At 33.6% G+C, this 63,584-nt stretch overlaps 4 protein-coding genes across 4 annotated transcripts; 3 read left to right on the top strand and 1 right to left on the bottom strand.

The window, feature by feature from the left end:
* Positions 1-4,799: 4,799 nt before the first annotated feature.
* On the bottom strand, positions 4,800-6,322 carry LOC133302390 (probable aspartic proteinase GIP1). The gene has a single exon (XM_061502162.1). It carries the CDS (start codon positions 6,183-6,185, stop codon positions 4,800-4,802), a length of 1,386 nt encoding a protein of 461 aa, XP_061358146.1. The 5' UTR covers positions 6,186-6,322.
* Positions 6,323-8,232: 1,910 nt separating this feature from the next.
* LOC133302387 (probable aspartic proteinase GIP2) lies at positions 8,233-9,546 on the top strand. The gene has a single exon (XM_061502159.1). The coding sequence runs from the start codon at positions 8,233-8,235 to the stop codon at positions 9,544-9,546; it is 1,314 nt and encodes a 437-aa protein (XP_061358143.1).
* Positions 9,547-14,211: 4,665 nt separating this feature from the next.
* Positions 14,212-20,074, top strand: LOC133302381 (small nuclear ribonucleoprotein SmD1a). Its single transcript, XM_061502155.1, has 4 exons — positions 14,212-14,356; positions 14,472-14,548; positions 19,228-19,419; positions 19,532-20,074. The coding sequence occupies exons 1-4, from the start codon at positions 14,343-14,345 to the stop codon at positions 19,591-19,593; spliced, it is 345 nt and encodes a 114-aa protein (XP_061358139.1). The 5' UTR covers positions 14,212-14,342; the 3' UTR covers positions 19,594-20,074.
* A 4,536-nt stretch (positions 20,075-24,610) lies between these two features.
* LOC133302382 (F-box protein At2g27310-like) lies at positions 24,611-30,043 on the top strand. Its single transcript, XM_061502156.1, has 2 exons — positions 24,611-24,953; positions 28,771-30,043. The coding sequence occupies exon 2, from the start codon at positions 28,781-28,783 to the stop codon at positions 29,909-29,911; it is 1,131 nt and encodes a 376-aa protein (XP_061358140.1). The 5' UTR covers positions 24,611-24,953; positions 28,771-28,780; the 3' UTR covers positions 29,912-30,043.
* Positions 30,044-63,584: the final 33,541 nt, after the last annotated feature.

Here is a 63,584-nt window from a genome sequence, read left to right as displayed (position 1 = left end):
TTTATTAAATCAGATTTAAAAAATAATAATAAATAATTATTTTTTGCAAGGATTTGTGTCGTTTGTATTTGAAATTTTATAAATTTTAAATTTTTTCTCACCCAATAGATATAATAATAAATATTATTAATAGGCTTAATAATTTTCTATCTAGAAAGTATAAAGTAGTAGAAAACATGCATAGAAGTCTATGCACATTCTTCAAGTAATAGCTTTTACGTAATCATTTACCACATAGAAAATTTTGTTAATTACACTCTTACATCAAAAGAATGAAAGTTTAATTTCTTTCTAATATATTTAATTTAAAAATTTAAAATTCAACATGATAATAGAATTAATTATACATACTTTTAAAAAATAATTTTTTTCTCTTTTAATTTATATTATATACATACATTTATATATATACATTTAAAATATTTATCTTAAGTATTTTTTTAAAAATTTCTTGTACGAATTTTTTTTCATTTTTGTATCATTATTTTAAGTTAAAATTTTAATTTACTTTATTTTAAATTATATTTTTATAATTTTAAATATTTTTTCCGTTAAATTAATAATTTTTTTTATTAAAATTAAATTTATTTTATACATATCTTTTTTCCTGTTTTATAATTAATTCTAATAGGTATAATAATTAAGCCCAATAGACATAATAATAACTATCATTAATATGCTTAATAATTTTATTTTATTTTGGAAATATTCCAATTGGTTCATTGTTTCACAACTAATCCGATTCGGGGCGGGTCCAGGATTAAAGCATTATGCTTAATAATTTCTCATGCAGAAAGTAGTGTGCAATATTAAATGCTGAATCTTTTCCCACCTCTCAAGTTCAAAATTCAAATTTAGAAAGTTTAAATTTTAAGTATTAAATATTTTCCCTCCCTGTAGACATAATAATGAATTAATAGGCTTTGCAATTTTCTATGCGAAAAATAAAGGGAAACATGCATACAAGTCTAGGCACATTCTTCAAAAATAGCTTCTAGGTAATCATTCACGACATAGAAAATTGTGTTAATTACACTCTTACATCAAAAGAATGAAAGTTTGATTTCTTTCTAATATATTTAATTTTAAAATTTAAAATTCAACATGATAATAGAATTAATTATACATACTTTTTAAAAATAATTTTTTCTCTTTTAATTTATATTATATATATATATATATATATACATTTAAAATATTTATATTAAGTATTTATTAAAAAGTTTCTTGTACGAATTTATTTTCCTTTTTGTATCATTATTTTAAGCTAAGAATTTAATTTACTTTATTTTAAATTATATTTTTACAATTTTAAATATTTTTCGTTTAATTCATAATTTTTTATTAAAATTAAATTTGTTTTATACATATCCTTTTTCCAGTTTTATAATTAATTCTAATATGTATAATAATTAAGCCCAATAGATATAGTAATAACTATCATTAATATGCTTAATAATTTTCCATGCAAAAAGTAGTAGGCAATATTAAATGCTGAATCTTTTCTCATCTCAAGTTCAAAATTCAAATTTAGAAAGATTAAATTTTAAGTATTAAATATTTTCCCTCCCAATAGACATAATAATAAATTAATAGGCTTAACAATTTTCTATGCAAAAAATAAAGGGAAACAAGCATAGAAGTCTAGGCACATTCTCCAAGTAATAGTTTCTAGGTAATCATTCACGACATAGGAAATTGTGTTAATTACACTCTTACATCAAAAGAATAAAAGTTTGATTTCTTTCTAATATATTTAATTTTAAAATTTAAAATTCAACATGATAATATAATTAATTATACATACTTTTAAAAAATATTGTTTTTCTCTTTTAATTTATACTATATATATATATATACATTTAAAATATTTATCTTAAGTATTTCTTAAAAAGTTTCTTGTGCGAATTTGTTTTCCGTTTTGTATCATTATTTTAAGTTAAGATTTTAATTTACTTTATGTAGATGACTGAATGTAGATATAAAGTAGAGTTTTATTTATTATTATTTTTCCTTATACTATAAAAAGGGAATGAGAGGGAATTTTTTTTCTTCATAATTTATATATTTATTGGCTATTGTTTTCTTATATTCCATTTTTACTGTTCTATGTTGAGTATAATAGATTATATTTGCTTGATTGCTTCAATCATAGATTTCCATTGTCAGATCTTTAAACCGTTTAATCTTATGAATCTTTTCCGTAATTATTCTAAGTGTTTCCAGTTTCAAGACTATTGTCATATGGATGTATGTTGGACTTTGTTTTTGTTAAAATTGAAGAGTGTCGTTTTGCATCCATTGGAATTCAAAAAAATTAATGAATAACGTTGGAAAAGTAAACCACATCTGATGTGTATTACTTGCATTTACAAAATGTTAAAATCCCAAAGAAGCTCCACTTATTCATAATGACCATTTACTTCAAGTGAAACAACTATCTTATAATAGGTTTAGCAATTAATGTTATTATAATTCACACACACACGAGGCTTTTCATTTTCCAATGCGTCCATCAACCATTTTTTTTAAAATTCAAAGGCATTCAATAATAGAGACTTTTCAAGTTATCACATGGAATATGAATGGTAACAACTTTTAAACCCATTATTATGAAAGTCATACATAAAATAAAGAAAATTTATTATTTTTTTTTGGATATACAAAGGATATTAGTAATTATGTTCGGTGGAGAAAAAATAAAATAAAATAAATAATAAGAAAAGGAAATAATATATAATAATATATCTTTTTCGCTATTATGAAACCACAATTGTATGATACATATTCAAATAAAAGAAAAAAAGGGAAGCTGCAAAATTTAAAAATCAAAAGAAGGTAACCCATATCTTCTTCAGTCTTGTGCAATGCTCGTCTCTTTGTTGAGTTGCTCAGTTCTGCATTGTTCCTTGTCTTCTTTTTATTGTGCGGTTGTGTTGTCTTCTACAATATGCATCTCTTTCTTTGATGAAGAGAAAAATCATATATTAAATTTCCCCGACTCACTTCCAAGAGAAAGGGACGAAACTCAATCTGTTTCTCGAGAAAGAAATGGATCAAACATTCCTATTTTGTGGATAGGAAGGAATACTGTGGTTGGTGGCGAAGATTTCTCAGTGGATGGAACAAGAAGAACAAAGAGATAAGAATGAATACGTGATGAAGGATTTACCATTGAGGGACTTTTCTTCGAAAGATTGAGTGTCATTGGAAGAGGTGACTTTGGAAGCATAAAGCCCCTCACTGTTCCGTGGAAGAAGAATGAATTAGCACTGTGAAGAAAGATCTATTTTGGTAGTCGTGGATCGAAACAATTGAAGGTGGAAGACGCTGAATATGTGAATAACCACTCACAGTATCATGAATCCTTCCACCCTAAAAAATGAATAAATCAGTGTCAGTAAAAAATTTATGAAAACGAATTCATACGGTTTGTTCATAAAGAAACCGAAAATTATACCAATAGAACAATCCCTACGCACATGAACAGAAAGAAAAAAAAAACGCAGACATGAACAGAAAGAAAGAAAAATGCAGGCAAGACAAAAAAGAAGAGAAGAAACAATTCTCTATTTATACAAAAACTCAATGCATTATTTGAGAAGTACCTTAAGGCACAACTTTAAAAAAAAATTCAACTTTCAAATAAGGCACTACTTTAAAAAAACTTTTCAACTCCCAATAAGGTTCAATAAATTGTTGCAGCTTCCAACTTTCGCAGCTTTCAATAAAGAGATAGTGGGAATTTAATTTAATTGTGTTTTTTAATCGGATTTCAATTGATGTTTTAAAATTTTAAGCTTAAAAAATAATTTAAAAAATTACTATAACAGGAAACATTTCAAATTTCTTTAAGTGTGAACACAAACCTCAGATTCAAGGAGAATGCGACACATCATCAAAGTTTCCAATAAACGGTTTTACTTTAGAATAATATAAATTGTCCAAGTTGACGTTTTATGTTTTCACTCAGCATCTGCTTTTTATCATATGATTGTGTCGCCATGCCAAAAAGAAAATTTAATATTGTGAAATCAAACATTTTTAGTGCATGTGCAAAACATATATAGAGTTGATAAATTAGATTTGGAAAATGATATTTGTATATCATTTTTATGTTTTTTGTTTTTTCATCAACAAAGTAAAAAATATATATTTCAACACCTCTTTTGTCAAAGAACATGGAGTAAAAAGTATAAAAAAAATTATGAATAAATATCATTTTTCCATCAAAATTTATAAGTTGTTATAAGGTTAAATTATAAAATTAGTCCTTTTACCTATAGATATGGATCCTTACAAATATAATTTTGTAAAAATTTGTCGTTATATTTTTAATTTCTTAAATTTTAGTTTCTGCTATTAAAACATTAGTCCTTACAAATATATTTTCTCCTGATAAATTAACATTTAAATAACTGAAATTATAAAAATTAAAATAAAAAAGTAACTATTGTAAACCAAAATTAATATAAGACTAAATGTTTAGTTTAAGCTCGTTTAAAATTTGCTATGTCTCAAATTTTTAAGTCCAGCTGTAATTTTAAGATAATTCAACATGATAGTCTACGAACAAGTGTTTTGAGTTTTGACCATATACTTTTTCTCAAGTTATATGAAATTTCATACCAGCAATCCTATATGATGTTTTTTTCTCAAGTGACCGTCCAGATCCACGCCAACGATTCAATCAAAATGGAAAACACAAACAAAACAATAAGAACAAATTTATTATTAGAAGGAACTGCACTGCCCTCACCCCGTTGTCTTATTGATTTCGTTTTTCTCCTTCATTCTAACTATTTTCCGTTATCTGCGAAATCAGTGACGTTGAAATCAGCACACGAGAGCGAGCGAGACAAGAGCGAAGACGTGAATCCCAATCTGTTAGATTCAAGATCAAACTGAACAAGATTATCTTCCAGCTGCTTCCCTCCGATTACGATTGGAGTTTTCTTATTAACCCCACCGTCCACAAAACCCAAACACCACAAATCCACGCCCTTCCTTTTATTCCTAACCCTCACCATCGAATTGCCTCCCGAGATTCTCCAAAACACATCGTGCGCATGCAGCACGAGATCAACTGTCGGCACCAGGGGACCCACACGCGTTACCGTGAGGTCTCCCGCAGGGTAGCACACATTAAACGGCTTCGCAGGGACAGTTACGGTGAGGTTGAAAGCAGGGGAAGAAGCTTCCTTCACGAATAACTCCGTGAACGCTTTGTGAATGGAAGACTCCAACACAGTGTAAGGAGTAGCGGTGCTGATCTTAGTCCCACCGAAACCATCGTCCTGATTAATGGTCAACAAAGATGCATTGATGGGAACATTATTGCCGTTGATTTTAATAGAAGTCAAACCAATGAAGTGTTGATTAGACGGGGGATTACCGCCGTAGGTGATAACGGTGTCTCCAACGCCAACGGGGTTGAGAATGAGGGGAGTGTAAATAAGCGATTTAGAGAGGTCAATTTTGGAAGAAGGAGAAGAAAAAACATAGTAGGGCCCAGTGGAGCCGAAGAAAGCGACACCTGGAGTTTTTGAAGACGCGGGAAAGCAAAGCGCAAAGCAACGCGGAGAGGAAAGAGCAGCGCTGATCTGACCCTGGAAAGAGAGATTGGACCGGCCCAACGCGGCTAGGCCCATTACATTTTTGGGTAGACCCTTGAGTAGTGTGGAGTGAGCGCAAGAGAAGGTGTAGTTGGGGAGGAGAACGAATGGGCCTGGGCCCGGGCCCGGAGTGGTTGGTAATGCGAGCGTGTCGATGAGGACGACGTCTGAAGTAGCGCGTATGGTGACTGGGTTTTCAGGGAAAGAACCGCAAACCAAATTGGCGGGTACGCAATTAGGGTTTGGAGGATTGAAGTCGGTGCAATTGTTGCAGGAGAGTCCTCCGAATCCGAGTGTGGCGCAGAAAGCGGGGTCGCAGGTGATTTCGCGGAAAGAGGAAGAGTTATAGTTGGCGTCGCAGACCGTCCAGGGGAATAAGAAGCCGAGATCGAGGTACAGTTTGGTGGGGCGAAGAGGAGTTTTTAGGAAGACGGAGAGGGTGAAGAGATTGGTGGATTTGTCTTTGGAAATGGGTGTTACCAGAGCTGTCTGCAGTGTTGGATTGGGAAAGAACAGAGCGGAGAGGACATTCAACAAGAAGAAAGTGCGGAATGGAAGTGGAAGTGACATTTCAGAACTTGGAGATGAAAGTCAACTTAAGTGGAAAATGGATTACTCAAGTGAGATTATACATAATTGCTAGTTGTGCTGCATATTTATGGAACCAGAAAAGTAAAATTACATATAAAATCTGTGTACCCCATAGATTCAAAGGCAATGAAGATCCAGGGTAGCCTTTATCAACGGAACTATCAATACTCTTGTATGGAAAACATCGTGTCAGAAAGCAATATTTTATATTTTATAAGAAGTAAAGCCTCTCCGGTATAATTTCTATTAAATTATATCATATCCGCCGAATATTGTTGACCAAATCGACTTCTTTTCTCGGATCTTGTCGGTGTTGAGGCAAAATGGGTTTTTAACAATGTGATGGCCACCTACGGGGAGACTTATGGTGGTGGTGACTTCTCAAATGCCGCTGTGGTTGTCTTCGGAAGATCGCCGGCTCGTCTCCTGATGCTCCTTGAAGCAGCTGCGGCAATGTTCATTGCCCTGCCATAGTTTAGCTTTGTTGTGTTTGGTGTGAGTGCGACGTGTACTTAATTATCCGATTCTTGTGATTGCGTTGTTATTTTAAAATATCACTGCATTATTGTATTCAATAATTTATTCGTAGGTCATCTATATAACTAACTTACGCTGTGGCTTGAAGCATATATTATAATGGGTTTTATAATTCTTATTCAACATGAGAATTCAAATTTTCCTACACACTCTTTGATTTTCGTGCTGACATGGGTCCTATATATAATTTTTTCTAACACATGGGTCTCACGTGCTTTTTATCTTTACAACATAAGAATTGAATTCTCATTTCAACATGAGAAAATCAAACCCCTATTATAATTTGGATAATCCAAAACGAAAAGTATACTGTCGAAATAAAGTACATAATTGATAACCATATATTGATTAGAAAATTTAAATATATCTCGCGTGATGACATTAAAAAAAAAAAAAAACTACTTCCTTTCATTTTAAAATCTTATCCGAAAAAAATAAGATTATCATGACCGACAATCTTTGTAGTTTACATATTATTTTTATGTAACGTATCCTTAATAAGTTTTCAATTAATGTTTCAAATCCATTCAATATAACTAGTAACTCAAAAATGAGTTGTCATGTATCAACATCTTCAGTAGTACTCCTCCAAAATCTTTAGCCAAATCCACCACTGCTTAGAATTTTGGTGTGGTTTGATTTTATTTTTTCCAGAAAAAAATATTTCTCATTTTGAAGGACATAGAATTATATCATTTTAAGATAAAGAAATACATAAATTAATATTTTTTATTTAAAATTTAAATTAAAAAAAAAGTATTTTTTCTCTTATAATTTTCATTGCTCATATCTTTCTCTCTTTTAAAATAATATAATTCTATATCCTTTAAAAGGATAAACATCAAATCCTTTTTTTAATTAATTAATACATAAAGGGATGTTTGGTTTCCTTTTTTATCAAATGAATAATATTTACCTCAACCTTCTTAAAAAAAAAAAAAACGCCTGTATAAACTTTCTTGCGATATCTTTGGTAAGAGAACTAGTCCATTTGCAATACGTGGAGTTCTGTTTTGTACAAAACCGCAATCAATATCTACGTGAGAGTCCGAATAATGCAGAGAAAAATTATACGTAAACAATATTATTGAACACGTTAACTAATATATTATGATTTACGAAAGGATAAGATTAAGACTCAGATATGTCTCAAAGTCAATATTAGAAATCAAAACTGGAGTACGCTACTCTTTTCTAGATAAATCTAATTAGATACAATGCCGAAACCGCGACCTTTATATCCAGGTGGATTTTACATATTGTGCAAGAATTCCAAATTTAGTGAAAAAACAATTCATGGCTGAACAAGAAATTTAGCTCACGTCATTGCAGTCTTATTTGACGATGTTAACATATGAGTTGTCTTTGACGACGTGCCGCACCACTCTTTTTACCACTCCTGCATCTATATAATATATGTGACTCTCCCTTAGTCCCTTCAAGTTTCTTTCTGTCTAGTTTCGAGCCATACACAACACTTCTCATAGCAATGGATAATTCCATCTTTCAACATCTCTTCATTATCCTCCTCCTATTCTTTATTGCACCAACTTTTGCTCAACAATCTTTCAGGCCCAAAGCCCTCGTTGTCCCAGTTACAAAAGATGCCACCACGCTTCAATACGTCACTCAAATTAACCAAAGAACCCCACTTGTCCCAGTGAAACTCGTCGTAGATCTCGGTGGCCGGTTTCTCTGGGTCGATTGTGAACACAACTACACCTCCTCCACATACCGCCCCGCAAGGTGCCGCTCCGCCCAGTGCTCACTCGCCGGAGCTAACGGCTGCGGCGATTGCTTCTCAGCACCCAGGCCGGGCTGCAACAACAACACCTGCGGTCTCACGCCGGACAACACCGTCACACACACCGCCACCGGCGGCGAACTCGCAGAAGACGTCGTGTCCGTCCAATCCACCAACGGCTTCAACCCGGGACGAAACGTCACCGTTTCACGCTTCCTATTTTCGTGCGCACCAACTTCGTTATTAAAAGGGCTTGCTAATGGAGTCTCAGGCATGGCTGGCCTCGGCAGAACGAGAATCGCTTTTCCATCTCAGTTTGCTTCTGCTTTTAGCTTCCAAAGAAAATTCGCTATTTGTCTCTCATCTTCCACCACTTCAAACGGCGTCGTTTTCTTCGGAGACAGCCCTTACTTTTTCCTTCCTAACGTTAACGCTTCCCAGTTACTCACCTTCACACCACTCTTCATCAACCCAGTAAGCACATCCTCTGCTTTCAATCAGGGAGAGCCTTCAGCTGAGTATTTCATTGGTGTGAAATCCATCATGATCGATGAAAAGACGGTTCCAATTAACACGAGTTTGTTATCCATAGACAGTAACGGCGTTGGTGGAACCAAGATTAGTACAGTGAACCCTTACACGGTTTTGGAGGCCTCAATCTTCAAAGCAGTGACGGAGGCTTTTATCAATGCCTCTGCTTCTAGAAACATCACAAGGGTGGGTCCCGTGGCGCCTTTCGAAGTGTGCTTCAGCAGTGAGAGTGTCGGAGTAACTCGGCTTGGCGCGGCGGTGCCAGCCATTGAGCTTGTTCTGCAGAACAAGAACGTAATTTGGAGGATTTTTGGAGCGAACTCGATGGTGGAGGTGAACGATAAAACGCTGTGTCTTGGGTTTGTGAAAGGTGGTGAGAAACCAAGAACCTCAATAGTGATTGGTGGGTATCAGCTGGAGGACAATCTTGTGCAATTCGATTTGGCGAAATCTAGATTGGGGTTCAGCTCTTTGCTCTTTGGAAGCCGAACTACGTGTGGAAACTTCAACTTCACCTCCACCGCATAGAAACTTGGCCTTTGCCAGCTTAGCATTGTTGGCCATGGGTCCGGTGAACTTTGAATAATTAATATTATATGATTTTCGTTGACAATAAATGTGATATTCATGTCCTGCTGACATGACGACGAGGGGTTTGCCGTACACTTTTTGTTTTTCTTTGGATTCATGGATTTATGTTTCTAAATATAAGTTTGAATAAAAATGGTAAATACATAATTTTCTTTTTGTTGACTAATATATACGAAAAACTTTTATCATTTTAAAGGAAATGATTTTAGATGAAATGATTTTATTTTGGTACATAATTAGTAATTTTTTACATCCTCTCTCCTCCATAAAATTAAGAAGAAAGTGAAAGTAGATGAGAGAATGTAAAAAATTACTAATTATATACCAAAATAATGTCATTTTTTTATAATGACATAAAGTTATATCATTTAAAATGATAAATATTTTTTCCTTAATATATATATATATATATATATATATATATATATATATTAATCTAATACATATATAGCTCTTTATCTTATTATATAAAAAAAATTGTATTATTCAAATACTGCATGGGTGTGGTTTTGCTTTTATATTCATGTATTTGTCAAATTTGAACTATTGAAGGATACGAAGATAAATGAAGCTATTCATACTGATGCAATAGTTCAATAGATGACGTGATAAATGAAGCCATTTATACTGATGCAGTAGTTCAATAGCTGACGTGGAGTTAGTTTTACCAGTTCCACTATTCTCGGGATTTAGTTAATTTCAGTTGCATTAGTTATTCTCTTATGAGTCTTCTTTTCATATATAAAGTGTAATAGTGGTAGATGATGTAATGTAATTCTCATTGTTCAATATATGAAATATTAGAGTTTTTCGTTTCTTAAGATGGTATCAGAGCTTCTCAAGAAGCTCTGATTCTTCGTTCTTTCTTTTGAATCACAATAATGGCGAATCAGAGCTTAGCATTCGATCATCTCAAATCCATCTCATCCATATTATCTCCATCCAAGCGTTCGGTGCTTGATGGAAGAAATTATCATACCTGGTCTTGCGCCATTTCTATGGCATTGCTGTTTAAAAACAAAACCGGATTCATTGATGGAAGTTTACCACCACCTCCAACCATAGATCTTTCATATACAGCATGGCAACGGTGCAACACCACTGTATTGTCATGGATACATCATTCAATTTCCCCCTCCATCCTGCAATCGATCCTTTGGATAGATCGGGCAGAAGATGCCTGGAAAGACTTGAAAGAACGCTTTTCACAGGCGTATATTTTCAGAATCTCAGACTTGCAAGAAGAGATTTACAAGCTGAGACATGGAGATAAAATTGTAAGTGAATATTTCACACATTTGAAAAGTTTATGCGATGATCTGGAAAATTTAAGGCCATTGCCTACTTGTCAATGTGCTATGGCATGTAATTGCCCAGCTCTACTTGAAATTTGAGTTAGAAGAGACCAGGACCATACGATCAGGTTCTTGAAAGGGCTGAATGAGCAATATGCTCCAGTTCAATAGCAAATCATGCTTATAAACCCTCTTCCTGATGTCAATAAGGTGTGTTCGATGTTAGCTCAACAAGAGTGTGAATTTTACTCGAATCTTTCTGTTGGTGATATACCAAAGGCCTTTATCAGTGAATCTGATGATAATAGAAGAAATTATGCGTCAGAAAGAGGCAGAGGACATTTTAGCTACGAAGGAGGTAGAGGTAGAGGACGAGATTCCAAATTTTGTACTCATTGTAAAATCATTTTTGCAGTCGCTATACGTACAACATTGACATGTGTATGGTTATGATTCTCCACATTTAATGCTTTCATCTTTTGTATGATTATGATTCCCTGCATTTAATGCTTTCACGTATATATATGCAAGTATTTAATTGCTGCACGTACAACAACCCTAGAAATGTAAATCCCATATATATATATATATATATATATATATATATATATATATATATATATATATATATATATAACAGGTATGGCGCCGAGGGAGAGAGAAAGAGGAGGAGAGAGAAAGAGTGTGGGAGGAAGTGAGGAGAAAGAAAGGGGAAAAATGGTTTATTTTATTGGGCAAATATGGACCGTTGAATTAAATTGTAATTGAACGGTAATCAAAGAGGTAGACAAAGGTAGGCAGAATGAGAGTAGGCAGAATAACTTGTCCATATATATATATATATATATATATATATATATATATATATATATATATATCCTTTGACACCGGTGTCAAATTTCAAATTTGATACCTCATCTGAGAGCCATTAGATCAAAAAAGATCAATGGTGTCACATGCTTATAAATCAGAGCCATTGATCTTTTTTTATCTAATTGTTGGACAGGTGGCTTCAATACTCAAGAGGGGGGGTGAATTGAGTTTTACAAAAATCTTTTCGCAAAGTACCTCATTTGATGTTTTAAAGACTATTTCTTCAATAAAGTGATTTAATAAGGAAATGTCTAATTGTAAAAGCAAGTGTAATGATCAACAAAATGAGCAAGCGAATATATAAAGACAATCTAAGATGCAATTTTAATACTTAAATAAAGAGATTAAGGTTAGAGAAATTGCAAACTAGATGTATCCTGGTTCGGTCACCACCACCGTGACCTATGTCCAGACTGAAGCCGCTCGATCAATTCTTTTCACTAACTATCAAGCTTGAGGGTGCTTGACAAACCACTACAACTTTTCAAGACTTCGGGCTCTTGATGCCTTACACTTTTTCACTCCAAATTTTCTTAGGAATTTGGTAACCTCTCAAATATAGGGTTCACTCCCCTCTCAAATCAAGAAGTAATATTGAGGTGATTAGAAGTGGCTAAGTACTCTCAAAGTACAGATTGAACAAATTGAAGAACTAAGAGATGTATAACTTCAAAGGAAAGATGAGCTCAAGTGTATGCAATGATTAAAGTAAGTAATTTATGAGCAATAAAAGGCTAGTAAGAGTAATAAAGCTTTAATAAATGCTATAGGGTCGTGAACTGTTCATCCCAACTGATGTGGGTATTTATAATGACACCTCCTATGAAAACTAGCCGTTTATAGCCGTTGTAATCCGTACATATCCGGATATTTATCGGGCACATATCCGGATATTGGATATCCGGATATTCTGGATTCCATATCCGGATATTGGATATCCGGATATTCAAAGTGGAATATCCGGATATTTCATAGCAGCAGCCTTTTTTTGTACGAGTTCTGAGTTTCTACTCTTTCCAAATGATTTTTATGACGTGTAATGCATGTTATTGGTTATGAAAATTATTTAGAAAAGTTTGTATCACATAGGTACTTCTTCCAAACCAATATTGTACATATGAAACCATTTGTCTTGACTTTTCTTTTAAGGATGCATGCTTTTGAAATATATGATTGATGAATGACCTTGAGCTCATGCAATGCTTTGTATCTATACATCTTTACATATTTATCCTAAGTCCTAAATGAGTATACCATTTGAGATTCTGGACTTGGATTGATGCTTGAGAGTTGGTGCATGCTTTCATATTTGTTTTTTGGATATTGCTTCGTCTTTGAATCACTCCTCTTTGTTATCATCAAAATCATGTTGTCGTGGAAACATCAAGTATACGTTGTATCCACATCATCACTTTGATTCATCACTAATGACTCTCGGATGAGGTGTCAAATTTAAAATTTGACAATAATGTTACATTCAAATTTAATCGCTGATTTTACGTGCAACTAATCACTCTAATTTATTATACATTGCAGTTGTCATGTTAATATTAACATGCTTAAATATTATTATTTTGTTATTTTTTAATTAGTAAACTTTAGTAGTAACTTCACTTGGTAAAGTTAATGCTACTGAATGCTGATAATGTGTTTTCATTTTATATTAACCATTATTGTTTGTCAAAGTTTTGTTAACATTTAGAGTGTAAATTAAGAAAATAAAAAGTATTGAATGATAATTTTTAAATTTGTAAAATAATTAATATTACTTCATATATTTTTAAGATGAATAAATAAATAATTTCATGTTGTGACATAAAAGGACATGTCAACATCAATAAATGATTTGGATGGGACATTGACCATATTGCCACTTCTTTCATAAAAATTTACCTGATTGCCACTTCTGAAATTTTTTTTGCCAAAATGCTACGCCTGAATCCCGCTGGTCTGACAAGCGGGAATGGACTGGACACGTGTCAGCGTCTGAATGGTCAACCATTCTCGCTGGCCGCCCAGCTAGAATGACAGAATGCTGACACGTGGCAAAAGCACAGGCATTCTCTGCATGTCTGTACTTTTGCCACGTGTCAGCATTCTGTCATTCTAGCTGGGCGGCCCAGCGAGAATGGTTGACCATTCAGACGCTGACACGTGTCCAGTCCATTCCCGCTTGTCAGACCAGCGGGATTCAGGCGTAGCATTTTGGCAATTTTTTTTTCAGAAGTGGCAATCAGGTAAAATTTTGCCTAAAAAGTGGCAATATGATCTTTGTCCCTGATTTGGATTGCGCTTGGAATTTTTTCTTACTAATATTTTTAAATTTTTTTAATTTGAAAATCACTTTTATTCATAAAAAATACTTTATTTGAGGGTAAAAATATATCTTTCACTTTCATTTTTGGACTTTCACTTTCCTGCGATCATAAGGTGCACAGGAGCAATTCCAAAACGCTGTCGTTAAATCAGAGCACAAAACCACTAAAAAAGTGTGTTTGTCCCGCTCCTCCGTGGTTGAGGCGGCTGTGCTGATATTTTCCTTCTCTTCTTCCATTTTCCGCCACCATGAAGCTCGTCAGGTCTCTCTTCCGCCTCTCTCTCAATTTCTCATTCCCTCTTTCTTTTATTTTCCCATTTTTTTATTTTTTTTAAAAAAATCTGAAGTTGAAAGCCTTTCTATGAAAACCGGAGCAGGTTTCTGATGAAGTTGAACAACGAAACCGTATCGATCGAGCTCAAGAATGGTACCATTGTTCATGGCACGGTTACAGGTTTTTTTTCCTTCTTCCACTCCACTATTTTTAAAAAATATATACACTCTTCACATCGTTAAACCCTAGCTCTCTCCTTCGTGCTTAAGCTTTTATCATTAATTAATGCCTACATTTCGCATTAGAGCCTTTAAGCAGGATATAATGTTCCAAATGTTGGCTTTTTTATTTCCAATAGTCAAGAGTCATGAATGTAATGATTCGCATATTGCGAAGATGCTCAGTGATTTCACATATGGTAAATACAGTTTTTTTTTTTTTTCCAGAATCACTACACGCTTCTGGAATTTTAAAATCTTAATTATTTATGTTGGGAAGAGGTTGCTTACTTGAATTTGATTACGTATCACCTGCAAACTGTTTGTTGAGGTTCTGAGAAATAAGATCCATTTTTAACTTCATATTTTACTTTTTAACATGTTTTCTGCTGCAATCAAGATTTCTCTGTTTGATATCTTATTGCTTATCTTAGTGATTCCTGTTTGTACCCCTTCTGGTCATGTAACGAATACAACTTACAAGATAACTAAATTTGATTTGGAATTATTTTTTCAATGGGGACATATCTTGATGTTTGGTTTTACAGGGTTGGCTGCTGTTTTTTGCTTTTTTGTTAGAAATTGCCAATTGTTCAACATGAAATTCTCTAGTAGTCCCTAGGTAGCTTCTTTTTTAGATTAATAATTTTTGAAGTATACCTATTTCTTTACACCAGTGTTGTAAAAACGTAGAAACGGACTGTGTCTACGTTTTTATGACCAAAATCGAGTCAAAACGGTAGTTGAAATGGGTTTTGAGTCTAAACGGTTGAAATGCCATGTCAACTCGGTAAACTCGGTTGACTCGGCGAGTTTATCGAGTTGACTCAGTTTTTTTTTTTTTTTTTTTTTTGTTTAAAAAAAAGAGTTAGATCTGACGAAGAGGGGAGAAAGAGAAGCAAAGACGATGATGAAGGAGAAGAAGAACTTCATCGCCAACACCTTCACCATTGTTGGTTGTTACTCAAACCCAAACCAAAACACAAACGAAGAAGAGCAGTTCAAGTTGCAGTTGCAGAAAGAAAAACTGATGACATTTCTTCTTACTTGTTTCTATGCTTTCTTTTCTCTTCTACTCTCGCTCTAGTTTTGGCACTAAATAGCTCTTGATGCAAAGCATTTAAACTATATCCACCGTTAAGAAGGGAGGGGAGAGGGGGGGGGGGGGGAGAGAGAGAGAGCAACGTCAGTGTTAATAAAAGGGAACAAAGAAGAAGAGACTCACCGCCACACTAATGCTTGTATATTATTATAATCAATGCTTTAAGTAATTAATAAATCCATGAATAATATAAAAATATATATAATATGATTTTTTTTTGCATAGTTCAAATATATATATATATATATATATATATATATAAAGCATTTAATAATAAAAAAATTTATATATATTTTTAGTCATTAATTAGCTTAAATTTAATAACTTGTATAATTAATACATTAAAATCATTCTATATAAATTAAAAGAAAGATTAAAATTGACATTCTGTCAAAATAAACATGTTTGTGGGTTTTGGTTTTATATATGTTGGATATATATTTTATTTTTAATACGTTAGTAAACTCTTACGTTTCGTTTACGTTTTGCGATTTCATGTTTTTGCTCACCCCTACCGTTTTTACAGACTCTACGTTTTTTTTTTTTTTTGTAAAAAGACTCTACGTTTTAACAACATTGCTTTACACCTAAACTTGCCTTAAGATGGGATTGTATTTATGGTTTCTCTTTGATATTCTGCTCAAGTCTTTTCTAGGGAGTTGCTATTTCTGATACGCAAAGGGATTGTGCAGCTTTGTTGCTCTTGATTTTTTTTTTTTTCCGGTTTCTCTTTGGTCTATATTTGTAGTTTTACCTTATGTTCTGTTTTAGGCGATGTTTTACACTCCCTCAGTTGTACTGTCCTTGTTTTCTTTTTAATATATTCTTTTTCTATAAAGAAAATAATAAAAATAATGTTTGATGTAAAATAGTAACCATTACCATTTGAACTTTAGATTTGGAACAGCAGGAAGATGTTTGTTACCAATGACATTTTGGCAAGAGACATCGTAAACCATGGAGTTGGAACTTTGAATTGCTTGCTTGGGTGGCAAATGTATTGCATTTATGTCATAGGGATCGAGCCTTTGGATTGAATGAGTCTGCTTAAGGCTCTTATATTTTAGAATCCCTTCACTGCATCTCCATCATTTGGAAGCCTATTCTTTGCAGTACAGGTAGACTTCCATATCTGGGCTTTTTGACCATTGTGCCCTTAATTACATAGAAAAATACCACTTTGCCCCCAGTTTTAAATTATTTCAAAAATATGACCTTTTCCCTAAACTTAACACCAATCTGCCCTTGTTTGACCGTTGACTGGCCTTCATACTCGAGTAAATCAAATGTCATGAGTTTATACTCGAGTATAGGACCCAGATACACAAGTATTTGTTGTCCCATGCAATATACTCAAGTATATGGCTCATTTACTCAAGTAAATGAGATCAAATTTCGTATGGGAATTTTCCAACGCGTAGCTCTCGAAAAGTTACGTGAAATAAATAAAAAGCACCTGCTTCGGACACTCGAGTCAAAAGTTATAACCTTCCGAAGTTTTACTCTAAAATTTCCAAAATTTTGTAATACCAATAGGTTTTGTGATATCCACAAAGCTCCTCCTCAAGTTACTCGAGTCAAGCCCAATATTATGAGTATATGACTAGAAACTTGTTTAGTCTAAAAAAATCTCGTGAAAAAAAAATTTAACCGTAAAACTTCGGAAGACAATTTTTGACTCGGGTGTTCGAATCAAGTACTTTTTTTTATTCCACATAATTTTTCGAGAGCTACATGTTAGAAAATTCCCGGAAGATTATTTGTTAGTGTTTGAAAGTAAAAATTTAAATAACATCATTTTGCATAGATAAAATATGCCAAACGGGGCACAAAGAAGCATTTTTTTGGACCAAATCTCCAAACAGGAAATTTTTTGGCACAAAAAAGCACCTGATTCGGACGCTTGAGTCAAAAGTTATGGCCTTCTGATGTTTTACTCTAAAATTTCCAAAATTTTGTAATGTCAATAGGTTTTGTGATACCCACAAAACTTGTTTGATCCAAAAAATATGGTCTTCCGAAGTTTTACAGTTAAATTTTTTTCCACAAGATTTTTTGGATCAAGCATGTTTCTCTAGTCATATACTCATAATATTGGACTTGACTCTGATAACCTGAGGAGGAGCTTTGTAGGTATCACAAAACCTATTGACATTACAAAATTTTGGAAATTTTAGAGTAAAACTTCGAAAAGTTGTAACTTTTGACTCGGGTGTCCGAATCGGGTTTTTTTTTTATTCCTTGTAATTTTTCGAGAGCTATGTGTTGGAAAATTCTCGTAGGAAATTTGGCCTCATTTACTCAAGTAGATGACCCATATACTCGAGTATATTGCGTGGATTCGTGGAATAGCAAATACTCGAGTATTTGGGTCCTATAATAGAGCAAAAGTTCAAAAAAATCCAGATGATGAAAAATACTCGAGTATAAAGGTATTGTACTCGAGTATTTGCTGTTCCACGTAATATACTCGAGTATATGGGTCATGTACTTGAGTATATTGCGCCGTCAATGGTCAAACAGGGGCAGATAGGTGAAATGTATTGATAATTTGGACCGGGGGCACAGTGGTATTTTTTTATGTAATTAAGGGGACAATGGTCAAAAAGCCTCCATATCTGCCTATACATCTTACCTAACCTGTGCCAATCTTTTCAGAAACACAGATTCTTGTACGTGTTGTTTCTGATTAATCCTCATACCGCCTACACTCTGGAACTTCCTCTTCAACACATAGTAGTCAATTGCGCCGCAAGCCGCGTTGTATGGGCGTTGCGGTGCCTCGCCGCAAGAAACCGCGCCACGCCACACCGGAACGCAATAGCGGCCATTGCGATCACTTTTGCGGCCATTGCGATCACATTTGGGCCATATTGCTGTCATAAGGCAAAATGTCAATTTTGTCCTAAATTTAAATGTGTAACTGATAAAATTTAAGGGTTTTTTAGTCTATCCGCGTCTGTCTCTGTCACTTCTGCTATCTCTTTCTCTAAAAAATGTTTATTTTTGTCATTATTTCTGTCATGTATCTATTCCTCTATTTCCGCAACCGCAACCCACTATAACGCTATAGCGTTTTTCGGGGTTGGCCGCGACATGCCGCAATCCGCATTTGATAACTATGCGTCAACAGTCATCTGGATTTAGCTTCACTTTGTCATATAAATAGAAAACTCACAAGTTATATATTGCATCTGTTATCTTTGCTTGTATTAAATGTTGTGATGTCTGAGGCTCAGGTGTAGCGACATACTTAACATTCTTTTTATGTAGGCTCATGAGGGTAGTAATCCTTGTATCATATTTTGACATGTCTTGCTACTTCCTAATTATCCAAATATAATACAAGTTAAGCATCATGGAACTTCCTTGTCAGTAAGTAGTAAATACTAAATACATATTTGCAGATAATGTTTGCCTTGTGTTTAAATAAAAAGCTTGCTACTTAAGTGTCTCAAAGTCATTTTTATTTTTGGGATGGGATCAGATATTTTGAAGCTTTAGTTATACTGATCCTTAAACTTGTTGCTATGCTACAGGTGTTGATATCAGTATGAATACACATTTGAAAACAGTTAAACTAACCCTGAAAGGGAAAAACCCAGTTACTCTGGATCATCTCAGTGTGAGAGGTAACAACATTCGTTATTATATCCTTCCTGACAGCTTGAATCTTGAGACCTTGCTGGTTGAAGAGACACCTAGGGTCAAGCCTAAGAAGCCAACTGCTGGTATTGTACATTATTTGACCGTGACTGCAATAATATTCATCTGGGGACTTTATTTTCAAATTGGCTGTTATTTGGTTATTTTTGGTTTTCAAAGTCTTAATTTTATTTCCAGGGAAGCCTTTGGGGCGTGGACGTGGCCGAGGGCGTGGACGTGGTCGGGGCCGTGGCCGTTGAGTTGCATATTCTCAAATTTTTTGCCATGTGGTTTGGTAGGGAGAATTTCTGTGCTGTTTTATGGACATCAAAGGAGTGTTCTTGTTGATTGGTTATGTTGATTTGGTCGATGTTGCTATTTTCTTATACAAGTGATTTTAAGTTCTGTAAAATTCCTTGCTGATATTCTAGAATTGATTAGGGCAGGGTTTGCGACACTTTGTTGACTCCAAAAAGATTCCCAATGCCTCTTAGCGGAAAAACTGCATATACTTGTAGCTTTTGGGATAAGGTGAACAAGTTAATCGGAATTACTGATGATTGCCCTTGTTCGTATGGTAGGTGGTGGTTATGTGTGTTAAGACTCTTATTACTTATGCTAATGGACTGACTCTTGAGCTTTAACACCACCATTTTCTTTGAGATTTGATCTCTTGAGCTTTTTAGCGAAGTCTGCAACATAGATGCAATATTCAGTTGATTACAATATGAACTAGAGTTCTTGATCCAACCATTATTCAGCTACATTAATCTATATCCCTTTGTTTTCTTTTAATTTTGTTCTGAAACCCGTCCTTTTCTTTTGAATTCTTATTTTTACGTCCAACATAAGTGACATAAGATGACGAGTGTCAAAATGAAGTTTTATTTCTTTGAAAATGTAGTTTCTCAAGGCAGTTCATTCTAAATTGTAACGATGAAGACGAGCGTCAAAAGGCCATTTGGCCATGCTATATTATTTAGTAGCAGTAAGTTAAAACACAGAATATATCTAGAGTACATTGAATTTATACTCTGGCTTTGTTGAGTTGGTATCAAATCTTTTAAACTTGTTATAATTAAATGAGTTGAAGTAGATTTGCAAGTAAAAGTATGGGATTATATGAAATTCGAATACCATTTTAAAATTATTTGTGGAAGATATGATTTTAGATTTTAAGAATCTACCACACTTGATATCAAAATCTTGAAAAGCTTAAAAAGAGTTGGGTTTTTGTTCTCGTTCACACACTGTTCGTAAAAGACTAGGGTATTTGTTCTATTTCACGCATTCTATTCGTCACTTTGGATCAGACAGCCTGTGAAGTAATTCCTTGTATCTTTTCTGATGAAAAAGGGGTTTAATGAATTAGTTGGCACCTTTCCATCATAAGATTATGGGTTAATATCAACACTGGTAAGGTATTATATGTTCAGTGGGATTTAATCAACTAAACCAATCATCGTACCTTTGAAGTAATTACATGTATCTTTTCTAATGAAAAGGGAGTTTAATCAATTAGCTGGCACCTTTCCATCATAAGCTTATGGGTTAATATCAACACTGGTCAGGTATTATATGTTAAGGAGGATTTAATCAATTAAATCAATCATTGTACCTTCCCATCATGGATTTAAGGTAATCAATATGAAAGATTAAGGCGTATATTGTTATTTACACTAATTACTATCATAATATCCAAACTAAAAGAATCACTTAACCAACAACTATTGGTTCAATTGGCAATATTGCAATAACCTTGTTTCTCTTAATTAAAGGTCTCTTATTTAACTTTTGGGAATGAAGAGAATGGTATTAGGAGAGTCACCCCAATACGAGTCCCGGTAAAATCATACCAATTAATAAGTAGGTATTTATAATGCACTCTCATATAAATAATGAGTTAATCCATTTTTATTAGAATAACAAATAAATTGATTGATTCACAATAAGATAATTATAACAAAAACTACTTTTCTAATTAAGCTATTTTTTTTATAAAGCTAAACTAAAAGACAAGTAAATTTTTTCTCTATTTGTTTATTTTTAATAAACTACAGTAATTAAGAATAAGTTTAGTAATTGAAAAAATATTAGTTTCTTTATACCTTCCCTTTATATATTTATATTGATTAATGGGTAATTTATCTCCTACACACACATAAAAGTGTGCAAGGCCCATATGTTCTCTTTCTATATCTTCTCTTCACATGGTGCCACATGCGCCCCACACACTTTTATGTGCGTATAAGAGATAAAATTTATCTCTTATAATATGAGAAATATTAATACCTATTTATATATACACATGTAATATTTTAATTCTCAAAATAATTCTTATAATTATACAAATTATTTAGAGAATTAAAATAGTAGAGATGAATATATAAATAATCATATTTATCATAATTCACATTAAATAAGAAATTTATTTATTATCAGTATAAATTTCTTATCAGTTTGGTATCCATTAAAATTAATAGTAAAAATAAATTTATGATTGGTCAAGTGATAAGGGATTTTGGTAATTTGCATTAAGTCATATATTCAAATCTTAATGCTCCTATTGTATAAAAAGTAAATCTGATTTTTTTTTTTGAATATTATCCATTGGTTCATTAATTATTTAATTAGTTCAATTCGAATAGGGTACATCATATAAAAGGCTAATGGCTTATTATTATTTATTTAAAGACCACCATCGCCATATTCATTATTATTAAAATTTACAAGAGAACACCAAACTAACGGGACATTGACCAATATGCCACTTTTATGAATAGTATTTATCTATCACGTTTCATTTAAATTTTGTCAAAATGCTACGTCACATTCTCGCTACGCCACCCAACAAGAATGTACACGTGGCAGTCTGCATGAGTAGCCATTCTCGCTAAGCAGCTCAGCGAAAATGGCAAGGTACTGACACGTGACAAAAATACAGGAATTCTATGCAAAAACTATTCAGTGGCTAATCTCGCTGGGCTACCCACGAGAATGCCTGCACTTTTGTCACATGTCAGTACCCTACCATTCTCGTTGGACTGCTCAGTGAGAATAATTGCCCATGCAGACGCTGTCACGTGTCTAGTCCATTCTCGCTAAATAGCGTAACGAGAGTGTGATATGATATTTTGACAAAATTTGATTAAAAAGTGACGTACCAATATTTTTTAGTCACAAACATGTCATGATCGTCAATCTCCCCCAAACTAACTCTTAAGAAAAAAAATAAAAAGCTTTATTATGTCTTGAACATGGTTAGGTTCTGCTATTGTCTTATTGTTGAAATGACGTTGTACTTATTGAATCCCGTGTGTGCACTGAACTGTGCCTGCTCTTAATTATACATACAAGAAATTATACACATGACATTAATGAATAAAGATAGAGAAAAAAAAACAAAAATAATGATGATAACAGAGTGAAATCATATGATAATTTTTTTATATATAAATAATAGTATATTTAAAAAAATTTCAAGCGAGGGGGTGTTTGGTTGGTCATAATAAATATGATAACAAGTACAGTCATTAACAACTCACGAGCACTTGTCCTTCACTCCTTCCGTATTCAATTGTTGCCTTGAAGCTGTCACCTTTTGCATTTATTTAGGATTTATCTGCTCCAGCGAGTCTTATAAAATTGAAAAAAATTATCTACACATATTTCCTATTTATATACACATTATTTCTATTATATAACTATAATTAGGAGTGTTAAACGAGCCAGAGATTTTACAGAGGCCTTTGACTCGGCTCGTGAAGGTATGAGCTTACATATCTAAAATTGATTGTTGGAACCAGGCTTGAACTTGTATAAAAGCTCGTTTAATAAAAAGGCCTCAGGCTCCAATTCAAAAGCTCGGCCTTAGAGCCTCCCAGGCTGGCCTAATATATTAATTTTATTTTTATTTTATATTTTTTATACTACTTGTGATAACTCTCTCTCTTCTCAATCCATTTCATCCCATTTTATTAGTTAAACAGACTTTTTGAATAATTTTGTTTTATATTATGCTGTTTGGATATACATTAAATTTATGAATATTTATGGAATTAGTAGTGTTGTTGATTGTATATTTTGTTTGGATAAATTTTTGTTGTCTTATTTTTTTTAAAGAGGCTATCAGGCTAAACCAGACTTTTATTTTTTGCAAATAAGACAGGCCACAGGCTGAAATTATATTCATAACAGGTAACAGGCTTGGACAGGCTGTCACATTTAAACACAGACTTAACCTTTTAAGACCAAAGCTCGGCTCGGCTCGGTCCATTAACACCCCTAACTATAATCAATTTTATCAAAAACTTACATATTTTTATTTTGTTTTCTTCATTTCATATTAGTGTGAAGTAATGTATGAGAAAAATGATATACAATAAGTATTTTTTATTATGAAGTTTGGATTTTAGTTATTATTTTAATTATAATATAATTACTAATACGTTTTTAATTATTTTAATATAATATTTGTTTTATGTTATATATATATTCGAGAGAAAATAATAATAACATAAGAAAGTGGAAAATCTTAGAGAAAATATTATTATTCGTTTGTCTAATTTAAAATGTAAAACAGTTGTTAATAGTTTTATAATCTAAAAATTCTTCAAGAACCGGATGTAATTTTTGGTAAATCTCAACATTCAAACTCAACCTTCATTATGATTCGTCTAATAATAAACTTTACCATCATTCACAATTTTAATTTCTTTAGTCTCTTAATTGAGTAGAGAAAAATTCATATGTTTTATTTTATTTTTATCTTTTATCTACTATAATTTCTCTCATTATTTACCATACAAAATTTGAAAACGGATGGTCATTGATTACTTGATGGCAGCAAAAATGGAAACGCTTTTTAATATTTCCATTTTAATATTTTGTTACCTTGTTTCTTTTGGAGTTAGTGAGAGACATTTGTTTCATATATCACTTATTATACATAGAGTTATTTCTTTTTATAAAACTAATACATTTATGTGCCTTTTGCAAAACTAATACGTTTAAAGCATCGAAGTGATACATAAATGTTGTAAAAAAAAAAGAAATTATTAAAGCAAAAATTATTCAAAAAACAAATGAAAATTTTGTTCCTTAATTAATAAGATAAGAACACCAAATCATAATTTGATAAACCCCACTTAAAAGATTCAAATTTATTAATATAAGATTGTTTGTCTCTTTCTGTTGGTTCCGTGCATATCTAAAATGAATCATTTCAAAACTTGTGTCTCCTCAAGATTATTTTTTCTTCTAAATTTGTGTGGTGAATGGAAACGGCATTGCACGTCGTTTATCTCAGAGTCGAATAATACCTCGCTGACCATATCTTGTTCGTGTCTTGTGAAGGTTGACAAACAAGAACGAGAACGAGACAAGCACAGTGGTACCCGAACAGTAACACCTTTCTTCCCAAAGTAAAATGGATTGTGACCCTTGAACTGATCTTTTTACAATATTGGTCAACTGAAATTTTCGTCCTTTCATCTGGGTTTGCTTCAAAATCAGTTTTTTTTTCCTTCCACTTCCTCTACCTTGTTTGTTCCTCTTTTGCTTCTTCTGTTTGAGGCAGCTTTCTCTTCTTGTTGATCACTAAACATGTCTGGTACTTAAGGTGACAACTTACAACCCTCTTTCTCTCCTCATAATTTTGATATGCTGAATTTGACAATATTTCTGTTCATTTCACATATGTGAGTGGCATTTCTCAAGTTTTTTTTTTTTTTTTTTTTTATTGTTTTTTGTTTTATGTTTGATAGAAGGCAGTCTGGTTTACCGCTTTTGATCAATTTGTGGTGTTGCAGTAAAAGGACGTTCTGCTGCAATCTTATAAAGGGTTGCAACTTGCAAATTATTTATTTAATATTTACTTTATAAACTTAATATATGTTGAATTATGAATTTTAACCCACACATATGCTAACTTGATCACTTCTTTTCCCCCCCTTATTTATTTATTTATTTATTTGGTTTAAAACTTGATACTTTTATCAGTGGCATCTGTTGAATACTAGGATTGGAGTTTTTGACTAAGAGTGTTTGTGTTTGAACCAGTTGAAAAATTCAGTAGTTAAAATCAGTTCTGAATTGTCTTTCATTTTAAGTGCTGAAATTGTGGGAAACTATTAGTATTTAATACAATAAATAAAACTATTAGAGGAAACTACTTTCATTTACACTAATTTCATTGTAAACATCTGACTTATTGGATGTTTACAATACTTTTCACTTAATTTCATTTTTGACATGTTTCAAACAAAAACAATTAAATCATTTTCAGTGGTGTTGAGTTTTCAAACAGGCCATAGGCCTCCTTCTTCTCCTTGGAGTTCTTGATTGAATGTGCACAGGACGTACAAGGTTGAGTACAATATATGGGTTCTCCTTGGAAATCTTATTACCTGATACCCTCCTTACAAGGTTGAGTAAAGACCTGTAATTTTCAATGCAATATTCATGCACATGGAATTGCCACAACTGCATGCTGATCTTGCTGTTGAGATGTGAATTGAACATCTCTAATTATTGGAACACTTATCACCAAGAGTCTATTAAGGATATCTAGATTCATAGATGATAGTTATGGAAGTTTCGTCTTGTTGTCTACCATGCTGCATATGTTGTTTCTATTTTCTAGTATACAGGCATGATGAAGCATCTTTTCCAAAGAGTGCTTGTGAGTGTTTCTAAGTAGCTTACCTTGAGTGTTCGGTACTGGATTAGTTGTTATAGTCACTCATTCTTAGCAGGATAAAAGTGTTTTTCAAAAGTTTTGGGTACTGTTGGTCCTATGTTATTGCCAATTTTTTTTTTTTTTTTTTTTTTGTAATAAAGAGGGGCAAAAGCCCCAAACAAAACAAAAATTACACGACGCGAGAACTTAAAAGATCTACAGAAGCATCCTGAAGAAGGAGCTCTAACAAAGGAGAAGGAGGAGAATGATAAACAATAAGATTATTATCATCCTCAAAATGCCTAGAAGCAAACCAGTGAGCACATCTGTTATTTTCTCGAAAGGTGTGGACCCAACGAACATCCCAATCTTCAGCAAGCCATTTGTGAATACGGGAAACAACCTGAGAGTTTCTGTGATTGTTGCTCCCTTCTTGGATAGTGCTAAGAGCAATTTCTGAGTCACATTCCAACTCCACTCTCCTAGCACCAGTACCCCAGGCCAGCTCTAAACCTTTGAGGATACCCCAGAGTTCTGCATCAAGAGGATTACAGAAACCTAATCTGAAAGAGAAACCACCCAGAAAAGCACCATTGTGATCTCTAGCAAGGCCTCCACAACTAGCATGCTGCCTAGATAGGGAAGAAGCACCATCTATGTTAATCTTCAACCGACCAGGTTCAGGACGACACCATTTAGTAGGCTGATGGGCATTAGGGAAGCTGCCAAGAATGCTTCTATTCTTACCTCTAGCTTCAATTAAATGCGCAATAAAATCAGAAATGACACGCTTATCATTGCTTGGCCTCTGAAAACTATCATCATGAATATGATGATTACGCCAATTCCAAATATTCCAGCAAGTAGTATAGAAAACATCTCTCCAATCAACATGAATTTGATAATTCCAACCCTTACTCACATTTTTGATGAGCCAAGGCTGTAGGTCTAATGTGAAGAAATCGTTGGGGACCCTTCTACCAAACCAATCTATCCACAATCTTTTGGCTTGAGAACAATCTCTAAGGACATGAATAAGAGTTTCTTCACTGTTTGGACAGTTAATGCAAAAATTAGGACCCCCATTCCATTTGCATGTACGACTCCTAACTGGAAGCTTATTAAGAAAAGCCAGCCACATCATAGTCTTGATTCTTTCTGGACCCTTCCAGTCCCAAATCTTCTTCCAGGGATCATTCCTTTGAGCATGTTGAAAATTCATCAAGTTCAAGTAGGCAACCTTAACTAAGGAAGAGGACACATGATTCTGACACCAAACTAACCTATCCTCAGTATTATCTTCCAAAGCAACAGGAACGCAAAACACCTTAGAGATTAGCTCATCATTTAAGAATTGCTTCAAATATCGAACATCCCAGGCACCATGTTGGTCCTATGTTATTGCCAATTTAGTTTCTAAAGAACTAGTTCAATGCTGACCTGGCATTATCTTCACTGAATTACTTAGATTACTTCTTAGATGCATAAGAACAAGTTCTAAAAGACATTCAAGGGTTTAGTGGTCAATAATAGACACCTAGATAGCAAGTTCATCTTATGTTATTTTGTAATTGCAAAATCTGTCACTTCTTGTTTACTTTCATCTAATATGCAGTATTGGAGCATCTACATGATATGTAATTGGCAATAGCAATATTTTGGGTTCTTTCTATAGTACCGACCATATCCTTCTTGTCAAATCATGTATTACTCCTTTTGCTAATCCTAGCTTTTAGAAAACTCACATTTATTTTGATTTTCAACCTTCTAATTTGCAACTGCTTTTTGTAGATTACAGAAATTTTATGAATTCTTATTGCAACGTAAGAAACTTCAGAAGATTAAGTTACTCTCCTACAATATGTCAGCATCAATATTTTGCATTGAAATTAAAATTAATGTATCAATTATTTCAAAATGATAAGTTTTTGTTAGCATGTATCTTGCGTAGCTTTCTTCCCTATGCAGGGGGCATTTTACCTGTGAATTATGATGTATTTTAGACAGGGATTGGAAATTACATAGATGTATGGTTATAATGGTTTAAATCATTAAATGTGTACCTGATTAAATATTTCTTATAAGGGTTTTAATTTTATCCTTTAACATAACACAACAAACTTTCCTACACTCATAACATTTTGTGGGGCCCACACTTTTTAAAACAAAAAAATAAATAAAAAATTAAGGCACGCAAAACGAATCTCTATAACATTACACAATCACTTTTCCTACAACATAACTCTTATAAAACCCTTCTTATAAACTCCCAATATTGGTAAATCTCTAGTTTCTAGGAATATTAGAGTATCTTTAGAGAATTTTCTTAAGCAGCTACAGAGTTGGACTCTGTCTGTGGATATTTCAGTAGTCCTATGTTATATTTGTATTTGTAGGTGTTAGTAATGGTTTTGGTAGCTACTATACTTCTAAAATTTTGCATTTTATAGGATGGTCATTTTAATGGAATTAAGTATACTGCAGTTCTGAAACGTGTTCATGAAGGAAGCATAGCTTTATAGGCATAAATTCTTGTAGTCATCATTGAAATTTGGATTGAGTAGCTGTAGATTTTGGTAGAAGAGCACTGTGCAGGCACTAGTCTTTGTAGAATTGTATTTGCCATGTTACCCAAACATTGTAAGCCCCGTTGTTGATTAATGTATGAAAATAACTAATGTATTTTATTTTATTTTATTATATTCAAATGAATGCATTTTCTGTTTCCTTTTTTGATTTGAATTATGTTCTTTGACAGTCATAGGATTATGGCTATGTCAGTTGCACCAGTTGAGAGTATCGCCTCATTAAGTAGTGATCTCTTCTATGACATATTACGACGTCTCGATGGCCCTACGTTGGCTAGTGCAGCTTGTACTTGTGGAGCATTTTGTTCCATCTCAAAAGAAGAGAGTTTATGGGAAAATGTTTGTTCATCTGTGTGGCCTTCAACCAATAGGGAGGATGTCAAAAGTTTAATATCTTCTATCGGTGGATTCAGAAAATTCTATGCAGATTGTTTTCCTCTTATTGTAAACAAAGAGGTGGGTGAGTATCAATGGAACAACTATCTTGAGTACCCTGATGATTGGACTGAGGCTGAATATTATGGGGACACGAATGAATTCGAAAGCATCTCTCCATCAGATTTTGTTTCTATCGTAGATATCAGGTTTAAGGAGAAACCAATCTGCTCCAAAGTTCAATGGGGAATTCCAAATGCAAATGGCCATGATGGTTGGTTCTCCAACTGTCCTTTTAGGATTGATCTTCTCAGTTATGAAGATAGAGATGATGACAACAATGATGGTGTGGTTACCCTTTCTGTATCTGATGGTCTTCCACCAATTACATCCATGGAAAGGGAAAGGAAAGATGGTAAGCTATGGCAGGAGCTTCGTGATGGTCTTCTTCTTAGTTGGATTATAGTAAACAGGAAGATAAAGCAAGGTGCTAATCTTGCTAGCTGGAGCCCTCTTGATGGTCAAAGACATTGGCCAACAGATAAGGATTTTGTTATTCGCTTTGGATCTGTTCTCACTGCCAAGGACATTCTTCCTTCTCAGGTAGTGCAGTGCATCCTTATTATGAAGTTTAGAGTGGTTCAGACTGAAGAAGATGGGGTTCAAACAACTCTTGAATTAACAGAACTCAGCATGCAGTTGGAAGATATGGAAGGTGCTCGTGTTAATGGAAGGAACAGTTTGCTTATTCTTAAGGAGGCACTTAGCTGCCGAAGGAGCAAAAACTATAGTGAAGCACTTGAGTCTTGTCATATGTACTCAAAAGTGCAAAATGAGTTAAAAGAAGAGAAGATGAGAAACGAAAATAGGTTGGATACACTTTGTATTTTAAGTGGCATTGCTGCTTTTATGACATTCTGGTACTACGTTTTGTGAAATGGTAGGGACATTGTTCATTTTACTGGAATAAGCTAATGTTGCTCTAACAGAAGATCAACACTACCAGTCTACCACTACTTTTTTTTTTTTTGTAAGATGAGATTCCTAATAAAGTAATTAATTGATAAAGTCTCACTGGTTTGAGATTTGAAATTCTCAGTATGAAACTTATCAGGTATTACGAATATGTTTGACTGTTTGTTTCCCCCATCAGTTTAAGTATTATAGATATAAATTAATTTTGCACTTGTTGCTGCTAAATTATTTACAGAATATATGTTTTTAAAAGAGTTATAATAGATCCTTCCATTCTAACTTGGGATTGGTATTTTTTATATTGTATTCGTATATTATAGGAGATAAAGCACGTATAAAAGTACGTGAGATTTATTTATTTTTTCTCTTTTTTTTCACGTGGTCTTAAATAGGCTTCACATATTTTTATATGTATAAGAGATAAAATTATCTTCTATAACATGAAAAATATTAATCTCTTCTAACTTATCCGATTATGATATATTTCTTCAAATTTATAATTAAAAAAATTAAAACACATCCAACGATATAATCTTCTAGGTTGCAAACGCGTGCATATAAACCTGTTTGACCTTGCCCTGATTATTTGTATTATTGGGAAGATATACATGTACGCCTGTAATTTTCCCTTATTCAACATGTAGAAGAATCATAACATAAAATTAGATACACAAAATCTTCCCTTCACAGGCCATAATAACAACGATATTGGGCCTCATGTAGGGGTAAGGGGCCTGAGTGTGAAACGTTCTTGCAACAAATTATTGACAATTTAAATACAATAGTTTTAGCACTTGGTGCTGCCAGTTTCCCGAGTGTCTTGTTGGTTGACAGCATTTTTAATCAAAATAATTTCATTAATATTTTAAATAATTTTATATTTTTACGATTTTTTATGATTTTTTTACATTACGATATTATGTTTTATGATTTTTTATTTTCTTTTAATTTTATATAAAATATAGATGTTAATTACTTGGTTGAGAGCATGTCATTCAATAAAGTAGATCTTGAATCGAAACTCGCATAGATTTTTTTTTTTGGTGAAAGGAAGGGCTTAACAACCCAGAAACAAACTAAACAAAATGAATATTCCTAATGCTAGTGACAGCACAAACATCAGCAAAAAATAAACAGCTAAGCCCAGGAGGAACATGACTAAACTCCTTATAGACAGCGGTCTGAGTAAGACATATCAAATGGTTGGCTAACCAATCAGCACACTGATTTCTTTCACGGTGAATGTGTTGAGCCTTGAGTTCCCAGTCTTTGTTCATCCAAGTCCGAATACGAGTAACAATATGCGACTCTCGGACAGCATTACCTTTGTTGGTAAGCAACGTGATCACCGAAGTGGAGTTACTTTCAATTATAAGTTTCCCAAACCCTTTGTTCCAAGCAAATTCCAATCCTTTCAGAATACCCCATAATTCCGCCGTAAAAGCTGATACAATGCCCACATGCGAAGCAAAACCCCCCAGCCATTGATCATCTGAACCTCTACATAATCCCCTACAAGCTGCTACTCCTGGAGATCCTTTGGCTGCACCATCTGTATTTAGTTTAATCCAGCCTTGATCAGGTGGCTGCCATGCTATTTGCAACTGAACTAACATGCCAACCTTTTTCCTATTGCCATTATCACCGAATGCTTGTTCTATGTCTATAGCCATACGATGCACCTTCCCCATGATAAGATTTTCACTACGACCATCCTTTCCATGATAAACAGCGTTCCTATCATTCCATAGCTCCCAACAGGTTAATAGGAATATCGTTCCCCAATTTAGGCTAATGGGTCCCTTCCTATCATTACTTATGTTGACAGACACCCAATCTACCCAATTCATTTCATAAAAAAACAGCTTGTCTCGTACCTGTTAGCAGTTCATTCCACACTCTTTTAGCCATAGCACAATCTCTCAACACATGCATTTCTGTCTCATATGCTTTCTCACATCTAAAGCAAGTTGGATTCACATTTGACCACTTAGCAGCCCAAGCTCGAGTTGGTAGTCTCCGATGGAGGCACTTCCACATAAATAATTTCACTCTTTCTGGACCCTTCCAACGCCAAAGGGCATTCCACACTTGTTCTGAAAAAATATTATCTACAAGTGGAAACTGTTTCTGCATAAGGACCTGATAAGCATCCTTAACCATTATAGAGCCATGACCCCCGGTACTCCATCTCTCAACATCTGGTCCATCAGTTTCTACAGGAGAAAGGAACCCTTTGATCATCTGTAAAATGTTATGAGGCAGGTAAGATTGAAGCAAGTTAATATCCCAACCACCATTTGTATCCATGACTTCATTAGCTTTCCTATTCAGCTCATTGCCGTTAAGCTCCTTCATGCAAACATTTACTAAGGTTCCCACACTAGGAATCCATTGATCAGTCCAGAAATTGATCAAAGCACTATCACCAATCTCCCACACTACATGATCTTTTAACTCCAACCACACCTTGCAGATACTTCTCCAAAGATGCCAATCTCCAATTTTACTGGTAAAGAGTTCCATCTGATTTCTCCTACCATTATACTTTGCCTTTAAAACCCGCACCCAAAGAGCATCGTGATTTGTTTTTATATGCCAAGCAAGCTTACCCAAAAAAGCATTATTCATAACATCCAGGCTTTTCAATCCTAAGCCTCCCATTTCCTTCGGCTGGATTATAGTATTCCAACCAATCATATTGTTACCTCTTTTTTGATCTGATCCTTTCCAAATAAACTGACGTTGCATTTTCTCTACCTCTTGACAGATGAACTTAGGCAACTTTGAACTCTGCATTCTGAAAAGCGGAATTGTTGAAATAGATGCTTTACTCAACGTAACCCTACCTGCCATAGATAAACACTGGGCTTGCCAACCTTGCATTTTCGACTTGACCTTATCAACGATATCATTAAAAAGAGCTTTGGAGACTCTTCCATGCTGCATCATTTGTCCCGGATATCGTCCCAAATTTCTGGTCCACTTGAAACCACTCAACATCGCAATCTTCTCCGCTTTATTATCATCAACATTACCGTCCACTGGAATCCTCTAATTAGGTGTTTTAAAATACCTTTTTTTTCATTGATTTTATTTTATTTTATTTTTATTTTTTGCAAAAATAAGAGAAGCTTGAGTGATAAAATTATGATTTTTTTATATAAAGGTTGGCTCAACTAGTATCAATGTATCATTAATCGCTTTGACTCAATAGATTTGGATTATATTTTTTGATAATAGTACTTTATGTCTTCATCCCTTTATATGTTTTAAGTCATTTGTGTGGAAATTTGACTTAGGGGAGTCATTTGTGCTCCACTGTGTTAGCTACGACACATTTTTCTCCTTTTCCTTTTTTTTTTGTCTGTTGAAGAAAATCATTTTCTTTGGTTTTAATTGGATACGAAACCTTGGATACTGTTAATGGTCTCAATGATTTGTGGCATATGCCTTCACCACTCATTCGGCCATTAACAAGATAGACCATTATTGAAATTGGGAATACATCTTTTCATGTGAAAAAGTGGTTATGTGGTCATGTTGTTTGATCACAATCACTCATTGATGATGAGATAAAAAAGAAAAAAAGTGTATTTAATTTTTAAATAAATGATTGTGATCAAACAACATGACCATATGACCACTTTTCCACATGAGAGAATCCATTCCCATTGAAATTTAAGAACAGAAAAAAAAAAAAAAAATACTTGATGTGTATTAACACTAAGCAAATCATCTCACATTTATGTGATGTGACATTAGAGTTTGTGTATGCAAAAAAACAAAGGACGACCAACTGTAATAAGATAATAACAACTTGAGTAAAATAATTTTTGGGTCATTAATAAAAATTAGAAACCTTATTTTAATTTTTTAGTAAAAAAAATTTAAATTGTAATTTCTCTGAAATATAAAATAAATTTAGTTAGTCAAATTTATAATTTCTCTAAAATTTAAAAAAGATCTACGTTATTCTTCAAAAAAGAATTAACATTAATCTATATTAAATTTTAAAAGAATCAAGAGACAATTTAAAAAAAAAAAAATTAAATTAAGTTATGTAATATTTTGACAAACTGATAAGTGCTGTACCATTTGCAGTAATTATATTTGAAACTGATTTGTAGTTACACCAACCAGCATGATACACACAGCAATTGTTTCAGTCAATCAGCTCACTTGAATCGTGACAGCATGTATTTAATAAGCAATGACATGATAAAATGGTCGAATGACCTGTTTTGCAGTTATCATTTTGTTTCTTTGTCTCATTTTAAAGTCACGACAAGTACTTAATTATAATGATATTTACAAATGACCAATTAATAAATACCTACTAGCAATTATCAAATTCAAAACATTTTTATCGATGTTGTAATTCTATTATATTAGATGAGCCTTTTGTGATCTTATATTTTGTAAAATTATATATATTTGTAATTATTATGTTAAATTTGAGATTTTTTAAAATAATAATGGCGTCATATCCAAAAGGAATTAAAGAAATCAAAGAAGTTATCAATTTCTTCTCCTTCTTCTTCTTCTTCTTTTTGGTGGACAGTTATCAATTTCTTCTACTATTGAAAGTATTATCCTAAAATCAGTAAACTGTGTACTCGCTCAAAATATATATGAATTTGATAAAAAATAAATTAAAGTGACATTATTGTTAAAATGAGCAAATAAAGGTGTAAATATATTTAAATTTTAATGGGCTAAAATATTGGTTTAATATTAAACAAAATGATTTACTTCATGTTAAATAAATAGTGAGTATTTCGATATTTACTAAGTTTAGAGACAAGGATTTTGTCCCAAATTTGATAGTCCCTTACACGAACATCATTGTTACCCTTAATTTACAGCTAAGTTGGGCAAATAATTCCACTTTTTAAATAGGAGGTAACAACATTTCAATTTAACATTGTTATGTTCAAATGGATGGAGGAATAAAAATAGTGGGATTTAAAATTTTAAATATTAAATTGACATATAATATATGGGAAAAATGTTTCTGCAATTACTGCAGATAAGTTATCTGCATTTATTCCTAAAACGACGTCGTTTCAGTATTAAATCTTAAAATATTATAAATATAAAGACTATTATAACCCTAAAATAAATTAAAATTATAAAAATATCATGATTTTCGCCTCAAAACGACGTCGTATTGAGTTTACTGCAGGTAACTTATCTGTTGTAGAAAAAGCGAACCAATAATATATATATATATATATATATATATATATTTATATATTTATATATATATATTTGTTCGGGATCAAAATAAAAGTTTCCTCTAATTTAAAAATAGTGTTTTGATGCTTATGTACTGTATTTTTGTTTTAGGTTAAGATTAATTAAAGGGGCAGGATATTTTTACACCGGTGTAAGAGTTAGAAGTCTTACACTCAATCTTGACCATTGATCCATTTGTATTCAATGACTCACATTACTAAAAAATTTGAGCCCTTAGATATAAGTGTGATTAACGGATAAGATTAAGAGTGTAACTTACACTGGTGTAAAATGATCCTAACCCTTAATTAAAAAGACATGAGTAATAATGAAGGGTCTATTATAACTATAAAATTATAATAAAAAATGATTATAATACGGGGCATTTAAAATTATTTATTATAATTTTTTTACAAAATATTTCGTAAAATATTCTGTATAGAATTTTTCATAAAATATTTTGTATAAGTATTTTTTTTTAATTTTGAATTTTTTTTTTTAATTTTGTTGGAGATACTCTTACACATGAAGAAATTTTTAGGATGAATATAATCTCTGCAAAATTTTAGGACAAATATAATTTTACATGAGATAATTTCATGTACTGAACATTAACTTAAAGTCTTTTAGATTGTGAACACTGACATCATAGAAGGCTAGCAAATTGAGCCAAACATTTGTACCACTCATGAGAGATACATGCCTTTTCTGATGTGTGGCCTCAAAAATGACAAAATCACAAAACGATTTGTTAAGTTCTGATCATGTTGATATGATTGGAACCTGACCTGATATACCTCTATAACTGATGCAAGATGTTTGCATTTTGAGGCAGTGAACGATAAGAATTGTCCATGCATTAATAAGCAAAACAAAAATAAGAATTGGGTAAGTGTCATGTTTGTGGAACAGCCTGCTTGCAATATCCAAGATAGCATGACAAAAACAAAACACTTAATCATTTAGAAACAGAGAAGACAACTACTAGAAAAGGCTCTATTTTCAATGGAAAAAATTCTGTCAAAATTATTGACGAAATTTTTGACCGAAAACTTATTTCGTCAAAAATAATTTCCGTTGAAGATAGATATGGAATCTGTTTTGGTCATTGTCATCGATAGAATCTTTTAATGGAAAATAGATTTCATCGAAATTTTAGACGAAATCCTTTCGTCAAAATTTCAGACCAAAAAATATTTTGTCAAATTTTTTTGACAGAATCTATTTTTTCGTAAATTTTTTTGACAAAAGAACTATTGATTTTTGAGTAAATTTTATTAGTCAATGAATAACATGCTATTTAATCATATTATGATATGATTTTGGCATTATAAAAAACCCTAAATTCCATCTGTGCAGGAATGCAAATGTATATAATTGTTTATGGTATTGTAAATACTTATTTAAACATTCACATGTGAAGACAAATAGTGACTATCAACAAATGAAAGTGTTGAAGTAGTGGGGGAGTTAAGAGTTTCATTTTGTAAGTATACAAAATTGATGCTCAGATCCACTCACATGATAATGGAACTGACAACATATAAATATATTGCTAATAAATCTTTGGAATATTGACAGAATTAAGATTCAAACAAAAGAAAAGCACTCCATTGATAGATTTAACAATTTACTAGGCCAAACAAGGAAAATCATTTATGTGAATCAATTGATAAGCTCTCAAGAATTGGAATATCACAATACCAGTCAATGAATTTTTTGTTATCTAATCCTATTATGGTGTGATTTCGGCATTAATTAACTTGCCTTAAATGTCTTTGTGCAAGCATATGTTACTAGTTGCGCACATGACCTATATACTGTTGGGCAAGTGATTTCTTTACAGGAGGATGATAAGGAACACCTGGGGGGGGGGGGGGGGTGAATAGGTGTTCCTAAAATTTTTCAAAAGTCTTTTTACAAGTGGATCACAAAACTGATATGTCTAGACAAAGTTGAACTATCAAGTTTAAACACCACATTAAAGAATTAGTTAACAGTAATCAATTTATATTACTATTTGAATTCAGTAAACAATCACACAATTTTTCTTCTGTCCTTATATGCCCAAAATAATTTTTCACAATGCTAAGTATAATGTAGTAACAGAAATAGTACCTGAGCAATTTGCAGAGTATAAACACAACAATGTAAATAGTTAAATTCCAAATATTAGAGAAATTAAAAAACTGCTATAACACTTATAATACCAGAATTGGTGTAACTGTCAGTCTCTAAATAGAATATTCAGAAATTAAATCAGAGAGACAAAGACACACGATATATCCTTGTTCACACACACAAAGCCTAAATTGGGTGCTACGTCCAGACTGAAGTCGTTGCAGATATTTTATTTATCACAAGTGTACCGTTTTACAAACACGCGTCACACAAGAAATCCAACAAAATATAAAAAAATCTTTCTTGTGCCTATACTGCTCCAAGCTCTAAGAACACTCTCAAGTCGAACCTATAGAGTTCACCAACTCCTCTCTCACAAGAACTCCATACTCTATTGTGGATTCTTGAGGCTCCAAGCCCTGAGACCCATTCTCAAGCCAAGCAAAGGTCGCTAACCCATTCGGTTGCACCCATACACCTAGCACAGATTTTTCCCACACGTGTACTTCATTTTAACACGCAATACAGAATTTTCAGACTTAATACAAGAGAATTAATCTAAAAATGTAGTGTCCTATGATACCAAATATATCACAGTAATATCAAACTCAGCTCCAAGAAATTATGATTAATGCAAAAAACTAAACCAATGATATATGTATCAAAATCTCTAAAATTAACGCACCAAAGAGCTTGGATATCACAAAATTGATTCTCTAATCAATGGGCAACAAGAAATATGATTTATTCTGTATATACCACAGTGAAATCAGAAAATCAGATTTGAAATTTTAATAATAAATCTCTAAACCAATGAACAACTCAAGAGATTTAATTTTCAGATTATACCACTCAAAATCCCTAAAGCATATGAACTAATAGATCTGTAAATTTTAGATTAAATGCTTCAAATCAAAGATTCACAAAGAATTTGAGTTAGTTAGAAAATACCACAATGAAGCCCCAAAGAAATGATGTGAGTTGTTCTCACAAGAATCCCAAATATTTAGTATATTGCAGATATCAAGAGATCTAGCGTATTCTTGAGTTGGAATATGGGTTCTAAGAAGATTTTCTTCTCTTGAAAAATTTTCTTTCTTCGTAAACTCTTAACAATGTTGAAGAACATAGAGGGAACCGCTTGAAGAATTTTATTTTCGAAAATGATTGAAAAATTTCAAAGAGCAGAGACATTGAGTGAGAGAGAAAAAGAGCATTAAAACAAACTTTTATTTTCTTTTTCTTCAGATGTGTTTCTCTTTGTATGTGTATATGTAATGCCTTTTAACAATTTTTATTACTTTTTATATAGCTTTCAATAAGCACGAACCCACGTGATAACAGAGGAATGCTTATCATGACTTTCAAATTGAAAATTCATATGCTGATAACTTTTTGCTTTAATATTATTATTGAATAACAAAAGTCAAAGTTTCTTATTTGTTTAATATATATATTTTTAAAACAAATCTAACCAATCCACGTAATTATTTTTAAACTATACCGTTATCAAAAATACGATATGCAATGGAGCTTAGAGAAATATTATGTGATATAATATAATGTGTAATAAAATTCTAAAAATCTAACCACTTGTTCTTCAAGCTTCATCTTTAATTTGAGACTTCTTGTAAACCCTTTTTCATCATCAAAATATGTATTCCATAATGCTTAGAAGGTCTTTAATCTCCTCCATTTTGATGATGGTAAGTTAAACTCAAATTGAGATAAGTGAGAGTTAGTAACACAAGAAATTAAAGTAATGTAATTACATACTCCTCCTAAACATATGCATACTCAGAATTATAATGCTAATTAAAAATAAAGGCATACATATGTTTTCAAAACTTCTCAAAACTCCCCCTTACAATATGCATAAGCTTATAAGCTCAATTTGATGATATTTATATTTTCTCCCCCTTTGACATTTTCAAAATCAATTATATAATATAGCACGAATCAATGTTGAATAAGACATATAACAAGCATATCATATATCCAAAGATTATCCAAGTTTTATACTAAAATTTAAGTTGTAACCTGACAAGATATCAACAAATTGATTCTTTGCAACTCTTTGCCTAAGTCTAAAAGGTTCTTCAATTTGTCACCATTTTCAATGTGATCTTCATCTTTTCATTCATTTCCAATTTCTCTCAAACACCTACAACATCATCTTTCACACTTACCTTTCTCGGCACATTAGCAAGATCAAATATTTATCATATAAAACATAATTTCATTTCTACAATAATTTTATATTTCATTAGAGATTGCTAATAGACATTTTATAAAAGGAGAAAGTTGCAAATGTGCTTGTTGTCCTAATTGGACAAAACTGAATAGGAGAGTATAACAATGGACTTTCTAACTTTATAAGCATATAGTGCATGACGAAAGCTTTCTATCCACATATAGATCATTTATATTGAACATGCATAACATAAGATATGTCAAAAAATAGTCCATGCATGTTAGTATAGGTACTTACACTAAAGCACAATAGTACCAAGCATAAGTATTGCAATATTAAGCACTAATGAATATATACATGGGGAGAATATCACTAATATCATTGTTGTCCAAGTTGAACAAATTTGAGTATAAACGAATAATGGTGGATATTTCAACTTTAAATACATTATTTGAAAGGTAGGAGCATGATACAATTAAGCACAACATTTATACTAAGAATGTGCATCAAAAAATAATCTAAAATAGTCATACATGCTTCTTTTATATCAATTAGTGACTATGTATTACGTGAAAAAAGAATATTACAATAAAACAGTCCATGACACGTGACACATACATGTTCACTAAGTCTTCTTAGGAACATATATCATGTTCTTAACCTTGGGACTAAAGAACAATCTATATGCACTAGGTTGAGGTCCCATGGATGTTGAGACAGTGTTTCCCACATCTATATTTCTCTTAGGAATCCACTTAAAGATTAGTTCCATTAAGGCCATATTTCTTAATATTGCATTGATATACAAGATGATCACTCATGCAACAATATGTACATTTATTAAATGGTAGCTTAGACATGAACCTAGGGGGATAACAATTTATTTTTCTTGGTTGAGCAAAGGGAGATTTTTGAAAATCAAATCCATATTTTGTATATTCAACCCTTTGTCTACCAAGTAGGACATTCAAGTTGTCTCTCCCACTACTCATTCTATCAACCATTATCTTCAACATATCCACTTCATTAAATAATTCAACATATTTAGCACAAAAATAAAGTGGAGGGGGGATTCACATCATCACATGATCCAACAAGACAATTCATAAAGATATTTCCATTTTAAAGATCCTCATTGTCTTGCATTAAGTCATTTATAATGGTTGTCAAACTATCAACTTTGTTTTGCAAGTCATTTTTCTCTTTTTTAATTTTCTCAACCTTTGAGGTTAATTTTTAATTTTATACTTGCATGCATTTATAAGCATATAACATTCATAATAAGATGGACCAACCATAGAAGAAGTATCACTAGAACTAGTGTCATATATAGAGTTTGAATCATAGCATAAATCACTATCACAAAAGGAGTTAGATGAGTGACCAGAGTATACCTTGTTGTGTTCATCCTCAATACTTGCCATTAAGCTCAAGTTTGTTTTTTTTCGCTACTTGATGAGCTTGATGAATCATCCTCGATAGGGGTGTTAACGGGCCGAGCCGAGCTTTGATCTTAACGGGCCAAGCTTGTATTTAAACGTGTCAGACTGGCCTTAGCCTGTTATCTGTTACGAATATAATATTAGCCTGTGGCCTGGTTCGTTTACAAAAGATAAAAGCCTGTCTTAAGCCTGTGACCTGTTTATTTATTAAAAATAAAAAGCTTACCTTCCAATTTGCAGCAGTATTTAGCCTTTTATATTTTAAAAGGAGTTTTTTTTCCTAAGAATTAATAAGGGAATAACCTTTTATATTTTAAGAGGGTAACCTTATTATATTTTATATTTTATGTATGAGAATACTTAATTAACTAAAATTATATTGACACATAAAATTTTTAATTATTTAATCACTTAACTAAAATTGTATGAGAAATATATATTTACTAAGAAAGTGCAGGGATCTGAAAAAACTTTTTTTTTGTAGAGATAAGATTAGTCTTCCAAATGATTAATAACAAGTGGGCCTTTGAAATCCTTATATTTCAACTACCCATTATCCGATAAACCGTAGCTAGTAATTAACTTGGTTGAACACCAGTCCACTACAATTATAAAGCCAACTACAAATATTATTTTATTTAAGAGTAACCCATGATAAACAACTCTTTCTCTTTCTTCGAAAAGAATAGTTTTCTTCTCTATTGCAAAGATGGTCACTCACAATATTGTCGATGACAACAGCAGCTACTTCCTCCCTCTCACTCTTCTTCTTATAAATCTGGATTTTCCCCCTTGAATCGCTATAACTTCCTCCTTCTCACTCTCTTCTTCCTGTCCTGTCAATCTGTTTTTTTTTCATCGAATCGCTTTGAACCATGGGATCGTCCGATCCAACCGGTTCTATGTTTTTACACGTCGATCTTAACCGATCCGAGAAGAAGACGATCTTATATGCGATTCAACTCGTTTGAAGGAAAAAAAACGTAGAATCGTCCGATCCTATGATCTTCCACTCGATCTTAGCAACCTTGTTCATATCTCTTGTTCGACGGAGATACAAAGTGCAACCACCACACCATGGTGGAATGTTCATCTTCATAGATCCGGTCGCTTTTCAAACCAACCAGATCTGACTAACAGCTACCAGTGACGGTGGATAATAGTGTGGCGTGAAAGCGGGTAGACCGAAAATAGATGATCCTTAGCTATGGCTGTGAAGGAATACTGCAAGTTTGAAGCAAGTTGCAGCGTGAACGGTGGGTCAGTGAGAGAAGCTTATGAAGATGACTTAGATCAGGGAGAAGGGATAGAGCAGAGACAGAAAACTGAGAAAAGGATGTTGAAATGATTAATATAAAAATATAAAAAATAAATAAATTTAATGTATACGAGCCAGCCTCCAGGCTTCAAGGCCGGGCTTGGTCATGGAAGCCTGAGGCCTTTTAAATAAAAAGGCTTTTGCATGAGTATAAGTCTGGGCCCAACAATTAAAAAAGACGGGTCGGGCCAGGCTGAAACAGGCCAGGCCTAAGGCCCATGGCAGGCCCTGGCCTTATTATCACCCCTAATCCTCAATATTTTTTTTTTTGGTAAACAGTTACCATCATATTTACTCATTAACGTTATGGGCAGTGATTTAAGATACCACAATATTTTTCTTTTTCTTTTTTCAATAAAAAAATTCATTACAAAGAGAAACTCTTCCTATTTTAAGATTAAAATAAATTTAATTTTAACATATAGATCAATATTTATCAATAAAAACATGTGGTTGGTTAATTGGGCCTCAGGTTTAGGAGTGAAAATTCATAAATTGTACTGCTGCAGCCTTATCTTATCCCTATTTTCTTTGGCTGTTGGCACTTGATTGGATAAGATCTTGATTTTCTTGATTTTATTCTGCCAATATTGTTGCTGATCAGATAAGAGTTTGTTATCCTTGATTGTTGGGATTTGAGATGCGATTTAATCTTCAAAAATGTCCTTATCCTTTGCTTGTTGGTGTTTTATCCATTTGTTGGGGAATAACTAACTTTTGAATTTTGAATTTCAGTTGTTTTCCTGTCCTCGCTATAATGCCGTACCGATTGCTAGATCATTACTTCATCAGCTTCTCTGCTACAACACTCGGGCGTCAACTTTTCTTGCAAAGATAAAAAATTCAACAAGTCTTCTTTTCTTACACAAAACAAAGGAATATTGTCTCATTTTCAATACTTAGTCATCTCAAAGCACTTAATCATGAATATGAAACATTTAACTCAATTATCATGCAAATAAGATAACTTTATGGAATTTATGCAGCTAATTCATCATAAAAACACCAAATTAACTCTCATTTGGGAGAGTTAACAGGCTCCAATGGTTGTTAATCAAGTGTTTAACCAGGTCAAAGCACCACCAATGGCTCTCCCAATGCCCAAACCAAGAGAGGAGAGGATCTCTTCACGCACTCCTCCCCACAAGATGCACTCAACATGAAACTCACTCACAAGGGGGTGGGAAACAACTTTGTAGTTCACACTTTTCTCTCAAATAGCTTCTAACTCAAAGTAAAATTTTAGGAAGCTTCCAAGCCCTTCCAATAAAAAAGATACACGATGGTGGAGAATATGGGTGTTAAAGGGCCGAGTCGAGCCGAGCTTTGGTCTTAAAAGGCTAAGCATGTGTTTAAATATGTCAGCCTAACCAAGCCTGTTACTTGTTATGAATATAATTATCGATCTGTGACCTGACTTATTTACAAAAAATTAAAGCCTAGTTTAGCCTGTTTTTTAAAAAATAATACAACAAAAATTTATCCAAACAAAATATACAATTAACAGCACTAGTAATTCCGTAAATGTTCATAAATTCAATGTATATCCAAACAATATAATATAAAATAAAATCATTCAAAAAGTCTGTTTAACCAATAAAATGGGGTGAAATGGATTGAGGAGAGAGAGAGCTATTACAAGTAGTATAAAAAATAAAAAATACAAAAAAATTAATATACTAGGCTAGTTTGAGAGGCTCTAAGACCGAGCTTTTGAATTGGAGCCTAAGGTTTTTTATTAAACGAGCTGTTATACAAATTCAAGTCTGGTTCCAACAACTAATTTTAAAAATGTAAGTTCAGATCTTCACGAGCCAAGCTAAAGGCCCCTGGTTCATTTACCACCCCTAGTGGAGGAGAAAAGAGGGGAGAGAATGACTCCAAAAATTTGATTGCACATGTGTTTTAATGTTACTTAAGTGAGGATGGGTCTCACTTGTCATTTTGCTCACTTAAACCCACTCATTTAACCCACCAATATTCACTAAATTCATAATTCATCAATTTTATCCAAACTTCACATTTTTATTTCCTAAAACATAATTTTATTTTTCACGTTTATCGGTAAAATTACTCCGCAGTATTTTATCCGGTAAAAATTACTATTCATCAAATTTTCTTGAAACGTACCTATCAACTCCAAATTTCATACTGAATCCATTTTCAGTATTATTTTCATCAAATTACACTCATATTTAATATTTTACAGTCTAGGGTTACATACTTGACAATTTACTATTTTTCCCATGATGAGTATTTTGACCCAAAACTCAGGAGTTTTACTAAAAAAAATCCCTACATCCTAAATTGGGCATTTAATATTATATTTTAAATATACGAAGTGTTACATCATACATCATTGATAGGATATTGAATAAAACAAATTCATTAGATAAATAGAAGACTAATTTTGATATTTTTTAAAATTTGAGAGAAAATAATTTATTTAAAAATAAATTCACATTTGCACAAGGTTTAGGATAACATAACTATACAAAAGCCCATATGATGTATATAATGCTTGAAGATGGAGGGTCATATACAATAACATCATAAATTAGTGTGTGGATTGAAAAGAAATTTCATTATTATTTTTAAAAAGTTAACTTTATATTTTTGTATTTCTAAACTATATAAGAAAATTCCTAATAAAACAAATAAAGAGTAAAAAAAAAAAATGCAAAAATACATAATTATTAACTAAAAGATAAGATAATTAGACTTACCTCAAAGGTGATAAAAATTGGTGTACGAAGACAAGTTGTGGAGAGCCATCCCAATTATCCTCAAAATAAAAAATAAAAAATAATTATGACACAAATTTAATATTAAACCCAAGTGCCTTTTTTTTTTATAACTCTTGGAAGAGTTTTTATTTTATTTTTATTTTTATTTGTGTGTGTGTGTTCTTGGTGTCATTCTTAAAACCACCTATTATACGTGCCTGGTAGAGCCTGTGCATAATGCAATATCATTTCCTTTGAGCAGAAATGCCATTTTGACTCTCCATTTTGGTTCGTTCTCTGTTCTCATTTTTGCTTGATTTCATTTGTAGCTTACCCTTTAAATTTTTTTTGTCTCAATGCCTGAGTGCCTTCTCTAAACACTAGTATGTTAGAGATATATAAAATGTAGCTTCAACCAATAGTTTTTTTTTTTTTTTGAAAATAATCTCAGCCAATAGCTTAAGCTATTGAGTGATGTTACATTAATAATTTTATATATCTCTAACAGTTTAACCTTTTAGGTTGAATTGATTTTTTACATAGTATTAGAGCCTCTGTGTTACGGATTTAATCCTCACCGCCCTTCACATTCTCTTATGAAATTTCTTAGCACGAGCAGGTGGGCTTTTGCATTATTCACCATTCATGCTTAATGACTCTCTTGTGAGGGAGCATGTTAAAGATATATAAAATCCATTAATATAGCCAAATCCAAAAACTTAAACTTTTGAGTTGAATTGATTTATTAAAGATATATAAAATCATTAATATAATTAATAATTTTATATATCTCGGAGACTTTCGTTGTCTTTGTCTCATCTTGTTCTTCTCTGTGCGCTGCCCTCTTACTATTTCCTTGTTCTTGTATCTTCTGACTTTTTTTTATTGTTTTTTATTGAATACAAACAAAAGTTGCTGCACAAAATCAGTGTTCACACAAGCTATAAAGGATTAATTACATGAAAGATACAGGTCATCTTGTTGAGTACAGGAATCGTCATATGCAGAAGAATGGCGGTCCCCTTAGCATTTGCCATATCTCTTGCTACCATATATGCTGTCATGTTGAATTAATTGGTCAGTGCATGGAAACTAGCTAGTAAAGACAAACCTCTAGTGACCTATACAGAAGATGTTTCTTTGAGTTGAGGATCTTGTTCTTTTATGTGACTTAACCGTCCAGTGAGGGCATTTTAGTTATGTAGTTTTAATGAGGGGGGAACATGTATATCATCGAGTTCCACGTTCCATAACTCGTTCCCTGCAACTTCGATACTCACCTGTACTCGAGGAGGTAAATTTCATCACGTAGAAAGAGAGACAGAACATGGGGCCTGCAACCCTACTCTTCAAAATTACCCTGTTCCATTCTTGGCTTTCACTTGTATGAGAAAACGATAAAAATTAAAAATTAAAGGAATAAAGTCTCATTTAGTTATGAATAGGTTAATTGAAAACCCATTTACCAAATACTATTGTAGGAGCTTGTGTTCTTTATTCAGAAGTTTCGAGTTTGATTTTGAGAATGAAAAAAATGATATTGGGAGAGCTATTCTTTTATAAGGTCCGTGCTTAAATCAGACTAGTCAAAAAAATAAACTCATTGACAAAACTAATAAAAGAGCAAGTAACAATAAAATGTAATATTAAGTCATTGTTATGATTTGTTACTTAACACATATTTATAGAGGTCTCTCACCTACTTATGATCAATAATTTAGCTGAGCCGAATAGTTTAAAATAGTAGTTGTTGTGATAGATTTTTGTCTAATAATTATCTATTTTATCTGTACTCACTAGTCACTAGTCACTAGTCACTGCTCACGTCAAGTACTACGCAATCTCGGTGGTTGAAGTTATATCCCGTGGCCATCATCTTCGCACTCATTTTAAGGACATTGACTAGTTACTATCATAGTTACTCATTTAATAATAAATGTTATGGGGAGGTGGTTTATGATGCTTTTCTTTTTATATATACATATAAAGTCAGAATAATTTATTAACTTTGGCATGATTATAGAGTAAGATTATAAATCACTTATTAAAAAATTTATTTTCAAGATTTAAACCCAACTCCTATAATTATCATATATGGAAAACCGATCAGTCTAATCCCCCATTTGACATATGCCTTAATTTATGTGCAATGTGATTGTCTTAAATTAGTAAGGGCAAATAACCAACGCAATTTTCTTACTAAACTTGATTAGAGTTCAATTACTGTTGTGGGCCGCTAAAGATCAACCAATAAAGCATATCAGCGCATGCTCTACAGACTAACATGCGCCATATATATAGTGCCTAAGTGGCTAAGTATATTTGACACCTTGGAATAGTTTTGCACTAAGACAAAGCTTTCTCAACAAACTTCCTCCATAAGTCTATGCCATAGCTTATTGGGTTTGGGGCAAGCTCCCCAGCAACCACTTACCCATATATAAAAACAGTAAAAAATATCATATTTATCTTGCATATAGCAATTAAAATTATTTCCTACAATATTAAAATAATATTATTATAAGATTGAAGAAAATAATTTTATCTTTTATGACAGAAAAATATTAAACCCTATAGGGGCGTTTGGTAGAGAGTAATTTTTTTTACCAGGTAAATATAATTACTCAGAAAATTATGAGAAAGTAAATTTGCTGGTAAATTTGAAAAAAAGTTGTTTGGTTGGACGAGATATTACCGAGTAAATTGACTAAAGTTTTGTAAGTCTATGTTTAATTAAGGATAAAATATTGATAAGAAAATGATATAAATGACGAAAGTAACCCTTTTTAATTTTTGAATCTCAATAGCTTGAGTATGACCCTGAGAAACCATTGTTTACATAAATCTACAAGTTCAGAATTAGTTTTCTAATACAAACACACTCGAGTTGAGGAGTATGTAAAATTACTGTATATACAAAATGTTGGATATATGCTCTTTTGGTCACTAAAGTCCTATTGGGCTTCAGTGAAACTTGAGCCCATGAGGCTTAGGGTTGAGTTATGTCTAAGACCTAAGGGTATATATTCATAGTTTTCTCATCTTGTGCCTCCAAGGTGAATAGATCATCAGAAACAAACCCCAAGAGGCAGACGTTCATCATCTGAACGGTTGCCCACACAACCATCTCATCCTCCTCGAGAGATAGTCTGGAAGATTTGCCACAGTCCAGCTTCAAGGAGGTTGTTTGTGTTGCGGCGCTGAGGTGAGCTGTTCGTGAAGAGGAATCCTACAAGGGAAGATTCTACACGACACCTGCGCACCGAGAGGTAATTGTGAAACAAGGATGATTCGGTAAGCATACCAATGTACTAGGTCCTAAACCGCTTCCGCATAAATCTAAGATTTCCTACAATTGGTATCAGAGCCTTGGCTGTACATTGGTATGTGAATCTAGTTTCACTATTCATGTAATTAGTTTTGCTTCTTGAAATGTGGCACCTAGGGTTCTAGGATTATGGTATGAATCTAGCATGTGCATTTTATAATTCATTTTCATAAAAGTTTAAATTTTAATCGATAAAAATGCTTTAATCCATGGTTAGGGTCTCTCGTGTATTTCTCGATTTGTAACAAGGAGGCTAATCCCATATGATTAGGTTTCCTCCTTGCTGTTTTTATTTATTTTCGGAATTTCTGTGTATTTTTCCAATATTTTGTAAAAGTTCAAGATCGAGAAACCGCGAGTAAGATGCGCAGTCAGTACTGTCGGAGACTTTTCGAGGACTTCCCGATCTCGGAATGAGGCGATCTATATATGGTTGGAAAGAGTACGGAAAGACGAACGCAACGGTGGGTGGATCGTCGCCATCGGAGTCTTAACGCTCCTCCACGCGCCTCCACAAGCTTATGAGAGTGGCCGCCACTCTCCGGCAAAGAATGGGAGAGTGAGAGAGCGTCCGACCACCTTTTTGGGTGGTTCCGGCGGCGGTGCACTCGTCTCTATGTGGCGGTCCTTCCCCTGGAGTTTCAGCCTGATTTGAGTTCGGGTGACGGCGCGGCAGACCTGACGGCTAGGGTTCCTCTTTCGCGTCCTAGGGTTTCTCGCCAAAGGATTGAGTCTTTGGGCTTTTGGGCCCATGAAACCCTAAAGGGGCTTGAGACAGATACTATGGGCTAGGCGAAAGTTGAATTCCAAAGTTGTATTATTTAATTTTATTTTATTTTATTTTCTTTAAAATAGGAAGGCCATGGATTAAAGTAATTATGATTTATTATTTAATGCTTTTATTGATTGGTATAAATTATATGATAGATAACATGCTTTATTGAGATAACATGCCATATAGAATAGGTGGTGCCATATTGTTGCATAACTTGTATGATTGCATGAGCATAATAGCTATTATGTCTTCAGCGACTACTATGATAGTTATTATAGGATTATTTTGATTTTAAATTATCCTAAGAAATTAATTAATAATTATTATGATTTTTATTAAAATCTAGATTAATAATTGAATTAATTAATTTTGGATTATTAACATCAAGACAAATAATCGTTATGGAAATTATTTTGATTTCAAATTATCCTCATAAATGATAATTATTATGATTGTTGCAATCTAGATTAATAATTAAGTCAGCTATTTGGATGATTTAAATCTAGAAAAATAATTAGAGAAAATTTCCTGAGAGAATTCTTTTATTTTGCGAGTAATTTGTGGGTTTTTCTGAAATGGTCATGGAATAACACACGCTGCATACAACATTCATGTATCATGATTGTTTGGAGCACACGCTGACGTAAAGTGACCGGATTTCATGACCTTAATGCTTTCAAAATTATGTTAAGCTTAGTGCACGTTTATCGGCGCTCTTACTTATATAGTTTTTGAAATCGAACAAAGGATACTCTCAATTAAATAATTCTTGGAAATTAGAAAATGTTGCTTATGTTGAATGGAAGGAGATTTAAATTAAGAGATTAATTTAACCTTCAAGCGCATTATAGGACCATTAATAAAATAATCATGTGAAGTCCCATCGAATAAGCATGATTGGATTTTATTAGATTGGACTTAAATATCTATGGGAGGAGATTTAAATTAAGAAATTAATTTAACCTCCAGGCGCATTGTGGGTCTATCAATAAAATAATCATGTGAGGCCCCAACGGATAAGCATGATTGGATTTTATTGGGCCTTAATAATTTCAAAATTTTAATAAAGTATTGTACGTCCCGTCGTCGATAATACTAAGTTATTAAAGATAATTTTGAAATTAAACAATGAATTCGACTGAGCTTATGAAAATTCTCAAACAAAAATGTTGAATGGGTGAAGGTTTTAAAAATTAATTAATTTTAAAACCTGCGGGCTCCATTTGTGGGTTTATTAGTGAAATGGTTATCGCTGAAGCCCCATCGGATAAGGATAATCAGATTTCACTAGATTAAATCTTAATAATTTCAAAATTTTAGTAAAGTATTGTACGGCCCATCGTCGGCAATGCTTAGACACTAAGGATAATTTTGAAATTAAACAATGGTTAATTACATTCAACTTTGGTAAAATTGTTAACCCTCCCATCGAGGCTCTGGCAATGGCACTGAAGGCCCAAATAACAATTTTGGTTTTTACAAGTGACTTGCCCATCGTAAGCCTTGTAAAGATAAACTGAAGGATTGTTAACAATAAACAAGAGTAGTTATGAGAATCTACTTGCACTTCGTTTGTTTATTGCATTATTTGTTTGTAATTGTGTGCTTTATATGTTTTTCAGAAAATATCTTAGAAATGATTTTGAGTCGAAAACCTCTAGATGGTACCAACTATGAATAAGTGAAAAGCAAATTTTTTGATATTGTTCTAAAACATGGAAGCTAAAATTTGTTCTGACAATGCGAGGGCCATAGCAACCTGCAGAGGATGCGTCTTAGGAAACTAAGATGCATTTCTCAGATTGGGAAAGGGCAGATATGGTAGTTCGCTGCTATGTTCTTGTCAGTCTTTCCAAATACTTGCAGAAGCAAGTCTACATGATTAAGAGTGGAGTAGAAATGCTTCAGACTCTTAATGACATGTTTGCTGCGTCTAGCAGTTCTGCTAGACAGAATGCAGTCGGTGCATGCTTTGCTAAGCGTCTTGTTAAATCCAAAGGGAAACCCAAGGGTGGTAACAAGAACAAAATGACTTGGTTATCAGTTGTCAAACCAGTTGCTATGAAGAAGCTGCAAGGCAAGTTCTTCAAGTGCAGACTGAAGGGATACTGAAAGAAAAATTGTCCAGAGGTGATGAAAAGAACCTGACATGGGCATATCAAGGCCTGATCAGTGAATGAATTATTGATTCAGGAATCACTGATTATGTTTGTTACTCTTTGTAGTAGTTCAAACATGGCATACCTGTCAGCAATGAACAGATATTTTAAGCTTGAAAATGAGAACTTGTGTCTGCATTTGCAGTAAGACAAGTTATTTATAAGACTATGGTTTTGGGTGATTGTTTATTTGTTCTAGATTTCAAGAGGAATTCAATTTTTGTTAGTTGTTTTGGTTAAAACATGGGTTGACAATGCAATTGATTCCTCGGTTACATTTCGAAGTTCATCTTCGTCTTGTTTGTTCTGGTACATTGTTTAAATAGTCTTTATTACCTATGTCCTATACCCTTTTTAAATTTGTTATGCTGAATGGAAAGGATGATGAACAAGAACTTTCACCAAAGAAATAAAAGTTTCAAATGAAACATCACTTTGGCCTTTGTGATTGAGTCATATTATCTCAAGTAGGAAACATATTTTAGTTAAAAGAGGGACTGAAAGTTCAATAATCTTTTAACTAACAGCTACATGTTAGTCCTATTTGGAAGGTAAAGTGGCCAAGCAATCCTACAAGGGCCAAAAAGGTTTGCGCAACTATTCAACTGGAACTGGTACATACTAATGTATGTGGACCAATTAGTGTTCAGACCAGAAGAGGTGATGAGTACTTCATTATATGAATGTTTACTCTGGATTTGGATAGATGAACCAAGTGCGCCATAAGTCTAAAGCTTTTGGAAATTCCAAGAGGTTTAGTCTGAGGCAGAAAAGCATGTAGGTGTTCAAATCAAAAACACTTTGGTCTGACTAAAGTGTTGGCTACCTGTCTGGTAAGTTCAGGTCTTACCTGATTTAAGAGGGGATGGTTTTTGTAACTGTCAACTCTAAGAACGCATTAGTTGAATGAAGTTGCACTATGCAAAAATCAAACATTTCTAGACTTGGTGAAGATCATGTTCAATTATTCATCTTTGTCAATGTTGTTCAAGGGAGATGCCTAAGAGAAGGAAATGTACCTTAACTTGATTCCATCAAAAGTTTGTTGTAAAGACACCTAAAGAATTATGGAAAGGGTGCAAGCTCAGATCAAACCATATTCGGATTTAAGGTGCTACGACACACGTCCTACAACAACAGTCAAATGAGATGAAATCTTGTATGGAAGAGTGCATATCTTTTGGCTACCCTAAGAGAACTAGGGATGATTTCTTATTTAGTCTTAAGGACAAGATAATCTAAGTGAGCACTTACATGATTTTCTTAAAGGAGGACTAGATAAGAAATTATAAGCTCTTAAGTTAGGTTATTCTTGATGAGATTTATCTCAGATCAAGAATTTCCAGAATCTCTAGAAGCTTCATCCACTGTTCCCTTGATTGTTCAAGAGGGGATAGATATATCTCTAAGTGAACAAACAAGAGAACCATGATAATATATAAGTGAAACTAGTAGAAATATTAGTATCACATGTAAAGGAACAATATCAAGGATAATCGGATCCTCAAGAAATTGAAGATCCATCATTTGACCCACTATTTGTTTTACCTATAAATACACAAGGTCTAGTGCAGTACATTCGTAGTAGGAGAGAACCTTGTTAACTCTCAAGTTGTCTCTTGTTGAGTGATATTGATCCTACTAGTTACGATAATACACTAGAAGATGTTGTTGATCAAGTGTTGCTCACGCTATGAACAATGAGATGAAATACTTGTATTTCAACTCCGTTCGGTCCTAGTAAATACACCAAGAGGGGTAAAACCCACAAGGTGCATGTGGACATAAAAGGCAAAGAGAGGATGGACAGAAAGGTGAAAACCTTCAAAGCTAGCTTGGAGGCATTTTTTGCTAGACGCCATGCTTGAGTCTATCCAGATTCTCTTAGTTGCTATAAGTCTCAATTATGAGATTTCATTTTGGGAGTTGGATGTCAGGATATCTACATACAACAACCAAAAGGGTTTATAGCAAATGAGTAGGAACACACGGTATGCAAGTTGTGAAAGTCTATTTCATAGACTTAAGCAAGCATCCAGGTCTTGAAACATCAGTTTTGATCAGGTTATCAAAATTTTGATTTTGAGAGAACCTTGATGAATTATGTGTATTTGTATGTAAAGGATACAACGGAAGACAATAGCTTTTCTGGTACTTTATGTAGATGATATGCTCCTTATTAGAAACAATGTGGAGGTAATATCAAGCATAAAGAGTTGGCTAAGTTAGTGTTTTGGTATGGAAGTACTGGGTAAGCCAATTATATTCTTGGTATAAAACTCTTATGAGACCGGAAGAATAAGTTGTTGGCATCACCTCAGGCTACTTACATTGACAAAACCCAAAATTCAACATGAGAATTCTAAGAGAAGAATTATAATTCTCAGATGTGAAATTCATCTTCCTAAGGAGTGACCAAAGACTTCTAAGAAGGAAGAATGCATGAGCAAGATATCTTATGCTTTGGCAAAGGTAGACTCACGCATATCATGTTGGGCGTTAAACCAGACATCTGTCACGCAGTGGGAGTAGTGAGATAGTACCATTTTGAACCTAGAGGAATACTAGATTATTGTTAAGCATGTACTCAAGTATCTTTGGAGAACGAGAGATTATATGCTGGTTGGGAGTCTTGAAAAGCTGAGTTTTCAAAAATTCAGTTATTTCAAGTGGATATTGACTCAAGAAAATCAACCTCGAGCTATGAGTTTTTCACTAAACTCAGATAGCATTAGAGGTGGATCTTGCAGACCCAGTTACTAAGAGTTTGCCTGAACTTGTGTTCGAGAGGCATGTTACTTCTTTGGGTCTTAGGAGGATCCCAGACTTGCATTAAGCAAGTGGGAGTTATTGGTTTCATTGTGCTCTTGGAGTAAGACGATGAAACAATAAAATAATTTTCTGAATTTCATAAATAAGGTTTTATTTATTTATTTTGCGCACTATTTACAAACATAAAGGTCCGGATCAAATTGTGGAGTATATGATCATATGGATACGTTCATGGAGGACATGATCATAGGATCTCACAATTGATGAATGAAGTCACAGCCATTAAATAAAGTTGGGCACTTCATTCAGGCTGCAATATTTTATGAAGTGATTTTGTCCGAATCATTGTAAAATATTGGTGTGAATTAACATTCACATTGAAAGGATCAAGGAGAGATTTGATTAAGGTTGTTTTTCTGTCATAAGGTATCAAATCTCCAGTTAACTATAGTTATGTGATTGCTCTTAATCCTGAGTTTATTATAAATAGGTAATCAAATAGTTTTCATTCTTTGATTTACCAACGGGTGAGGTCCGATCTTTTGACGGCCAATAACTCGGTGTTTTGGGAGTGAGATTATTTGATTATCAGTATTTATGAGATAAACAACAAGGAATTTATAGGAAATGTCCCCTTGATATATTTCGGTACTTGGATATTAAAGACACTGGCCAGTGCATGTAATCCATTAGAGAAATTATCAAAGTCAAGGGAATAAATAATTGATTGGGTTACAGAAAACTAATCAATGAATTATAGACATTCTATAAAGGGGCAATGCATATTAATGTTATAAAGGTCATTAATCTTGGAGTTCACATTCGGGCTTTTAGTGGAGTAGCACCGAATTAGATAATCTTGTAAAGATTATCAGGAGCCTTGATCAATGACAAATGGTAGGTCCCCAGGCTAGCTCGAGACAAGGGATGAGGTATATTATCAGATGATGATAGCTTATGGGCTACATGGTCTTGGGTTTACGAACTCAAGTTTGTATCTTAAAGAGCAAGTGGGAGATTGTTGGATATATGCTCTTTTGGTCACTAAAGTCCTATTGGGCTTCAGTGAAACTTGAGCCCATGAGGCTTAGGGTTGAGTTATGTCTAAGACCTAAGGGTATATATTCATAGTTTTCTCATCTTGTGCCTCCAAGGTGAATAGATCATCAGAAACAAACCCCAAGAGGCAGACGTTCATCATCTGAACGGTTGCCCACACAACCATCTCATCCTCCTCGAGAGATAGTCTGGAAGATTTGCCACAGTCCAGCTTCAAGGAGGTTGTTTGTGTTGCGGCGCTGAGGTGAGCTGTTCGTGAAGAGGAATCCTACAAGGGAAGATTCTACACGACACCTGCGCACCGAGAGGTAATTGTGAAACAAGGATGATTCGGTAAGCATACCAATGTACTAGGTCCTAAACCGCTTCCGCATAAATCTAAGATTTCCTACAAAAATTCATATTTACATCTTTGGATCACTGAATCAATTCGAAAAATGTACAACTAAAAAAATGAAGAAAAGATGATGTGTATGTGGACAAACGGCATCCTACAATTCATACAATGTATACAGCTTGTGTATTTGACCCCTATGAACGTAGTTGACCTCGATTTTTCATGGCAAGGTGATCTGCTTTTTCTGCATACAGGTACCCAATTTTGTGGTGTATACCTTGAGAACTGACAGACGCATGGTTTGGCAAACTGAAGGCATAGACAACATCCACATCTTATATGTTACTTGCCCCAAACGCAAGAGAAGTGAAGGTGACACCCAAACCCGTTGCAATAGGAAAGGCCAAAGTTTGCAAGACACTTTTGTGAAGTCAAGGTTTGATTAAAAAGAAGAAGAAAATGTTTGAAGCAGTAACTCACCTCCCACCTTAAGCACAACTTTTGTGCAGTGCAACCATATCTCCAGATTTGTAGATGAGAATGGGTAACTCAGTTTACACACATGGAGGGTCACTTTGATCACAATTTTGGCGCTTAGTTTTCTATATTTCTAATTTTCTCAAAATATCACATCTCAAGCAATATTTTAAAACAGTGAATTTGAGCACAAAATCAACTGGCATATGATTTCCTATGCAAAATTCTGTCCTATAGTTTTTTTTCATAAACTTGTACTAAACATGGTATTTTAGGATACCCACCCACACTTCCCCATCTAGTCCAAAAGTAAACCTGAACCAAACACACCATACATATATATATATATATATATATATATTTAAAGAACTTTAATTGATGGACACATCAATTAAATAATAATGGTTATTCATCAATATCAATAATACTTTTATTGCAAACAAATAGGATTGGCGACCAATAAACCCAAATGAAAAGTTAAAAAAATAAGAAAAAGAAAAAATAACACTAGAAATTAAAAAGAAAAATATACTAAATTAGAATAAAAATACTTAAGAGATAAAAAAAAGTAAAAATAAAAAAAAATTAGAGAAAAAAAGAAGAAAAAACCATCATTGCTTTATATTGTAATTATTAATTAATTAATATATACTTAATATTTTCATCCTTGAAACCGTCATTTTTTGTGCGTGGATAAATAGGTGTAACGACCCACTTATACACAGAAACACATGCTCCCAATGGCCACACGGGTCGTTAGAATTAAAACAATACAGAAAAGCACACTAACAACAGACCATTCTGGGGCGTGCAACCCCCATTTGGTCCCTCAAAATCATTTTGTTAAATATCCAATGCTAGAAACCAAGATTCCAAGAACCCTTAGTTATCTCAAGCTATAAAGGATTGATAAATGAGCATAACAGGGTTGCCAAAGATGGATTTTACCCGTAGTTTTTGGATAATTGCATAAAAGTTTATCTTCTTCTGTTTACTTTCTATTTACTAAGAGTATCGGGGACTTGGTAAATGGTCCTATTGAGAGCATAGGCATCGCCATAAGCAGAAGAATAGTAATTCGATAGAGTGAGAAGTGTGTCGGTCCCCTTCGCATTGAGTGACCCATTTTGTCCTGCTGCCATGCTTCAATGTTGAATTAATTGATAAGTGGAAACTAGCTAGAAAAGACAAACCTCTTGTGGCCTATACACTATAGATTTTTTTTTTTAAGTATCTTCTTTTATGTGACTTGAAATGTCGACTAAGTGCACTTCAATTATGGAATTTTAATGAGGGGGAACATGAGGTGATATATTATGGGGTCAAGTTTATTAACGGGGTTTGTTGCTTAGTGCATGCATCTTGATAAAAGTCTCTTTTGTTTATATATTTTTACTTGTCGCTTCATAAATAGTAACAAAATCAATTATTTAGCTGAGTCAAATTTTTGGAAATGCTTGTGCCTAGCTAACCTACGCTCTGGAGTATTGATGGGCATATTAATTAGGACTCTATCAAGCTAAAAGACCCATAATTCAAATCTTTAAGATTTTGTGAATGTCTACCTACTTAAAAGAGTACTCTTTATAGTCAACGAGACTTGATTCAAATGGTACATACTTGATTCCGTTTAAGTAAGGTCTTGAGTTAAAATCCTTATAAATGTAAAAGATCTCTTTTGGGAGAGTTTCTCCATCATGATGTAAATATTTCTGATTCTAATAAGATTGTTTCCCCTAAAAGATACCTGTGACTTATTAAAAAAAGAAAGATAGAAGAGTTCTTTATATGTGTAGAATTCATATCCATATGAGATTTGTTATGACAATAGATTTGAGACGTGCATTTCATGTCACTACGTCTAATACCATCCGCTTCAGAATCTGCCCTCCTAAATGGAGGGGTCCAATCTAAAACTGAAGTCGATCTAGCTAGTGTGCTTCACTGATTCTCTGTATAGCAAGCAATAATTATTGTGAAAATAATTAGTGTGTACTGACATAACTTTGTTGTGAGAATTTTCACACTAACTCTTAAGTCCAAGCAACAATAACGAGAAATACTAAAATTTTGGTTAAATTTCATTTTGAATTTTTTAAAATAAAATTTATTTGATTAGATCATTAATTATCATTTTTTAATTGAATTTGAATCACATAGAATAGTCTATTTCTAGTAGTACAATTGGGAAAATCTCATTTAAATTGTGGTTATATTAAAGTAAATAATTAAGAATATATTCATTTTTAAATTTTAGTAATTTAAAATAATACATTTTAAATTAAATCATTGTTAAATATTTTCTTACATGTAAGAAATACCTGTTTGTGTATGATGGGTAGACTAAATTAATTAAAAAGTGAACAAATTATCAATTTATATTAAAGACACCTCTCATTAGAAGGTGGGTTAAGTAAATAATAGAATTCTCACGTAGCACCATGATTATGTAGACCTACAATTTGTACCATTAAGGGACAAGGGTAATAGATCTCTCTTTTCTCTGTATTCTAAATGCTTGCCTATTCTATATTCATTATCAGAAAATACCGTATTAGCGACGAAACATTTTCATTGCAGAATAGCATAATTTCATCACAAAATAGTCTGCGACGGAATTTACGGGGGAACAAGGTTCGTCACTAAATGTTTCCTCACAAATGATTTTTGCGACGGAATATTATTGATCCAAAATCCCTCACAAATTGCTAGGAAATTTTCTCACGCAAAATACTATAACTCCGTCGCGACAAGAGACCTATCTACAGTGTTATTCTATCGCAATATGTGACGTAATTTGCGTGGAAAACCTCCTTCGCAAAGTTGTGACAGAAATAATATTACATTGTCATCACAAAGTTCGCGACAAAATTATAATTTAAATCGGTTGCAACATTTGTCACCAAACAAGTACCCTAGACCGCCGCAAAATTTACAATGGAACATGTAACATAATACCGACGCAATATTGCAACGACATACAAAATATCTGTCGCAATAATGCTCCAAATTTTGCGACAGATTATGTATAATTTTTGTTGCAAATTCATAAATAAAAAAAATAAAAAATTTATATAACATCTTATATTTTTAAATAGTTTTCCTGTAAATAACATGGGCAAGAAGAATGAACATAAATAATACTGATCTACGAATTAAAATTAAATGTGCTTCAACAAAAGTTAGCAATAGGAATCCTAAAAAATACATAAAGTATACATAAACATAATAAAATAAACTAAAAACAACTAAAATGTCTCTAAAGTCCTAGCCTAGTCATCATGATCAACATCCTCATCATCTGGCGCTGGGTCCCTTTTTCTTTTTGCCGTTGTATTTCTTCTCCTTCATTAAGAGCTGGAGTTGTTCATGCATTTGTTTCATAATGTCTGTTTGCTGAGTCAGCTGCTCTGTCGTAGCATTCAGCTGCGCCTCCAGGACATCTTCTGCTGATACTCCTGATATGTGACGTCAATATTCTGAACCAACACCTTCATACTTTTAATCTCATATGCAAATACATTATTGCAAAAGTAAGTTAATTTTTTATACCTAATATAAATAGAATATGAAGTGAAAACATAAAATAATTAACTATGTGCCTTGAGTTTACCTAAAGAAACACTTCCAATCTGGGTAGAGGGCCGCTTACTAGGCTTTAGTCGGCTGGCAAATCCTCCAAGCCCGGCCACCCTTCCTTTCTTGTTGAATCATCCTGCAGTCGTAAGGAAGATGCTCTCATTATCGGAATAAGAGGAGCCGAATTGGCCATCTGTCGGCTCTTGTATGGACTTCTCTTCTTCAAGTTTCTTATATTTTTCCTACAACTAAAGAAAAACCACCACACTTGTGGACATTTAAAACATGAGATAAACCCTCATAGGGAAGACAAATGTGAAATAATAAATGTGTTGTTGTAAATAATATTGATTATTTAGTTTTTATTTAGTCATTTATTGTTGTATTGGGCCAAGCCCATTAGGTTAAAAGTAGGTCAAATATTCTCTATAAATAGAGAACCCTTTGTACACATTATTTACAATTCTATAATATATTAGAATACCCTTTTTCAAGTTGGTATCAGAGCTCTCGATCTGAGGGCTTTGCTTCCGCACATATTATCTTCTTTTTTTAACAAAACCTTAATTTCTTTGCCACTTGCCGCCATCAGCCGCCACCGGAAAATTTTTCCGGGGACCATTGTTGACCTTATTTTTCCTCTGATCTATCATTCTACGCATTGTTCCTCCGCCACAAACGACCGAAACACCTCTGACCGCCTCCAATCAGATCTGTCTTCACTGTTTGGACCACTTTCCGGCGACTTTTCAACCGCGACCACCCACAGACAGGTGCGCGCTCACTGGACGACCACACCAGAAAAATCTCAGCCGACGAAGCCCATCCACGCGCTCTCACGCGCCGCCCCTTTCCCGGTGAGTGAATCCCACGCGCAGCTCCTATCTCCGGCGCGTGGAGGCGCGTACGGCCGTGTTTTTGGACCGGACCACCACCATTCTTCTCGTCTTCTTGTCTTCTGTCTGGATCTGTAATTATTTTTCTGATCAGAGGTCATTTGATATTTTGTTTGGTTGATTTTATCGCTGGTTGTTAACTTTTTTTGTTAAAGAATGGCCGAGCATGATAATTCTTCGATCTTATATCTGGTAAGAGCACACGTTCTATATCTCTTCTTGCTTCTTGCACTGATTTTAAAACCTCATGGATTTTGGATTCTGGTGCAACTGATCATATGGCTTGTCGTACTGAGTTGTTTTGTTCTTATCATCCTACTGTTGGTAGTCATACTATATCCGTAGCTGATGGATCCCATAAATCAGTTATTGGTTCTGGTAACATTCAAATTCAACCTTCTTTGTTTCTTAAAAATGTTCTTTATGTTCCTCAGCTTTCTACTAATCTTATCTCCACTCAAAAACTTACAACTGATTTGAATTGTTCTATCACAATTTTTCCTTCTCATTGTCTTATTCAGGATCTTACCACGAAGAAGACAATTGGAGTTGCTAATGAACAGGATGGGTTGTATCATCTCCTTCCAGACCATGCTAACAAAAATCAGTTATTAATGACACGTCATCCTTCTACTGCAGAGTCTATGATTTGGCTCCATCACAAGCGTCTAGGGCATCCACCATTTAGTCTTTTGAAGTCTATGTTCCCCTCTCTGTTTCTTAATAAGTCGGTTGAGACCTTTCATTGTGATGTTTGTGAATTTGCAAAACACCATCGAGTGTCATTTCCTTCTAGCACTATTAAAAGCAGGGAACTTTTTTCTCTTATCCATTCTGATGTTTGGGGCCCTTCTAAAGTGCACAGTATTTCAGGTGCAAGGTGGTTTGTTTCTTTTATTGACGATTGTACTCGGATAACATGGATATACTTGATGAAATACAAGTCTGAAGTACCAGAGATATTTATTCGGTTTCATCACATGGTTGAGACTCAGTTTGGTAAGGGTATTAAAAGACTCAGATCTGATAATGGTACTGAGTACGTCAATCAACGCCTGTCACAATTCATTTCAGACAGAGGTATGATTCATGAGCTCACTTGTGTTGATACCCCTCAACAAAACGGGGTTGCTGAAAGGAAAAATCGTCATCTTCTTGAAGTTGCTAGAGCACTACTTTTTCAGACATCTGTTCCTAGTTCTTATTGGGGAGAAGCAGTATTAGCTGCAACTTTTTTGATCAACCGTTTACCTTCACGGGTCCTTAACAATATCAGTCCTATTCATTCCATGACTTCCTTCTTTCCTTCTGTTCCCATATTGCAGAGCCTTCCACCAAGAGTGTTTGGATGTGATGCCTTTGTCCATGTTCATAAACAACATCGGAGTAAGTTGGATCCTAGGGCTCTTAAGTGTGTCTTCCTTGGTTATAACCCTTATAAAAAAGGGTACAAGTGTTATCATCCACCAAGTCGGAAATTTTTTGTTTCTATGGATGTCACCTTTCAAGAATCTGAATCTTATTTCCTGGGTCCTCATCGTCAGGGGGAGAATAGTTCTTCAGAAGACTCGTCCCCTTCCTTCTTTGAGTCTGGATCAATCTTCTCTCTTCCTAGTGTGTCTGCTCCTGGTGTGTCAGAACCTTCAAATACACCTGAGATACAACCCATACTGTCTCACCAGCAACCTCAATCGTCTGAACCACTGGTAAGTCCTGAATCTCCTATTTCTTCTGAGTCTCCTGAATCTCCTGTTTCTGATTCTAATATTATTTCCTCTCATGATTTGTCTATTTCTTCTGATATCTTTAATGACTTACCCATTGCTTCTACTTCTGATGACTTACCTATTGCTCTTAGAAAAGGAAAAAGATCTTGTCACAAGAAAACTTGTTCCTCCTGTCCCTCTTGTACTCAATACCCTATCTCCCACTTTGTTTCCTCTGCTAATCTTTCTGTGCAGCACAAAAGCTTTGTTTCAGCACTAGATTCTATTACAATCCCAAAATCAGTACATGAAGCCTTGAAAGATAGGAATTGGGCTCAAGCCATGCAAGAAGAGATGAATGCTTTGGAAAAAATAAAACATGGGAGGTTATTGATAGACCCAACGGAAAGAAAGCAGTAGGGTGCAGATGGGTTTATGCCCTGAAATATAATTCTGATGGCACTCTTGAGAGATATAAGGCTCGATTAGTGGCCAAAGGTTACACTCAAACCTATGGCATTGATTATGAAGAAACCTTTGCTCCAGTTGCAAAGATGAATACAGTGAGAATCTTGTTATCCCTTGCTGCCCATTACAATTGGGATATAAATCAATTTGATGTGAAAAATGCTTTCCTCAATGGTGAGTTAGAAGAAGAAGTCTACATGGAAATCCCGCCTGGTTTTGATTCTGTGAAGAGGGAAAATAAAGTTTGTAGATTAAAAAAGGCCTTGTATGGATTGAAGCAGTCACCTCGTGCTTGGTTTGGAAGATTTACTAAGGTTATGATGACCTTAGGATACAGACAGAGCCAAGGAGATCACACTCTTTTCTTCAAGCACTCCCAAAATGGGAAGCTTACTGTGCTCCTTGTATATGTTGATGATATTATTATCACAGGTGATGATTTTGTGGAGAGACAGATTCTGCAAACACAGCTTGCCTCTGAGTTTGAAATCAAAGACCTTGGGAAACTGAGATATTTCCTAGGGATAGAAGTAGCTCATTCAAGCAAAGAAATTTTTTATCAGCCAGAGGAAATATGTTCTTGATCTTCTCAAAGAAGCAGGAAGCTCGGGTGTAAACCCTCTAATACTCCTATTGAGCAGAATCACAAGATGGGCTATGAAGAAGAGAGTCCTCCAGTTGATAAAGGACAATATCAACGGCTAGTTGGGAAATTGATATATCTGACCCATACTAGACCAGACCTAGCTTATGCTGTTAGTGTTGTCAGTCAGTTTATGCACGATCCAAAGGAAAAACACATGCAGGCAGTAGAGAAAATTCTTCAGTATCTTAAAGGTACTCCTGGTAAAGGATTGTTATTCCGACGTGATGGCAATCTATCTTTAGAAGTCTACACAGATGCTGATTATGCTGGATCCGTGACTGACCGTCGTTTTACCACTGGTTATTGCATGTTTCTTTGCGGTAACTTGGTGACATGGAGAAGTAAGAAACAAGATGTGGTTGCCAGATCAAGTGCAGAAGCTGAATTTCG

This window comes from Gastrolobium bilobum, unplaced genomic scaffold (assembly GCF_033153095.1).
Source record: "Gastrolobium bilobum isolate Gb01-03AN ecotype WA unplaced genomic scaffold, APGP_CSIRO_Gbil_v1 utg528, whole genome shotgun sequence".
Classification (NCBI taxonomy): Eukaryota; Viridiplantae; Streptophyta; class Magnoliopsida; order Fabales; family Fabaceae; genus Gastrolobium; species Gastrolobium bilobum.
This window is presented reverse-complemented; position numbering and strand designations above follow the sequence as displayed.

Coding starts and splice junctions, on each gene's coding strand:
- LOC133302382 (XM_061502156.1), top strand. CDS start 28,781: ATGGCTATGTCAGTTGCACCAGTTGAGAGTATCGCCTCATTAAGTAGT.
- LOC133302390 (XM_061502162.1), bottom strand. CDS start 6,185: ATGTCACTTCCACTTCCATTCCGCACTTTCTTCTTGTTGAATGTCCTC.
- LOC133302381 (XM_061502155.1), top strand. Junction 14,549..19,227: donor TGTTCATGGCACGGTTACAG/GTTTTTTTTCCT, acceptor GCTATGCTACAG/GTGTTGATATCAGTATGAAT. Junction 19,420..19,531: donor GCCTAAGAAGCCAACTGCTG/GTATTGTACATT, acceptor TTTTATTTCCAG/GGAAGCCTTTGGGGCGTGGA.
- LOC133302387 (XM_061502159.1), top strand. CDS start 8,233: ATGGATAATTCCATCTTTCAACATCTCTTCATTATCCTCCTCCTATTC.